The sequence below is a fragment of the Juglans regia genome, chromosome 7, assembly GCF_001411555.2.
Source record: "Juglans regia cultivar Chandler chromosome 7, Walnut 2.0, whole genome shotgun sequence".
NCBI classification, from domain to species: domain Eukaryota; kingdom Viridiplantae; phylum Streptophyta; class Magnoliopsida; order Fagales; family Juglandaceae; genus Juglans; species Juglans regia.
In genome coordinates this window covers 16,453,415-16,517,248 of record NC_049907.1, presented here as the reverse complement: position 1 = coordinate 16,517,248, position 63,834 = coordinate 16,453,415, and the positions used below count along the sequence as shown (strand labels likewise).

General features: G+C 36.9%; 4 protein-coding genes across 4 annotated transcripts; 1 reads left to right on the top strand and 3 right to left on the bottom strand.

The window, feature by feature from the left end:
• Positions 1 to 16,463: 16,463 nt before the first annotated feature.
• Positions 16,464 to 21,315, top strand: LOC109020618 (stachyose synthase-like). Its single transcript, XM_019003121.2, has 4 exons — positions 16,464 to 17,927; positions 19,752 to 19,929; positions 20,068 to 20,435; positions 20,688 to 21,315. Exons 1-4 carry the CDS (start codon positions 16,464 to 16,466, stop codon positions 21,255 to 21,257), a joined length of 2,580 nt encoding a protein of 859 aa, XP_018858666.1. The 3' UTR covers positions 21,258 to 21,315.
• A 149-nt stretch (positions 21,316 to 21,464) lies between these two features.
• Positions 21,465 to 23,142, bottom strand: LOC109020617 (putative ubiquitin-conjugating enzyme E2 38). Its single transcript, XM_019003120.2, has one exon. It carries the CDS (start codon positions 22,948 to 22,950, stop codon positions 21,835 to 21,837), a length of 1,116 nt encoding a protein of 371 aa, XP_018858665.1. The 5' UTR covers positions 22,951 to 23,142; the 3' UTR covers positions 21,465 to 21,834.
• Positions 23,143 to 42,878: 19,736 nt separating this feature from the next.
• Positions 42,879 to 47,685, bottom strand: LOC109021203 (putative ubiquitin-conjugating enzyme E2 38). Its single transcript, XM_019003799.2, has 2 exons — positions 47,510 to 47,685; positions 42,879 to 44,192 (listed from the first exon to the last, which is right to left on the bottom strand). The coding sequence occupies exons 1-2, from the start codon at positions 47,517 to 47,519 to the stop codon at positions 43,144 to 43,146; spliced, it is 1,059 nt and encodes a 352-aa protein (XP_018859344.2). The 5' UTR covers positions 47,520 to 47,685; the 3' UTR covers positions 42,879 to 43,143.
• An 889-nt stretch (positions 47,686 to 48,574) lies between these two features.
• Positions 48,575 to 51,516, bottom strand: LOC109021206 (probable enoyl-CoA hydratase 1, peroxisomal). The gene is made up of 3 exons (XM_019003802.2): positions 50,956 to 51,516; positions 50,121 to 50,403; positions 48,575 to 48,992 (listed from the first exon to the last, which is right to left on the bottom strand). The coding sequence occupies exons 1-3, from the start codon at positions 51,363 to 51,365 to the stop codon at positions 48,888 to 48,890; spliced, it is 798 nt and encodes a 265-aa protein (XP_018859347.1). The 5' UTR covers positions 51,366 to 51,516; the 3' UTR covers positions 48,575 to 48,887.
• Positions 51,517 to 63,834: the final 12,318 nt, after the last annotated feature.

The window sequence follows — 63,834 nt, the reverse complement described above, 5'->3', positions numbered from 1 at the left end:
CGTCAGTCCTTTGCCGAAATGGCTGCTGCGACCCCACAACCCCTGCCTGAGATTCATGTTATTCATCGTGTACCAAAAGTCATGGATGGAGAAATCTTTTTCCAGTTTTCGAAAGAAGAAATAAACCGTTCGGCTGAACCATTCCGCTTCTCCATAGTTCTTAAGTTCCTTCGACAAAGACCGTCCCTGGATGCCATCCGTGCTTTTATTCTCAACCGGTGGGGTCTGTCCTCTACTCCGGTGGTCTCTTCCATGAAACTTCCCCGCAATGTCTTTGTTAGGATGAACACGGAGGCTGACTTCGTGAAAGCCCTGTCCCGTGAGTCTTGCGAAGTGAATGGCGTAGCATATCGTGCGTTCCATTGGTCTCCAGAATTTAATGAAGAGCATGAACCATCCAACGTCCCGGTGTGGATCTTACTCCCTGGGTTGCCGCCAAACTTCTATCAAGAGTCCTTTTTACGTATTTTCTCTGCACCCATTGGACGATTTATATGTAGGGATAATCCTACTCGTTGCGCGACTCGGACGGACGGGGCTAGGATCTGTTTCGAGATGGATGTGGCCAAAGAACCCATTCCCTATTTCTGAATAGGCACTCCTGGACTGTCAACGAGCCGAAAGCAGGAAATTCTTTATGAAACATTACCGGCTTATTGTGGAAAGTGCAGAGTGCAGGGTCACAATGTCAAGACATGTCGTGCGGGGAAAAATATGAATGGAGAGAAATTTCGTGACCGTAAGAAAGAAGAAGTAATTACGGGTGAAAATAATTATGGGAATGTGCAGAATGGTGAGACATCAAAACCGGCACTTCATGAGAAAGAAGAGGGTGAGATTGCTGAAGAGCAGGATACGGTGAAATTCACGTCCTCTGTTCAGGGGATTAAGCTTACCGTAACAGAAAATCTTGTTGATAAAGCAGATGGAGAGTTCGTGCCCAAGGAGCTTACGGACAGGGGTGAGTTGGCGACCAATGCGGAAGCAGGTAACACTCTAAATTCTTTTAGTTCCCAGGAACCAAATAATCTGTTTCTGAAGGAAGATATTCCTGAAGAAGACCCCTGTTTGGTTGAAGTTAGTTTGAACAAAAGCCAGGAAAATTTGATTGAAGATTTTTTGTTGTCTGAACCCGACCCTGAGATGTACCCGCAAACATTATCTCAGGAAAAAGATTATTATTCTGATAATGAAGGCAAAATAAAAATAAAAAAATATCAGAGAAAGAAATTTGAGAAAGTGCGAAGTTCCCTACGGGTCCTTACCCGTTCCTCTAATTTGCCTTTATGAGTGAATCCATAATTGTTTGGAATGTTCGCGGCATTGGCACTTCTAGTCGTCGTTTAAAAAGTTTGGTTTTTAAGTTCAAGCCTAAGATTATTGCCATTTTGGAGCCATTCCAAAATCAAAACAAAGCTCTTCGGTTGATGAATTCTCTTCATTTTGATTCTTTTATCTCTAATGTTGATGCTGGGGGTAAAATTTGGATTTTTTGGGATAATGTCCTTGATGTTCAGATGGTAAGGATAAGACAGCAGTTTATTTCTCTTCGTGTTAGTACGGGTTCTTATCAATTCTTGTGCAATATTGTTTATGCTAAGTGCAGCATGTATGAGAGGAAAGTTTTGTGGGAAGATCTCAGTTCTCACTCTCTGGGTTCGGAACCTTGCTTAATTGCTGGTGATTTTAATATCATCCGTAATAATTCCGAGAGAAAGGGTGGTTGTCCCCGTCCGAATGCCGCTATGGAGGACTTCAACAATTGGATCCATCAGGGTGGCTTGGTTGAAATGAGATCAAAAGGTAAAAATTATTCCTGGTGTAATGGGCAGTCTGGCCTTGCTCGATCTTGGGCAAAATTAGATCGGGTATTCATGGATGTTCCTTTGTTCTCTTCTTTCCCGAATGCTATTTGCTCCTATCTTCCGCGCACAACATCTGATCACTCTCCTATGGTTATTGAATTCAAGATGGATCCTTTCTCTTATGGCCCCTCGCCTTTCCGTTTCCAACAAATGTGGGTGGACCACCCGCAGTTTTTATATTGTATTCGCCAGGTGTGGTCTGAGACTGTCGTTGGCCAGGGTCTTACTAAATTGGCTATGAAATTGAAAAAGACTAAGGTGGCTCTGCGGGAATGGAACAAACATATTTTTGGTCATACTACCATGCATATTAATGCGCTGGAAAGACACATTGAAGAGCTTGATCATAAACTTCATATAAACTGGGATGAAGCTACGGAAAGGGACCTCCTTATCTCGGCTGCGGAATTAGATATTTGGCTTCGACGTGAAGATACCAGATTGGGACAGATGTCTAAAATAAAATGGCAAATGGAAGGGGATCAGAACACGAAGTTTTTTCATGCGTGCCTTGCCAATAAACGGCGTAAAAGAGTGATGGAAATGAGATGTTCGAATGGGATGGTCTTTAACTCGCCGGAGAGCCTTCATCAAGGGGCAGTGGATTTTTTTTCTAATTTTCTGAAGGGTATGCCGAACAGATCTCTTCCAAATCTGTCTTCTCTTATTTCTCCTGTTATTTCAGACGCTGATAGCAATATTCTGTGCTCTGTTCCTACATTGAATGAGGTTTTCTCAGCTCTTTCTTCTATCCCGTCTAATAGTGCTCCGGGTCCTGATGGTTTTGGTTCGGGTTTCTACAAAAGTTGTTGGGAGATTGTGAAAGAAGATGTCTTGGAAGCCATATCTGAATTCTTTGTTTCTAAACAGCTCCCAAGATTTTTTACGGCCTCTTTTCTGGTTCTTATTCCAAAGGTTGATAATCCTTCTGGGTTTGATAAATTCAGGCCTATCAGTCTATGTTCGGTTTTTTATAAAATATGTTCCAAGATTATTGTTAATCGCTTGACAGGTTTACTAGATCGTATAATTTCTTGGGAACAAGGCGCCTTCATTCCGGGAAGAAGTATTTTTGAAAATATTAGTATTACTCAAGAAATGGTCCATACTATTAACAAGAAGACTCATGGTGGTAATATCATGATTAAGCTGGATATGGCCAAGGCCTATGATCGAGTGGATTGGTCTTTTCTTATAGAGGTTCTTCGCTGTTTTGGATTCTCCTCCATCTTCTGTGATCTCATCAGCACTTGTATTTCAACTCCTTGGTTTTCTATTATGATGAATGGTACTACTAAAGGCTTTTTTCAAGGAGGTCGTGGCTTACGGCAGGGCGATCCCCTATCTCCCTACTTATTTATTATTCTCCAAGAAATTCTATCTCGTCTCATTAAGAAAAGTGTGGAGACTAGGAAATTTGGTCAATTCTCTCAAGCCCGAGGTACGCCTATTATCTCTCATCTCATGTATGCTGATGATGTGATGCTTTTTTCTAATGGTAGTTCCAAAGCCATCAAGGAAATTTTGGATGTGCTTAATAAATATGCTAGTTGGTCGGGCCAATGCATTAATCATTCTAAATCTGCCATTTATTGTTCTAATAAAATCACTTCTTCTCGTAAGAGTCTTTTATTAAGAATGACTGGATTTTCAGAAGGATCTTTCCCTTTCAACTATCTTGGTGTGCCTATTATTTTGGGCCGTCTTAAACAGATGTATTTGGAAGATATGGTGGCTAAAGTCCAAAAGAAAATCTCTGGCTGGAAAATGAAAATTCTTTCAGCTGGTGGTAGACTTATTTTATTGAGACATGTTCTCTCCAGCATGGCTCTTCATCTTTTTGCTATTCTTCAGGTTCCGCAAGCCACTATCAATACTCTTCATCGTATGATGAGTACCTTTTTCTGGGGCGAGTTTAATGGTAAAAGAAAAAAAAATGGGTGGTCTGGAATTCTATCTGTCGTCCCGTGGATGAAGGTGGCTTGGCTTTGAGAAATCTTGATGATATGCAACAAGCCCTTCATACCCGTTTTGCTTGGAATCTCATTCAAGGTAATTCTTTATGGGCTAATTTTTTTAAAGGTAAATATGTAGGTACCAAACCTTGGTCCCTTATTGACCCTAATAAAGGTACTAGATTCTGGCGAATGATTGCTAAATCTCTTCCTTTGGTTTTGGATAGCACTAAATGGTGTTTAAAAGACGGAAATATTTTATTCTGGTATGATAAATGGCGGGAAAGAGGTCCTTTAGCTAATGAGATGCCTATTGTGGGTAACTCTCTCTTGAAAGTTAAAGATTGTAAATTATCTAATAACTGGGATGTGGACTTTATTCTCCAGTTAGTGGGTCCGGCAAATCTGGACGGTATTTTAGAGGACATTTGTAAAGCTAAACCTGGTTTGGATGTGTTGATATGGACTAAAAATGATAATGGTTTGTTTTCCACCAAGTCGGCTTGGGATTGTGTTCGTATTAGAGGTGGCTCTCTGGAAGGGCATTCTTGGATGTGGCATAAAAGTCTTCCTTTGAAGATGTCTATCAATATGTGGAAAGCCTGGTATATGGCTTTGAGTGTTGATCATCACCTTCGGTGCATTGGTATTCCTATTACTTCTCGTTGTGACTGCTGTGCTAACGGTCATTATGAAGACCAAAATCATGTTTTGTTTGCAGGTGATATAGCTAGCAATGTTTGGCATCATTTTGGGGCTAATCTTGGTATAGTCAATGGTCGTAATTGGAAAGATACGGTGCAAACTTGGTTTCGTCGTGCGAAATTAGCATCTCAAATGGGCATTATAGTGGGAATTCTCCCGGTGGTTATTACTTAGCGTCTCTGGCGAAGGCGTTGTCTGGCGCGTATGGAGGGTCAATTTGAAACGGCCGCTGACATCATTCATTCTGTCCGAAGGTGGATTAGTACTATTTGCCGTGATATACATACTAGCTCTCACATCTCTGGTTTTGATTTGCATGTACTTGAGAGTTTGCAGGTTCAACCTAGTTTCTCTCCTGCTCGAAGTTACAAGATTATTAAATGGCAAAGGCCTTCGGAGGGTTGGGTTAAATTGAATACAGATGGCAGTAGTTTGGGCAATCCAGGAGCTTCTGGCATAGGTGGGATTATTCGAAACGATCATGGTAAATTAATTCATGCTTTCTTTGCTTTTACTGGCACAGGTTCTAATAACCAAGCTGAGCTTCTAGCTCTCCTACATGGACTCCAGGTTTGTAGGTCTTTAGCTCTCAATCATGTTGAAATTGAACTTGATTCTATGACTGTTATTTCTTGGTGGCGTAGTAAAAGATGTGGGGTTTGGTATTTGGAGGACTTCTGGGAAGAAGTTCTTGATATCATGAATTCTATGACTTGCTCTATTTACCATATTTTTCGAGAGGGAAATAAAGTTGCAGATTGGTAGCCAAAAATGGAGCTTCTAGTAACGATTCAGCTTTCTCCCATTTGATGGAGACTCCCCGCATGTTGCGTGGCCTTATTCGCATGGACTATTCCGGGACTCCTTCGCTTCGTATTTCTTAGTTTTGGTTTGTTTTTTCTTGTGGTTTTGTCGTTTTCTTGTTGAATTATTTTTTATGGTTGTTGGTTGTTTTTTGGTATGCTGGGTTTTTTGGATGTACCCCAGATGCTTGTTTTTTGTAACCACGGTTTTCCTCCGCCACAAGTGAGGGCTATTAATAAAATTGGGGAGGGGTCACTCTTGGATAGGTGACTCTAACTCTTTAATAAAAAAATAATAATAATAATCTCGGTACGAAACTCAAAATATAAAAAATATCTATCATATATACAAATTCATTAATTAATTTTATGTAATTAATTTTAAAATATTTTAATGATTTCTTTTATGTTAATTAAGATTTTTAGTTAAATAAATATTATCAACCACATATATATTAATCAACCAAATAAAGCAAATTATCAAAATGCAATATATATTGTTCATAACTATAATAAAAGAAAATATAAATAAAAGATAAAATCTACTGTGATGCGAGGTCTCTACACACATCCTCGACTGCAGCTAATTGTATCTCTACTTGTGTCAGTCGAGTACTAAGTGTGACCTGAGTTGCATTATTGGCATTAATCGCTGTACGTAACTCATTAACCTCTGTACGTAACCCAGAGACGGTAGTCATAATCTCTGTACGCAATTCAGACATGGCAGTATGCACTGCATCAATCACTGCTGATGTGTGTATGCCGATCTCAGCACGCAATATGTCAGCCATCTCCTCGCGAATATATGTGCGTGATGCCTCAGCCGGTGTAGATGTCTCACCAGCCGATACTCCACTATCTCCCGGCTGTGCATCTCTCTAAATCTCAGCCTTGTCAGGAACAGCCCATGAAAACGAAATCTAGAGTGTCCTGTGCTCCGTGATAGGGTGGTGCTGTTGATCGGTGCCATCTGAAATCGGGAACACTCTGCAGGTTCGGACACAATCTCGGCATGTAGCAAAAATCGAGTGATGAGGATCCCAAACGGCAGTATATCTGTCGTAATGAACCGTGTCTCTGATCGGATCCTCTCAAATATATAACCAACAAGGTCGATCGGGATGCCACGAGCAACCCGTATAAAAAATCTTGCTCGATCCATGCCGACCTCGGTCTTGTGCTACCGTGGGTCAATATTGTTGGCAATGATCAAATTCATGATCTTGAAGAAAGAAGATAAATCTGCCTGCCTAATACTCTTCGTCCCATCATACACTGGAGCATCTGGACCAACAATCAAGTGTCTGACCTCATGATCAGCAAGTGTATCGATCTCATCTGTGTAATCTGGTCCCTCGTTCTGAGACATAGCTACATCACCTGAATGATCAGACTCTCTAGGCGGCAAGTTTGGATAGGCATCAAGAAGCCTAGGAATACCCAAATATGCAGCGAGTCCGTCAGCTAAAAATATAACAGGAGCTCCTCGAACACAGATCCTATATGCCCCTCCATAGTCTGGCTGGCAGCACCGAGCTCTTTATAGAACTCAGAAACGATCTCAATGAAGGAAACGAGCTCCATTCCTTCTTCTCGTTGATCTAAGATTGGTGTCCAACCACGATCATTGAATAATGATGGGAGGGAATGACCCTCCAATATAAGAGCTACAAAATCAGACAGTTTTACCTGTCGCTCAAGTAAAACGGTCTGCTTTCAAACTGTTTGGATGGAAGGTTCTCCTGATCTACCACGTTTACGGCCCCGATAAGACATTATTATGATCCTGAAATTTTAAAAATAAAATATACATTCAAGATTAGTGATAAAATCTAATTACGACTAAAAGATTTACAAAATTATATACTAATAGTAATTTAATAAATTAATTGATAGAACTTATAATCAATTAAACGATGAAAACAATTTAATAAGCTAATAAAATGTAAATGGATTGAATTTAATAATTAGTGTTCGAACGTCTAAATATATGGTCGAACGGACAATTAGTAATGTTCGAACATTTTAAACCTGTTCGAACGTACAGGTTTACTCGTTCGAACGGACATGTTAAATAGTTCGAACGGAAAACAGATCTAACTCGGCCATGGCTGAGTCAACTCAGCGGCCATGAAAACACCCAAAAAATACTCGATTCCGTGGTTTCTTCGACTAAAAACAAAGTACTCTTCATTTCTAAACATCCTACGATAGATTTATGATGTTCTACGGTAATTATTGATGAAAAAATCTAATTTTTTTTGAAGAAACAAATAAAACCATAAAATTATAAAATAAACGGTAAAATGAATTTGAAAATACAAACCTTTACTTGGGAGGAAAAGTAATTGACGTATGTGCTGATCACGGCGGTAGATGGCGGTGAATGTAGTGCGTTCAAACGTTTTCTCGGTTTTTCAAATGGTGGGGACGGCGGCGTAAGAGAAATCGCTGCCCGCGATAACTTATATGTGCATAACCGTTCGAACGTTAAATATTAACGTTCGAACGTTAATATTTCACGTTCGAACGGAAGTTTTGTAAGTTTATTAAAAATTATATTAAATGTATACTATATTTATATTCCTATAAATTATTATAATATATATACTATTATAGTAGATTATATATACTGTAATATATATGTAATATTATAATATATTATAATATATATTATGATAGTAGAATACTTTAAATGAAAACATAATAACTTATATGTATTGTTTTATAGTATAATAGTAATATATCATAATACTTTACTATCAAAGTGTTATATATGAGATTGTAATATATATATAGTACCATATGATAGCATATAGTACTATATGGTATGAGTTTATACTTAACTAATATATGTCATACTATATATTCCATTATACTTTACCTACTAAAGTTATATATGATACTATACATCATATATATATAGAGTATAGCTTACTAATATACTATCATCTTATAAATTTCTCTATACTTTATTATGTGACCTTAGTATATTTGAGGCTATATATATGTGAGTATATATTACTAATACATATGATCTTAATAATACATATGATAGTATAGGTCACTATATATATAATAATATATATTACTATATATACTATATATTTAGTATAGATTACTATATATATGATAGTATATATAACTAATACATATGATCTTATAGTACTTTTCATTTAATGATGAAAAAAATTATATTTAAACATAAAGGATATGTGTTCAAACGGTACTCGTAAACCGTTCGAACACATACGTTGCGTTTGAACGTATAAAAAAGCATTCGAACGGATTATTGCAATGGCGGCAAAACATCCCACTAATTAAAGACTGCTGGATTACCGTTCGAACGTAATTTGTTATAGTTCGAACGGATTATTGCAGTGGTGGGAAAATATCCCGCCAATTAAACTATAGTATCATCTAATATGTCTACATATATTAATGTTGTTCTTTTATTCAAAGGTATAATGAAAAAAAAATATAAATAAACATTTACAATACCGTTTGAACAGTTAGAAATTAAAGTTCGAACGGTTAATTTTCGAGCGGGAATAAATCAATAACGTTCGAACATACTTCTATACGTTCGAACGTGAAAATTAGGAGGGAATTTTCTCCCGCTTAATATTTTCAAGTTCGAACAGTTAGTAAATAACCGTTCGAACATGAAATGTTCTTCAAAAACACGACAGAACCTCACAATTCTGTTTCTCTCCTCCTGCGCTCCTCCGTGTGGTCGCCTGAAGATTACCCCTTCGCATATCAGAGGTATTCTTTCTCAAACTAGCCCTTAAGCTCAAAAAAAACTTTCATCTCACTCCATTATTCTCGGATTAATACTTGTAGGATAGTTTGTGATTATTCTCGGATTAGATCGGATTATTCTCGGATATTTCCTTTTCATCTTCAAAAATTCAGGTATTTCTTTTAAAATAGAAATGTATGGTTTGAACTTAATATTTTGCAATGTTAGAAAGTTGTATGCTTTGAGATTGTTGTTTGTGTTTGTTAGAGTTTGTAATTAATGGAGTTTTCGGCGTTGTTGAAGACGACTGGAATCTGGATGAATACGTTCGAACGGTTAGGATTACCGTTCGAACGTATTCATTTTGTTCGAACATAGGTTCTCATCGTTCGAACGGGTAATGACATTACATCAATAACGTATACAGAATACAAATAGTTTGGGATAGTTATAAATTATACGTACTACTACCATTTAATATTGGTTAATTCTAAATAAATAAAATTAATATTCAAATTAAAATACTACTAAATCTTTAAATTAAAATAGAAATAGTTAAGATTTAATAATACTTAAATACTTAATTATAAATTAATAAAATTAATATTCAAATTAAAATACTACTAAATCTTTAAATTAAAATAGAAATAGTTAAGATTTAATAATACTTAAATACTTAAAGATAAATTAATAAAATTAATATTCAAATTAAAATACTACTAAATCTTTAAATTAAAATAGAAATAGTTAAGATGTAATAATACTTAAATACTTAATTATAAATTAATAAAATTAATATTCAAATTAAAATACTATCAAATCTTTAAATTAAAATAGAAATAGTTAAGATTTAATAATACTTAAATACTTAAAGATAAATTAATAAAATTAATATTCAAATTAAAATACTACTAAATCTTTAAATTAAAATAGAAATAGTTAAGATTTAATAATACTTAAATACTTAATTATAAATTAATAAAATTAATATTCAAATTAAAATACTACTAAATCTTTAAATTAAAATATAAATAGTTAAGATTTAATAATACTTAAATACTTAATTATAAATTAATAAAATTAATATTCAAATTAAAATACTACTAAATCTTTAAATTAAAATACTTAATTATAAACAGGTAAAACTAATATTTAAATTAAAATCTAGAATAAATCTTGAAATAATACCTACTAATTATGTTTTTGTTGTATTGTTGTATAAATAATATGTTGTTATTGTTTGACATATATTAGCATATTTTGTATTGTTTGTTCATCAAAATAAACCTTAGACCCGTTCGAGAGTTATCAATCCGGATGAATGCTTGATTGATAACTCTTGAATTGTCCAGAGTGGACAGTTTGGGATTGTAAGATCATTCTCGCAAACTATAGAACTATATCTGTTGTCGTCCAACATTATGATTTTGGTAGATTCATCCATTGTTCTCTGGATATGCAGTTTCGGTGATGGTGCAACGACTTGTTAATCGTCAGTGCACACAACCAAACGAGCATATTTGGAGAACTATGGGGAGATGCTGCCGAAATTTTGTTGGACGTGACAGATAATAGATCATAGGTTGGCGACTATGATCTTACAATCCCGAACGGGATAGGACCAACTACCCGGTGAAAGGTGGCATACTCATTGATTGGTACATGATACATGGTTGTTTGCTGATGCACACGTGATTGTTTGTAATGAATATAGTGGCATGGATAAGAGTTGGATGAGAGTTAGCGATCGATTGGGTCAGAATTACAATGTATATGCTGAAGGTGTTAAGAAATTCTTGGAGTTTGCATTGGGTACATGTGATAGTGATGGGCGTATCAGATGCCCATGCAGAGAATGCAGGAATTTGCGTTCTCATAAGATAGACTTGGTGAGAGAGCATCTGTTTGTCAAAGGTATTGATAAGGGTTATACTGATTGGGTCTTACATGGCGAACCATATCCAACTTCATTTGAGGCTCCACATGAAGAAGAAGAGATCGATGAAAATGTACAACCAGAGATTGTTGGAGATGATTACGATGAGGATATGGAGGAAATGTTAGGTGACATCGGTGCGGGAATATTTATGGATGAAGGTGACACGGACACATCAAGCTCAAATGATGGGGGCCATAACACTTTTGCACCCTTGTGGAATGATTCACAGCGTGAGCTATATCCAGGATGCAGAAGACACAGTAAGTTGTCATTTACCGTAAGATTGCTTCACATAAAATCAATGTGTCGATTATCTATTAAGGCAGTCAATATGTTACTTGAGCTGTTTAAAGAGGCACTGCCGACAGACAATACTTTACCTCGTAACTTCTATGAAGCAAAAAAGTTGAAACGAGGACTCGGATTTGATTACAACGTAATACATGCATGTAATAATGACTGCATATTATTTTGGCGAGAGAATGAGCAGTTGAACGAGTGTCCTATATGCCACGAGTCAAGATGGACATCAGATAAGGCAAATGTTCCGCAAAATGTCGTACGCCACTTTCCATTGATACCTAGATTACAACGATTATTTATGTTACGCGCAACGGCTGTAGACATGACATGGCACTCATCAAACAGAGTAAGGAACGATAATATTTTGTCACATCCTGTTGACTCCCAGGTGTGGAAGGAATTTGATCAGGAACACCCATGGTTAGCTGAAGAACCGCGTAATGTAAGACTTGGGTTGGCAACAGATGGATTTAATCCTTTTGGGAACATGAGTACTAGTCATAGTACTTGGCCAGTTGTACTTATGCCGTATAATCTACCACCGTGGAAGTGTATGAAAGATCCATATTTCATGATGAGTTTACTCCTCCCAGATCCGAGGTCACCGGGAAATGATATAGACATACACTTACAGCCATTGATTGCAGAATTGAAAGATTTGTGGGAGAATGGGGTTGTCACATTTGATTTGTCAACAAGCAAGTCGTTCAAGATGCATGCTGCGGTGCTGTGGACAATAAACTCAAGGAAGGATTTGAAGCAGTTGGGAATAAGACAGGAAATGCAGTTGCAAGAAAATGGTTCGTCTATCTACATGCCGATTGGGTGGTATACAAATGCATGCGAATAATCCAAATGATATATCGGATGAACTGTATGCATTGGCGAGTGGCCCATTGAGACGCGCTGCTCGATATTCTGCGTGTATTTCTCGGGGAAGTAGGTATCACACACTGGATCGAGATTGTTATAGGAAAACCCAAAATAGTGGTGTCCTAGTCGAAGGAAGTCATGATAGAGAAAATATTGATTTCTATGGGGTTATTGTCGATATAATTGGAATGAAATATTTGGGAGAGCTTGCGGTGTATCTGTTTAAATGTGATTGGTGGTATTTAAGCAATCCTCGTACTGGAGTCCGTGATGATGAATATTTTTTGAGTGTTAATACATCAAAAAAATGGTATGAATATGATCTTTTTATTTTGGCTTCTCAAGCATCTCAAGTATTCTACTTAGATGACCCGAAGTTAGGAAATCAATGGCGAGTAGTACAAAAATATTCTCCAAGAAATATATATAATGTTATCCCTCAGGCGGAAGGACAAGATGAAGAAGAAGATGACTCCTCTACTCAAGAAGCATACCAAGAGAGTCAACCCGCCTTAAATTTGTTTGTGAATTTGAGCCAGTATAAGATGATTCCATTAAATAGAGAAGATATTGAGGCTGAAATTGTTGATGCGACAGTTGAGAAAAATGTTGAATCATCTGAAGTATCTACAGATGATGAGAGCGAATTGTCAAATGAAACTGATACAGATTCTGATTGACTAATTATGTGTTAACATTGCACTTGATGACAAATATTTTACTTATTGAATGTATTAGTAGTTTGAAATTATGCCGCCAAAGAGGAAGGAAGTTCACAACCCATCTCCACCTGTTCCTAACTCTCCTTCAGACTCACCATTAGAGATTGACTCTACAGAACAAGAGAAAAATCTAATACTCATAAAAGTTATTAATTAAGGTCCTATAATAGACATATAAATAAAATTGATTACAATGTTATATTTTATAGAATCTACAGTACAATCTCGTCAAGGTCGAGACACCACTAGAGGGGTGACGTTGGAAAAATATCGGAAGGTGGGTAAGATCAAGGTTAATATTCCTGACGAACATACCGGGGGCGAAGGACAACCAGCAGCTTGGCTTGCATCGCATGTGGGTGCTCTTACACGAACTTACGCACCTTTGGCAACGACTTCATGGAAGAAAGTCCCCCAAGATGTTAAAGAGCTTATCAAGAAGCATTGTTTGGTAATATTTAAAACATTGATTTAGTAGAATAAATTTCTATATTTTACTTAAATTTAGAATATTATAAATGATAATGTGTTTGTGACTATTTTTTTAAGGATGATTTCGAATTAAATTTTGGTCGGAGAAAGGAGCGTACGACTGTGGAAGAGCTTATGGGTAATGAATTCTGCAAATATAAGGCGATGTGTCATGAGCATTATAATAAGTTTGAGAAGAAGGAAGATGCACGCCAACATCCTTTCCATGATGTCCGACCTTCTGAGTGGGAAAAATTTTGTGACATGTTTGAGGATCCATCATATCAGGTATAATGAAATTTAATTATTTTACTTGTCCTATTTGTCATTTTGCTTCATAATATTTTCAATTTCATTGCAGGAGCGAAGTTCTATAAACAAAACAAATAGATCAAAATTGAAGATTAATCATCATGCAGGCTCAAGATCTTTCCATCACCTTTCTAAGAAATTGGTATTGCTATTTTTTTTATTGGATATAGTTAATTATTTGGATGAATCATAATGACTTTATATCTTAACACATTTATTGTAGCAAGATTCAGATACTAATTATGATCTGACAAAATTATATGTTGCATCGCACACTGATCGTAATGGAGAGTGGACTCATCCTGATGCCCGTGAAAATTATGTAAGTATTATAACCTATTTTAATTAAATATATTAGAATATTTATGACGATATTAATTCTTTATCTTATATATGTCTAGGATAAAATGGTTGCCCTACGTGCTGAATCTGCATCAGATCAAAATTTCTCAACAAGTGATATTGATATTTTTACACAAGTCCTAGGTCAACGTTCAGGATATTTGAGGGTTTGGGTCGTTGTGTAAAGCCTGGTCCCTCTTCCTCTTCTTCTAGGAATGCATCTATGACTTTTATAGCGCTAGAGAATGCGAATTCCAGAATCGAAGAATTGACTGCAATGCAGCATGAGTTAGAGGCTCAATTGGCAAAACAAGTAGATATGGAGATGCGCCTCAAACAACATGAAGAACAACAAGAAGAGTTCAGAAGACAGATGCAACTCCAAATGCAGCAGTTTATGCAACAGTACAGGCCTCCAAGCAACTGATGGCTTTTTAAGTACAGATTTTGGGATTATCTATTTATGTATGAACAATGCCCGTCTCGACTGTTATTTATTTAGTTTGCGCTTATTATAACACTTTTGTGAGTGTTAAACAGTTTCTAATGTATTTTTTCAAATAGTATGAATGTCTATTTGGTTTTCTATTATTGATTTAAATTAAAGAGATTTCGTTCGAACGAACATAAAACGTTCGAACTCTATGTAATGACAATAGCGTTCGAACGTGAATATAATGTTCGAACGAAATTTATGTTCGTAGAGTTCGAACGATCACACAACGTTCGAACGTAAATAATTTCAGTCGTGTTCGAACATAGCCTATACCGTTTGAACCCATATACCGTTCGACCTGACCATTTAACGTTTAACACAAAGACAATTCATAACTTTCGAACGAATTCACGTTTGTTCGAACATATTTTGAAATCGTTCAAACACGTCACTACTGTTCGAACTTAAAATTTTTTCCGTTCGAACTATTTTCTGGGACAAATTTTAACCGTGACAAAAAAAAAAACTCCGTTCAAATGTGTTCGAACGGTTTCCTTCAATTTCGTCCCAAAAGAAATTTTTTGGGATGAAATGGTGATTTTCGTCCCAAAATACCTTTTGGCACAGTGATATTGGAACGACTTTGGGACGAATTTTTTTTATTCCAAAAAATTTTTTGGGACGAAAATTTTCATCCCAAAAGACTCTTTATGTTGTAGTGCACACTCATCATGTATGCATGTCACACTCATCATGTTCACCTCTTATAGGTTTTTTTTTTTTTCTTTTAAATATTTTTTGAAAATATTAATTAGTATTAATTAGTAATTCCAATATATAATATAATGCTTTTTAAAGTTAAGCCTTGGTTTTGAAATTTTCCCCTATTGTATATGGTATATTTCTGTGCTAATAGTGAAAGATATTCTAATGGGTTTATATTTTTTTCAAAATCATTTTTAGATTTTAATTCTATTTCTCTGGTTTTCTCGGTCCGACTTTCCTTTCAAACAAATAATGTGATCATGATTTTCGTTATTTACGATTGGGAAAGATATTCTACTTCATTTCTTTTCCTTTTTAGTGTATATATATACATATATCTTATGCATCGGATACACGTGGATGATAATAATTGGCCTCATCGGACAGAGTAGTACGATCGAGCCACCCTTCTACAAGAATGCTATGTTTGGCAAGTGAGAGTACATCAAGTACTCTCACTATTATTTTTTATTTTATTATTACTTTTTACTTATTTTTTTATTATTCATTACTTTTCACCTACTTTTTACTACTATTTAATATTTTATTATTATTTTTTCATTATTTTTTCACTACTATTCACAAACATTCTCAATACTTCTCAACACTTTTTACTCGAATTTGAATATGAAATGTTTTTTTTAAATGTTTTTTTTAATAATTAAAGAAGTATTTTTTAATGATATTATAAATTTTTTATTTTTTAAAATTATTTATAATAATTAAAAAAATATATAAAAAAATTAAAAAATAAAATATACTATTCAAAAATATCTTGAAACCATTTTTTCGGTCGCTGTAACAGAGCTCCTTCCACAAATGAATGACAATTGTACTGATACTGACGATTTGCAAGAGATTTGGTATAAGTTGGTACAAAAACTTTCCGAAAGTGCAACATGAGATTTGAGATCATAATTTTTAAGTACAGAGAAAAACAAAAAACTGTAAAGCTGACCGGTTGGTTTCTCTGTCGTCAAGCACGCATGCACGCATCTTATGGGAATGAGCGATTAAACTGGAGATCAGACTCAGTACAGTTCTCTAGCAGCAGCCAGGCTCGCCATTTTTTCTATAAATATTCAGTACTCCTAGTTCCCATGGTTTACTCCAAAGAACACTTGCTTGCCGCCGGCCTACTTCACAATTGAATTTCGTAGTTATAGTTGCTCTCTGCATATTCTTCAAGTTTGATTCGTTTTCTTTGCTTGAAAATTCTTGTCCATGGCTCTTCCGAATCTATTCCCTCAGCGTCTTAGCGCTGCTGCTGATCCCTCAGATCAAACTAAGTCCGCCTCTAGATTTTCCTTGTCCCCAGACCGAAGTCTCTGTCTAAATGGAATTATAACCATTCTCTCTGATGTTCCCAAGAATGTGACCCTCTCAGCTTTCTCTTCATTGCCCCATGCAACGGATACAGACTCTCCTCCCCCTCTTAATATTCTTGAATCCGTTGAAAGCAAGTCTCAAAACGGGGCCTTCCTTGGTTTATCCGTTGAGGAACCCCATGATCGGATTCTAAACCCTATCGGAAAGCTCCTTGACCGGAAATATTTGAGTATTTTTCGGTTCAAGACCTGGTGGTCGACGATGTGGGTTGGTTCTAATGGATCCGATTTACAGATGGAGACCCAACTGATCCTTTTACAAGTCCCCGAGATAAACTCCTACGCTCTCGTTGTTCCTTTGATAGAAGGAAGCTTTCGCTCAGCAATTCACCCCGGCGCTAATGGAGACGTGGTGTTATGCGTCGAAAGCGGCTCGATGAAAGTGAAGGGTAAGACCTTCTCGTCTTGTGCATATCTGCACGTCGGGGACAACCCTTATGACCTCATGCGGGATGCCTTTGCCGCTGTGCGTGTCCACTTGGCCACGTTCAGGCTTTTGGGGGAGAAAACTCTGCCAAAAATCGTTGATAAATTCGGATGGTGCTCTTGGGATGCGTTTTATCTGACGGTGGAGCCTGTGGGATTGTGGCATGGCATTAAGAGCTTTGTGGAGAACGGGTTTCCACCACGGTTTTTGATTATAGATGACGGGTGGCAAAGCATAAACATGGACCATGAGTCCCCCTTAATGTACTCCAAGGATCTATCGGGACTTGGGTCTCAAATGCTTTGCAGGCTCAACAGAGTCGAGGAGAATGACAAGTTCGCAAAGTACCAGGCGGGTGCCATGCTAAAACCCGATGCACCAACATTTGATCAGGAAAAACATGACAAAATGTTCAGAGAAATGGTTGCCTCAGCAGAGAAAAAATCGAAGCTGAAGATAGAGACTAATGGTGATCATGACCCTGATCATGACGATCACTCGAGCCATGCAGATCAGGGAACCATCATAGAGTATTTAAACGAAGAAGACGGAGTAGAGAGAGGGGGTTTGAAGGCTATGGTGAGTGATCTAAAGACAAAATTCCCTAGCTTAGATGATGTGTATGTGTGGCACGCTCTTTGTGGGGCTTGGGGTGGTGTTAGGCCTGGGACAATGACTGGGTTGGATGCCAAAGTGACTTGTGCAAAATTGGCTGCAGGGCTCGAGAAGTGCATGTATGATTCGGCAGTGGTTATGATTGTTAAAGGTGGAATTGGGCTTGTGAATCCAGACCAAGCTGCAGACCTGTACGAGTCCATGCACTCATATTTGGCTGATGCTGGTATTTCTGGCGTTAAAGTGGATGTCATCCATGTAAGCGTTTATTATTATAATTTCCAGTACTTTTTTTTCTCTTTTTTATAAGAAAACAATTCTCATTGATACTAGAAAGTTAGAGACATTTTTCAAGCTAATTGGCTTGAGAAATAAAGTCTGGGAAACTATCCCACCACATAGATATAGTTTCAACATTCCATGCATAACGTGCAAGCTTATGAGCTACCTCATTTCCTTTCTCTATAAACATGTTGGACTACACATTCCCCAAACATATGTTGTAATTTCCGAATTTCCATCACAAGAGAGTCCCAACATCACAGCCGTGTCCCCATCTGACAGCCAACAAACAATCATTCTCTATTATTAATTTTTGTATTCCCATGTTTACACATAGCTGTAATCCTCTGAAAATGGCTAGTAACTCAATAGTTTCATATACTACATTTTCCACTTTACTAGCTGCCCAAACAATCTCACCTGCAGCATTTCGTAGAACCAATCCCATACCAGCCCTATTTAGTTCACCAAAAATTGCTCCATCAACATTGAGCTTCAGGAAATCAATAGGAGGGGGTTTCCAACTTAAGAACTCTATAGCCTTTGCTTTTGGAACCTGTTTAATTTCCTTAAACCTTCGTAACAGAGAAAGGGCATTTTCAACCACCTGTTTTGGTTCAATTTGCTCCTTATCATGCATCATTTTATTCCTTCTCCACCAAAATCCCCAGGCTATAGAATAAAACAAAGATAAGTCCCCTGTTTACCCTCTTTCAGCACTTTCAAAGCAATCTCCATTATAGTCATGTTCCCTTCCATCATATCCATCACAGGCACATATTATTATAATTTCCAGTACTTATTTGATCATTTGGGGTACAAATTTATTCACACCACAATGTTCAACATCAACTTCATCATCATCTACTACATGTATTTATGTTATCATTATGTCACGATCTTGTACTCTTTTAGATCTATTTCACAAATTCCTCCCAAAACGGTCACTAGTACCGTACTGTATGTATGGTAGTACGTGCTAATTTTATCAGTTATATATATATATATATATATATGTGGCATCTTTCATATAATAAAAGAAGGTTATATGGTATTTTTGGTATTCTCTATTAGGAAACAATGTGTTAGGCCTGTATGTGTGTGTGTATATATATATATATGTCCACTCAATTTTCAACTGTACGGTGCACGTAATTGACACTACGTCTGCATCACCATCATAATCATCATCGTCGTCGTCATCATGTTGTTTATATTGTGGTTTATTAATCATAGACAGTAAAGTTAATCGTAGATACGATTATCCTTTTGAAATCACCAATACTATATCAATTGACAGAGGATGGGATGCATATTTTTCTTGATTACTGCAGAGTATCTTATCAGGCGAGCACCCTTAATTTCTTATTATTCTTAATGGTATACATAATTTCTAGGTTAAAGATTGAGCTAATGGGGCTCTGTATAGGGTAAGAGCATTCAAATCAGTTTATTTTCTTTGCACAAGGAGGGTGGTAATTTCATATTGCAAAAAGTTAAAAAAAAAAAAAAATTAAAGGAGAATATTTCTCAGTTTTTGTTTTCTTATAATCTTAATATTCTAAACAAGCAAACACATACCTATGAATAATAATGCAACCTACGCATTGCTCTTCTGCAATTTTTCCTCCCAAACAGAAGTAATGGGCGGTCAAGTTTACCAGATTGAAGGAGTGCCCAAATCCAAATGTTGTGACTTGAAATTACTATCAGACTGAAAGGCAAAACTACAAATCTTAGTTATAATTATGAGATCCATGTGTTTTCCCCCTTGTGATCCCTGCTTTTCTTTTTCAACAGACTCTGGAGTATGTGTCTGAGGACCATGGTGGCCGAGTTCAGCTTGCCAAGAGATACTATGACGGCTTAAGCCAGTCCCTGAAGAAGAATTTTGGGGGAAGTGGGCTTATTGCTAGCATGGAACAGTGTAATGATTTCTTCTTCCTGGCCACGAAGCAGATCTCTATTGGCAGAGTTGGTATGTTCCTAGCAGAAAAAAGCTCTTGTATCATAAAATTGGATTCCAGAGGCATTTTGGCCATTAGAAGAAGTCTGCATTTTTAAGTGACTTTTCTTCCAAGCTCATTAATTCAGGTGTCTTTTGATGTGAGTGCAGGGGATGACTTCTGGTTTGAGGATCCAAATGGGGATCCCATGGGAGTGTGCTGGTTACAAGGAGTACACATGATACACTGCAGCTACAACAGCCTTTGGCAGGGGCAATTCATACAGCCTGATTGGGATATGTTCCAATCTGATCATTTATGTGCTGAATTCCACGCTGGTTCAAGAGCCATTTGTGGTGGACCAGTCTATGTTAGTGACAAAGTTGGACGCCATAATTTCCATCTCCTGGGGAAGCTGGTTTTACCTGATGGAACCATACTCAAGTGCCAGCATTATGCCCTCCCCACCAGAGATTGCCTCTTTCAGAACCCATTATTCGATGGCAAGACCCTGCTCAAACTCTGGAACCTAAACAAGGTAATTCAAATGCCCACAATTAACAAGTAACTAGTACTCATTTAGTGGAAAACTTACCAACATAATGTGAAATGATCAAAATACCTCATGTTTTAAACTAAATGGATACCACCCATTTCAAATTTGGAGTAAAAGGTTCAATTTTGTAACCTAGGCGTGCAGCCAAGTGAGATATACTAAGTGTAATAATTGCTAATCCTAATCTTGAAAACGACAAAGCTCATTGAACCATATCTCAAACGTTGGATGCAGTATTCTGGGGTGGTTGGAGTATTCAACTGCCAAGGTGCTGGATGGTACCCAAAAGAGCACAAGTGCATGGCATACCCACAATTCTACAAGTCCACAAATGGGGTGGTGTCTCCAGATGATGTTGAATGGGAGCAGAAAGACTTCACAGCTCAGTTCCGGAGCACCGACCAATTTGCTGTCTACCTTCAGAAAGCTGATAATGTTCAAGTGCTGAGATCCAAAGACCAAATTAGCATCACCGTGCAACCTACTTCTTTTGAGATATTCACTTTCTGTCCTGTCCAAAAACTAAATGGGAGAGCTAAATTTGCACCCATCGGCCTTGAAAACATGTTTAACAGTGGAGGGGCAATAGAGTTCTTGGAATATGGAAGCAATACAGACATCTCTACCGTGACGATCAAGGTTAAAGGATCAGGAACACTGTTGGCTTACTCAAGTGAGAAGCCTAAGATGATCATTCTGAACGGAGAAAAGGTGGAATTTGAGTGGTCAACCAATGGAATACTGCGGTTTGCAGTCCCTTGGATTGCTGGGGGCTTATCTGATGCCTTCATTTCCATAAGCTGAATTCATAGTAACGTCTGCCAAAATAAGCTGACAAGGGTTTGGTGTCTGGTGTCTTTGCTTTAGGAATATCTCTAATTCTTTCCTCTATACTTGAGTAAATGTTAAGCTATTGACTGATAAAGAAGTAATTCTCTCTCTCTCTCTCTCATTAATATACATAACAATCATTAACATGTAAAGCCAACAGACCAAAAGCAAAATAAAAACCATAGACAGCAATAATTTCTTTATGTACCAAAGTGTTTTTAGCCTTTATATAAAGTTGTCAATTACAGTCTGAGTTGGTAAATTATGTACCTTAATCATCTCCACCACAAAACCTACCCCTAGAAAAACATAATGGGTTCGGTCCTAATTCTTCATGGATCAATATTTTTCTATAATTTCTTATTTCAGATATTTTTTTTATAATTCAGGGAGACAGAACGTAAATATGGTATTAAATACAGTATGATTCTTGAATTACGTTCTGTCTCTCTCCAAAATATAAAAAATATTTCGAGAATAAAAATTATAGAGTATATTGATCCAATTCTCCCCTTGTTTAAGGTGATGCTGTACAGAAATCAAATCCCAATTATGTCCCCCCCTCTCTCACACTGACACAGAGCATTGCGAAGGAGCACCCCTTTCGAGAAAACTTCTTTTCGGCCGCATCCGCTTTGATTTTTCCACTCTTCTTCAATCCCAAGATCTTCGTTATTCCCCCGAGGACTTTCTTCGCAATCCCAACACCGCGCTGCAAATTCGCAACCTCTTGAGCTTTCGACGGCGGCGGCGTTTGTATTTCCACCTTCAACCGTTCGACGAAATTCCCCACTGAAGCCCCGACCCTATGAAAAGCAGTAACGAGCTCGGGATAAAGCTTCTGCACTGACGCTTTGAATCTGTCCGACACATCGATGCTCGTTGACGACGATGACGATGACCCAAAATCTCCATAGTACCCAACTCTCACGGCACCAGTTCTATAAGCATTACAAGCCCTTACTATCCTATTCCCAAGCTCCCTAAAATGCCTGGCCACAAATTCCTCGAAATTCCTCGGTGGCCTTCGGAGCAAAAAGAGCATTGTCTTGCACGATAAGATGAACACGTCCTCGTTATACGCCTGCGACTTCTTTTCCCAGATAGATCGACCCAGCATCCCGTTACCCGGTTCGTTAAAGTATGGTTTTTCGTTGAGAACCAGCGCTTGGATGGAGAGCAAGACCTGGAGCACAGTGGACTCAGACGGGTTCCACTTCTCGCTCTTCTTACCGGCCCAGGTGTTGAGCAGGGACAAGCACACCCGCCCGTTGGCGTACAGATTCGGGTTGAGCCTCATCCCGTACGAACGGTAATGGACCTGGGGCGGTCGAGCCGGGTAATCGGGTGGGAAGGCGAGGTCGAAGAAGAAGAGCCCATCGTGGTACGGTGTGCCGGAGGCGCCGACGATCACGGCTCTGAGCAAATCGATGCGCTTCTCGTAGACACGCACGAAGATCGACTCCGGGAGGTTCTTCTTTAGGATCCTCCACTCCTGCACGATCTTCTTGTGCGTCTTACTGTTCTCATTGACGAAGCAATCTCCGGCGTCCTTTTTGGGCCGGTTCAGGAGGAAGTAGGAGTGATCGGACTGATCCGAGACGACGTCGAATCGGCTGAACGATGCGCCCGTCACTTCAATCTCGCCGTTCTCAGATAGATCCATTGGGTAAGGGTTTCGAGTGTTTTTCTTGTTTGGATGGTTTAGTTAGGAGATTTTAAGAAAGAAAAACTTTTCAAATCATTCCCAATTACTATCTCACACTTCACAAAACACATTAATATCTTATGAAAAATATATATATATAGGTGTGAGATGTGAAAATAAACAGTGATTGATACATAAAATTCTTCTTTAAAAAAATATTTTTTATGACTCGGGCTAAACAAGAGTTCTATTGTTAAACTGAGTAATATTTTATACAATTATAAATTTTATAATGATGCGTAATTTTTTTTAAAAAGTAATATCTATTATTAAAAAATTAATTAATATTTTTATATAAATATTATATTTATCAACTTTTTAACAAAAAGTATGCAGTATTTATATACTTTATGACTGCAAATATCATTTTTCTAAACTGAAACATATCTAAAATGTTTAGAACACACTTAATAAAATGTTTATATGATATAATGTAATTTAAAAAATAAAATTTGAATTACAAATAAAATCTTAACATTTCAGTTATGTAAATGATATACTTTATACATTTGCTCGAGAATAAAATAACTCAAGATCCTCCTAATGGTTAGAAAATTAATGGTGATCCAGGGGCTAGCTCGAACACCTCATGTGTGAGCGGATGTTTTGAAGGGCATGTGTTATGGTTCCGTATAATTGCTTTCCGAATTAGAATATTTTCATATTGATTCAAAGAGTATGAGTATTATAATAAGAGAATAAAAGAACACTTTCATTTGGTAGCTTAATTATTTGGATTTGGAGTAAAAAACGAGAGAGTTGCTTGGATATGAATTTGGGAGATTAAGCGCTTTGATAGATAATATCGCTTCAACGCAATTAAATAAGAGTACGTAAAGATGTAATAAATAACATTTGAATACAAGTTTGGTTTAAATATAGAGAAATTTTATTTGTAATCCTGAATCGGAATTGTGTGTGTCGTCTCATTGATAAATGTGGATAAAAAGAAAAAACAAATTATCATTTTAAAAAAGATATTATTATAATTTTAAATTTTTTTTAAATATTATTGTATAGATTTGTATGAACCGTCTTTATTTGAGAAATGTACGTAGATTAACTCTTATATATATAAATTCCGTACAAATATTTTATAAAAAAGTGAATATATCTTATCATAAAATATGCGAAAAACTCAATAGTTAATAAAATAAAGATTTTATTAAACTTTAATAGATTACAAATTGGTATCTAATCACTCACAAAGCAGCTTTACATTTAGAGAGACGATAAGACCACCAACTTTTTTTTTTTCGCCTAAATCAACATAAGTCTAAAATTTGATTAGAATCTTAATTTTTGACTATAATATTAATTTTTGACTAGATGAGTCCACATTGGACTAGCCATTATAAAGTTAAAATAATAATATAATATAATATTTTTTTATTTTTTATTTTATTTTTTGTAAATAAAATTTATATATTTTTTAGATCTTCATGCTTTTGTAGAAATAATGTATCTACTCTATCAATCAATAGAAATAATATGAATGCCATGCATGTTTTACCATTCAAAGAAAGAGAGAAGTGATTAAATAATTAAATATTACTTTTCATTATGAATAGTAACTAGCCATATTTGAAGAGAATTTAAGATTTACTATTCATCAAGTCTTAAACTTTAGACCATTGGCTAGTCCAATGTGGAGACTTTTTCTCACATCTAGCTAAAATTTAAACTTGCATTGACATTTGATTAGTCCATTGTCAATACTCTAACACTTCTAATATAAAATATCACTCGTTACAAAGTTTTTCCTGCAACACCACGTTCATAATCTGAATGAGACATTCCTCCATCCAGATATGCTCTCCTAACAATGAAATAGCGAATATAATTTAGCAAATTGATGTGTAGTCAAGATTGTTTATCTATGAATAATGCTATATATAATCGTAAAGTGCACAAGCGTCGTGCAGTCGTTTTAAAAAATAATAAGATTCACCATTAAAAATTAATTTTTTTTTACGTAGATTCCATATATATTCATTTTTTTAAACGTGATTGTGCAGCACTTACACATTCACGACTGTAATTATCATTTCTCTCTTCAAAAACAACCTTTGAGAAGCCTAGATATATCAATGCTCTTCTCAACGCCATTGCTTCTGCAACTACTGCAAGTTGTAATTTAGCATCTATGTTGCAGCACAGCGAAGCGTGGACTTCTTCGGATCTCTAATTAATTAGTTGGTAGGGTAGGTTTAAGGAAGCAGGTAGATCATTAGGCATATAATTAGTGACTTCTAATTGTATAAATATATTTAAAATTTAAACTCATTTATTATTTTCAATAACAACATGATATGAGTTTAATATGAATGCAATTCATGTATCTATTGTCATGTATAGTTATTTTTTTGTCTTAAATGTTCTTTTTCATGCAGAAGATGAGTAAAGTTAGATTATAAAGTAAGGAAAATGAGGTTTACCATCAGTTTACTACTTACCAATAAAAAATACATTTTAGAATTATAAAATGGTTTTTATAGTACTGTTTTGTCATTCTTTTTATTTTTTATATTATTATTTTTTTATTTTTTTTATAAGAAATGGCTTTCATCTATATTGCATCAAGAATTACAAGAGATCTTATCAACCCAAATAACATGGGTAATAGACTCAGGTACAGAATCCGCCTACACAATCAAATCATCCACATTCCATGACATTCTAGCTAACTTATGAGCAACACAGTTACCTAATCGATTAACATGTTGACATAAACAAACATAAAAAAGAGACATCAATCTTTTAACTTCTGAGACCAAGTTTCCTAGGCGTGATGCAGTTTGTGATGACTCTTGTTGCAGATTGTCCACTAACAACTTGCAGTCTGATTCCACCATCAGCTTTGCAATACCAGATTGGAGACATAATTGAAGGCCCCTTAGTATTACCACTAGCTCGACAGTTTCTGGTTCTTCAATATGGAGTTTTACCTTACTGGCTCCAAAGATAACATCCCCTCTTTCATGATAACATCCCCTCTTTCATCTTGAAGCACTGCTCCAATCCCTGTTTTCTTTTGACCAAAGAACAAAGCTCCATCAATATTAAGTTTCAGAAAACTTGCTGGAGGAGGACCCCAAAGGCAATTATATTTGGCCTGGTTTGTGCTTTTCTGTTAAGAGAGAGAAACATAACCTGAACTGAGAAGGATGATCAACAACTTGTTTAGTAGAAAAAATGACGGCATCATGTAACTTTTTTTTCCTCCTGAACCAAAAACCCCATGCTATCAGGAAAATTTTTTGCAATTCCTCTGTTGTATAAGTATTGTACACATGTTGGATTAGGTCAATGAAATAGAGAGCTTTTGGGATATCAAATAGACTAGGCAAATGACCTTTCCAAAACTCAACCAACTGAGAACAAAAGACAATGGCATGGCCCAAGTCTTCAACCTGCTCAGAACACATACTGCATTTGGGATCAAGGTCAACATGTCTCTTAAGCAGGTTTTTTGTAGCAGTTTGTATGCACTTCGAACACTAAACTCACCACTTCTCTCTTCACTCCACATCCACCTATCTTCATACCCCACAGGACAGATAACTATTCTCAGAATCTTCTCTGCTAGTATTGGATTGAAGAGAGCTCGTACCTTTTTAGTATCCCACCATCTAGTTTCCAAACAAATGAGAGAATCCACATTTTCTGTTATTCTTTCATGCATCTCTACTCTTGTTTGTTCATGAAGCAAGTTCCTGTAGCCTGGAATCCATAGATCATGCCAAACCCTTATACTCTTTCCGTCCCCTACTCTCCTTTGACATCCCTGCAAAAGAAGGGATCTTGTTTCCCATATCCCTCTCCAAGCATAGGAGGGGTTGTGGCTAAGCTTTGATTCCAAAAAATCTGTTCTAGGAAAATATCTTGCTTTAAATACTTGATACAACAGGGAGCCAGTTTGAGTAACAAGCATCCATCCTTGTTTTGCAAGAAGAACTGTGTTAAACAGTTTAAGATCTTTGAATCCTATCCCCCCTTGGAACTTAGATTTGCACATTTTCTTCCAACTGACCGAGTGGATCTTTTTATTATTATTAGTTTTGCCCTACCAGAATCTAGCCATCAAACTCTCAAGATCTTTAAAGAGACAATCAGGTAATTTAAAACAACTCATAGCATAAGTTGGTATGGCCAGAGCCACTGCCTTGAGTAACACTTTCTTTCCTCCTTGCGAGAGTTGTTTTTCCTTCCAACATTGCAATTTCTTCCATACTCTTAGGCTTGATTTCAGAGCAAGTAGTAGACTTCTTCCATCCTATCATTGGAGGCAAGCCCAAGTATTTTTCATGCTACTGTATAGCGCTTCCACCCCACATATTTCTAATGTCCTCTTGCATAGTATCACTTACATTTATGCTGAACACCATATTTGTCTCTTCCATATTCAGTTTTTGCCCAGATGCCAACTCATACCTCTTTAAAACAATTTGTAATTCAAGGTTAGTAAGCACATCAGTTTTACAAAAGATGACACTATCATCAGCAAAAAGTAAATGGTTTATAACTGGAGCTCCTCTGAAGATTCAAATCGCAGGTATCATTGTGGCCATAGCTACTTGTTTCAACAACTGAACCAGTCCCTCAATGCATAAGAGAAATAGATAAGGGGACAAAGGGTCCTCTTATCTCAACCCTCGAGTTGGTTTAATGCACCCTTTTGGAACACCATTCAGCAAAACAGAGAAATAGATTGAGGAAACACAATACATAACCAAGTTGATCCACCTTGCCTCAAACCCCATTTGAAACATAGTCCTTTCCAAAAAATCTCACTCAACTCGGTCATAAGCTTTACTTATGTCTAGTTTAATGGACATGTAGCCTTTCTTTCCCCCTCTTTTGTGTCTTAGAAAATGAATAATCTCATAAGCCACTAAAACATTATCTGTAATTAATCTACCTGGCACAAATGCTGATTGTGATTCAGAAATTATCAAAGGTAGAATAAGCTTCAATCTGTTGGATATCACCTTAGAGATAAGCTTATAGAGGACATTAAACTTGTAAGGCTCAGTCTGTGAGTCCAGACCAGTGCGCGAGAGGCCCAGCCTTTTCTTGTATGTATTTCGGAACGACGCCGTTTTGGGTAAGCAATTCCTTCTTCCTCAGCTCCCTGATTCTTTCTCCCTCTTTTCTCTCTTTCGATTTCTGGTTTCCCCCTGTCTCTCTCTCACGTTACCCACATTCACTTCCCGATTTCATCTTTCCTTTTCGTTTGGTTTGTTTTCGTGAGTCCAAATTCCATGCCCTAACTTTTCTTCATTTTCTTTTCCCTCACTTTCGGTTTTCTCTCAAAGTCGAAGCCTCTCTCTTGCGTTCCTTCATCTCTGCAGTTTAGCGTCTCTCTCTTTAAACTCGTCTCTTCTCTCCCTCTTGCGCAGTGTCGTCATCTTCAGGTATCTCCCTTTCCTTTCAAGTCGACACCTTTCCTTTTATTTTTTGATTTTTTTTTCTTCATTTTATCCTCAGTTTTCAATGCGCTGCCGCGTGGGGTTTTTCCAGGTGTTGTTGCTATGTTTTCTCTCTACTGGTGGTTTGACTTTTAGACGCTCACCCACTCTTGCTTCTCTTTTGTTCTCTCCCGTCTGTGAAGTGGTTAGTCTACTTGCCATAGTGTTGACGCCGAGCTCTGTCAAACGGGTAAGGAAACCGAGTGCTGTTTTACATTCCTTTTTCATGGTTTGAATTCGTGGCTTTTGATGTTATGATCATTGGAAAATCTCTATTGTTTATAATTAAATTTGGGTGCTTTGTAATCTGATGGTGTTTTGTTGTTGAAAAAGAATTATAAAGGGTGGCTTTTGGGTTTTGAAGAGGTGGTGTGGGAGGAGTTTTGAAATTGTGTAATGTTGTTTTGGTTAAATTGTTGGTGGTTGCTTGGGGTTATGAGCTGCTGAAATGAGTGTGAATTATTGATTATTTGAGTTGACATTGGTTTTGGTGGGCGTATAGGACAATATCAAAATTAGTATATGGTATTTTGGGTTGAAGTGCGGGCTGTCCAGATTACTATATGGTTGTCTTAGTGAGTTGTTTTTGCTATAATATGGTTTGAGATTTTGGGTTTTAATTATTTAGATGGAAGTTGTGTCAATTGTATTTTAACACTTAGTGTATGTTTATTTTCTATCAATAGGTGACGAGATTTTTAGAGGTCGAATTCAAGACATAGATAATATGCTGCAGGAGTCAGGTAAGCGGGGTTCCTATGCTAGGCTTTATAAGAGTTATTAAGACTAAGGTTGACTTTCTGAAAACTTTGCATATTTTATGATGAAATGAGAACTTGGGAAAACAAAACCAACCTCAGTCGTTTATTTGCATACTCATGAAATTTGTGTGGATAAAAGAAAAATATTTTTTAACATGCATTGTGTAGACATAAGCTAAATTTTGTTATGATGTCTCTGAAATCTGAAAAAGAGCGATATTTGATAATTCTAAAAAATTGTGCATTTATTTATAAAGGTGCTCCGACTTTTGTTTTTAGTATGTAAGAATGACCTGGTTATGTTTTGGTACTATGTTCTATTTTGATATGACATTTGAAAACCTTTGGCATGGTGTACTGATTTTGTATTTGACTCTGTCTCAGATCTGCTCTGCTTTGTTTGGGTTGGTACCAACTTCTCTGTCTCTGAGTGCACCCACTTTGGAAATAAAATGATTTTATTGTGGTCTTTCACTTGTGCACACTTGAGGCTCCGAGAAGAATAAGGGAAATATTTCACCTCTGTCTCTGTCCGGTTTGGCCACCGGGGTTAGCACAACCCTACCACGGGGGTCAAATATGGTCTCTGCTCTATAAGATGCTCTGTTTTGATGTGATGATGATGCTCAGTTTATGTTATGCCAAAGTATTAAGGGTTTTACTTGTCTTAAAACCATCGCTCTGTTACTTTTGAAAACATATTTTGTTCTGCATGATAACTCTGGAAAATATTTTGTTCTGTATACTGTATTTTGTAAATGCTCATGTTTGCACGCTAGCATATATCTTCTGCTTAATGAGTTGTTGATAACTCACCCCCTATCTTCATAATATTTTTCAGATGATGTGGAGAGTCCAACTGAGGACCTGGATTAGATTGGTGAGCATGATTAAGCTGAGAAAAGGATGTAGAAGAAGGAATTCTGATGTCCTTTAGTTTTAATTTCTCTTAGATTTAATTATATCTTGGGTTTAGTAAGACTTATGAAATTATTAGTTTGGTTTGTTATGACTATCGGGAGATTGTGGACTCCTTAGTTTATATTTGCTGCGGTAATGACTTTGAGGAGTTTTCAATGTGGTTATTTAGAATACATGAAATTGAGTTTTGCTAATAAAATTTTTTGGAGATTTATTTTAGTTGTATTGGGAAACATATTTTTAAGTGACAGGTAGTAATTCTCCAAGCCACCCTGGTTTGGAGCGTTACAAAACTAATGGACCAAAATTCAGCTACTTTAGAAGGATTGTGCTTTTTAGGAATAAGACAGATAAATGTATGGTTTAACTCTTTAGGAAAGACATCAGCTACGTTTGGGTAGTGAGAATAGCTGAAAAGTGTTGTGAATATTTGTGAATAGTTATGAGTAGAGATTGAAATGAGTTTGTGGGTCCCATTGAAAGTATTTTGAGTTGTTTGGATGTGTGAATTATGTTGAGTTGTTGACTTCTGGATAGGTAGTTGAAAAAAGTGTGGATCTCATAAATATTATAGTGATTTGATTTTTACTAATAAATATTATAGTGATTTTTTAATATTAATAAATATTGTAGTGATTTTATTTTATTTTTATATATAATAATGATAAATATTATAATGATTTTATTTTTAATTTATATATAATAGTGATAAATATTATAATGATTTTATTTTTATATATATAATAGTGATAAATATTATAGTAATGTTATTTTTTATTTATATATTATAGTGATTTTATTTTTTATTTATATATAATAGTGATAAACATTATAGTGATTTTATTTTTTATTTATATTTAATAGTGATAAATATTATTGATTTTATTTTTTATTTATATATAATAGTGATATTATTTTTTATTTATATATAATAGTGATAAATATTATTGATTTTAATTTTTATTTATATATAATAGTGATAAATATTATAGTGATTTTTAGAAAGACTTTAATACGAAAATGGTTCATTGCGTTTGGCATGTGGAGTATTTCTAATAATACGAGAATACTTGGAAAGTGTTGAGGTATGTTTGCTATCTAAACGTAGCCTAGAGCCTCTAACACTGCCTGAGTCAAATAAGATCCTATTGTATTCCAATGCTTTTGATAGAAGATAGGGGGCATACCATCAGGGCCTGGGGCCTTTGTTGGGTGCATTTGGGCTAGAGCAGTATTAACTTCTGCTGCAGTATATGGTTTGATCAGCTCTTCATTCATTTGATTTGTAACTTTGTAATCCACCTTTGCAACAGACTCGATATGGTCCCTCTCCACTAAGATAGAGAACAACTGTTTAAAATAGTTCACCGCCAGATCTTCCATATCTTTTCCTTCTTTCCAATTATCTTGATCATCTTGCAGTCGTTTTATGGTGTTCTTCTTCTTCATGTGTGAGGCTTTAGAGTGAAAATACCTTGAGTTTTGGTCTCAGCCTGAATCCACATTGCCTTTGATCTCTGATGCCATATTTCCTCATCCCTCCCTAGCCATTTACTCACTTCTTTCCTGGCATGTTTGTTTTATTGAATGTCCATACCAGCAGGATCATTCTCTTGCAGTAGCTTTAATCTTCCTTTAGCCTTAGCAATCTTGACTTGGACATTGCCAAAACTTGTTTTGTTCCAAGACCGCAATTTCTCACCCAAAGTTTGAGTCTATTGCAACAAAGAAATTAGGACCCCGGACACTCCTATCCTTCCATGTATCTTTGATAATCCTATAGTAACCTTCCTCCCCTATCCACATTGACTCAAATCTGAAGGGTTTGTGGCCTATCCTTCGAGTTTGAGGCCCAGTTGTATCCACCCACAAGGGGATATGATCAGAGCAAGCCACTAAGCCATGTACCACACTTGCCATTGGATTATTCAAATACCAAATTGCATTAGCTAGAGCCCTGTCCAATCGAGCACTAATACACACAGAATCCCCTCTTATATTTGACCATGTATATGGACCACCCTGGTACCTTAAATCCTTGATACCACAATCATTTATAACTTCTCTAAAATTGTTCATTCGCCATTCAGGTCTGTCTACACCCCCCTTCTCAGATCGGTGCACTATTTCATTAAAATATCGCCAATTAATAACCACCCCAGGTCATCATCACACTTCATTAATCTCATAAGATCCCACGTAAGGTGTCTGTTGGTCACCTCAGGAAACACATAGATACCTGTAGGGTACCATCTCCTCCCACCTTGCTCCTTTTCAACAATTACAGTATGAATATGATTTTTTTACTATTGCAAAACAGATAAATCAACTTCTGTTTTCCAAAATAAGGCCAAACTTCCCCTTCGCTCCTTACAACTAACTATTAAACAGTTTATTTGTTCATCCAGAAAACAAATAAATCAATGTTTTGATAATGTCTAGTGGTGCTGACTAGCAGCCTCCACCATTTTTAGTGACAGTTCACTTTTTTTTTTGTGTCCCCATCACTTAGCTTTCTAGATTTTGTCAAAAAACAGTTGCCCTCATCACTTACCTCCACACTTCGCTTGGTACCTGATGATCTCCTGTTAATAGGAGGAGCTCCACCCTGAGCATGTGCTATGCGTTTCCACCTATTACCCACTCCTTGCACCATTGGAATCAATGTAATTGTTGGGACCTCAGCAACTTCTACCTCATGCATGCAGACCAGAGAGGATGTGCTCAACAAAGCTTCAGGCACGTGGTCTTGAGAGAGCCCATGCCCATGCCCAGGCCCACCAGACCCATTATCTCTGATATCATCATTCGTATGTTGGCAGCTCACATTTATGTTATTTGTAACGACCCCCCTTCTTCAATTGTTGTTGTTGCACCTGCGAAATGCTCTCCTTAGGAATGCATGGTCCCACTTTCAGATTCTCCACCTCGACATTCCTCTGAGTCCGTAGATACCTTCCCCACAACCCCCACCTACGCAATTTCCTTTTTCTGTTACACCCTTAGAATCTATTGAGTGGGACGCGGTGTGCCTAAGTTTCCCCTTGTCAGATCCTCGTTCCAGCCACCTTCATGCCGTGTTACTCCCCAAGGTCTCTGTCTCCGCCTCACCGTCCTTTTTTCCAGTTTCAGGGCCTTTCTTCAACTCGCCTTTACCAACGTATCCATTACTGGAAGAAGAAGCCCAGTGCCTAAGGCCACTACTCTCAGCATGAAGCCATGACCCAAACTGCTTGCCTTTGGGAGCTTCCTCCCCTTGATCACCTTTGGTAGCTGAGCATCCTTTCTCTCCATTCAAGATCCAACTACACGTAAAGCAAATTTTTGGTAATTTCTCATAGCGAAAATGAACCCAGACCTTTTTCCCCTTTGCATTGATAAATCGTCCTCTAGCAATGGCTTTGCACAGCGGCATTTCCACCTTCACTCTCATGCACTTCCCCTACCCTACTCCATCGTTCTCCACGTCAACTTCAAGACAACGCCCTACTGAATCTCCAATCTGTTTCTCCCATTCCATCAACATGCAGCCTAGGGGTAGCTTATGAATCTGTATCTAGAATGCTTCACAATCAAACGAGATCTGCCCTGGTTGCATAATCCCGTCATAAGGCAGTAAGAGAAACAAAACATTATCGAATAGCCATGGTTTGCCATTGAGGATTCTTTGTTTATCGGCATGTGTGGCAAAAGTAACCACAAAGATGTTTTTGTCAACTTCTTAAAAAACAACACGTTTGCTAATCCTCCAGATTCTTGCCATTGTACTGCCAATAATATCTTTCCCTACATTGCGCTCCAAGCACACCTTCCCAATCAGACTCTTTTTGCCCTTCCATTGTTTCTCCTCCTCACTACCATTGTCAACTTCTAGTACTACTTCCTCTTCCTCCGGCAGGCTGAGTTGCCTCCACATATCCTCAAGACATTCCATCACTAGTCCCTTCTCGTCTATCTTGAGAAGACCTAGATGATACTCTGAAAACCTCACTAATTCACCACCTCTAGGGTCCACAAGAGTCTAAACCAGAGAAGAGACTAATTTTGGATGATCAGGCCAAAGTAATATCTGATAATTTTTTATTTTTTTATTATTATATATTAATTAAGTTGTAAAAATATTGGACACAAGTTGGTAGAGTATCATTATTCATAAAGTAATGCATGGTAACGGTAGCATTAATTAGTGATTTTTCATAATTTTAGTACAAAATTACTCATTTCTCTCATAATGTTTTATCTTTCAACCAAATAAATTAAAGAATTTATATTTTATCCCTTTAAGTTTTCTATCATTATTGCTAAACACAATGATTAAAAAAAAAATCTTTCATATATATACATATCCAATTCTTTCTTATTTTCTGTCATATCAAATCATGAACATTCGACTATATGGGTCAACTTGAACCCAACCGTTAACCTAAACATGTCAAACTTTTAAATCCTAACCTAACCCATTTACATAATGGGTTGTGTCATGCCACTCATTTTGACCTGTTTAATAATTAATTAGAAATATGTTAGCATGACACAACTCATTTAAACCCGTTTGTTTCATTTAAATAAGTTGAACTAAAATGCATCACATTTGACCTGATTAATATAATTTCACATAAAAGTTAAAATCTATATTTATTAATAATCACAATATCTTAATATATATATATATATATCAATATTTTTTAAATTTTAACATATAATAAAACTAATATAACAAACCATAAAATAACAAATATGAGCATAGGTATAAAATTACAATTCCAACAATAAAAAAAAATAAAAACATAAAAACATAAGTATACTAAGAAATATCAATATTAGAACTTAACAATAATTAGGGCTGTACAACAAACCGGAGAACCGAACGGGGCCGACTCAGACCTGCCGGCCGAGCTCGGAACCTGCTGAAACCGATGAAGTACCGGTCGGCGTGCGGTACAAGATTGAGAAAATCGATATCGGCCGGTTCGGCGTCGGTTCGAACCTGGTTCAAACCGCTGAACCGGCTGACTAAAGAAATTAATTTTTTTTTTATATACTCTGTGCTCAAAATGACGCCGTTCTACTTAAGTTTAAGTGGATCGGCATCATTTAATCCTATAGTTATGTTTTAAATACAACTGAAACGACGATGTTTGGTAATAAATCAAACGGCATCGTTTTATTTATAATGTATTAAAACAAATAAGTAGAACGGCGCCGTTTGGTTTAAATCAAATGGCGTCGTTTCGATATCAATTCGTTTTTTTCCTCGCATCTCAATTCTCATCCCCTCTCTCTCTCTCTCTCTCTCTCTCTCTCTAGTCTCTACTCTCTCAGATGAAACTCAGTCTGAGAACCAACTGTGAACCACCACAGAAATGAAGCATCGGCCGGCATCGGCATTTCTCCTCCCCATTGACTGGTTTTGGCCGGTTTTCTCCCCCAAAACTTAAGGGTCGGTTGGCGTCGGTTTTGCCCAAAAATCGTGCCGAAGGGGTCGGTTTTCACCCCTAACAATAATAAAATTTTAATTTTGAAATAAATTATGACCGGGTCAAAACAAATTGATTTCATGTTAAGCAGGTTGACCTGTTTATAATTGTGTCTTAACGGGTTAATCCGTTTTGACCCGAACCCGTTAATATCAAACTCAAATCCACTAATTTCATGTTGGATTTATGGGTCATGTCACATAGTGTCACCCCTAATTTAGACAATCTTAATTACTCTGATTAAACTGGTTTTGTGGTCGAATAAAAAGACACGCACTAAAATTAAATCGATTTTTCATCAATTTAATTTGAACAAATCTAGTCATTTTTTCAAACCCCCATAAGAGGCTAAAAGTAAAAAATAAAATAAAATAAAATAAAATAAAAAATTGCTACATGTATGTATGTATGTATGTATGTATAATTCTTGCAAATCAAATTTCTCATCACTAGGGGATTATATGCTACTTCATTTTATTTTTCATGTAACTTACTATATATGATTAGTGAAAAATGATGATAGAGTTACTGTGAAAATGATCTATCAGCTCGATCACAGAGCCAACATACATAGGTAATTACTTGATTAATTAAAGAGAAAAACTTTAAACCGGTCCATCTATTCTTCTCCAAATAACATCCCTCCAATGAAAAAATGTCATGTATGAGTCATGTTTTATCAACATTGTAACTGCACCACAGACTAAACTTCACGGGAATAAAATTGGATCCCACCAGAAATCCTTCTTCCCCCCTTCTCCAGACTATATCCTTGAGACCCCCCTCATAACCACCTCACACCGGCGGCGAGCCCTCCCCCCACCTCCTCTTGAGCCGAACCCCTCACCCCTTGAGGCAAACCCCCCTCCTTCGCAGCCCTCCTCTCCCCACCTCTCGCAACCAAGCCCTCCCCTGACCACTGGCGTTGTCTGATTCCTACCCTCACACAGGCGTTGACCCTCCACCTCTCTCTATGAAACCTCACAACCTCTCATTCGAGACGCAATTGGACTCTTCACCCTCTTAGCCGACAATCGGCCACCAATCATGAAGGCCAATGGTGACGTTATTTCTTATGAATTGAATTTGTGATAATGGATTTTTTTATGCTAAGGTTTTTTGTTCAAAACAAATGGTGATCTAAATTGGATTTGTGATTATTTGATGCATGTTTGGGTCTGTGATCTGAGTTGGTTTGTGTAAAAATCCAACTCCATAGAATCCAAAGCACTGGTTTTTTGTTGAAAGCGAATGATTCTTTGAAATGGGATGTTTGAAATGGGTCTGTGATTACTATGATGCATGTTTGGGTACGGCGGCGATGGACACTACTGAGGCAAACGCACTGCTATGGACGACAGTGAAACTTGACTACTATGGACGACAATGAGACTTGATTGCTGTGGACGACAGTGAAACTTCACGGCTGTGGGCTCAAAGAGAGAACAATGTGAGTGTTGGGCGACAAACGATGAAGAAAGACAATGAAATTTTGTAATTATCGGGTGCTTTGGTTTATGTTCTTTAGTGTAGACTTTCTAACGTGGCTCCTTTGATTGGGGGCTATTAAACTCCAAAAAACAGCCGGACCGTTCTAAAGAGGCACTATTAATTAAAACATAATTAATTAGAAGATTAAATCTAACTAAAAACCGAATTTGAGCTTCAACACGACATGATCAATCAGTTGTATGCATATATGCCTCTTTAATGTGGCATTAATAATTCAATAAACAACAAATCAGCAACTTGTTTGGACTCTACGTTTGGAAACATAATTGTTCTAATATATTCTCATATTATTTTATTATTTTTCATTATTATTTCACTATTATTTATTAACTATTTTACTACTATTAACATATATTCTAAAATATTCTTAATGTCTAGACTCCCTAAGCTTTCGACCTATATTGAGTTTTGTCTTGATCAGTAAAAGAAATGTGTGTAGATGTATATTAATTACTTTTGTGCTGCGGCGCCCAAACAAGGTAGATGCAAGTACGTACGATGGTGGTGCTACGCTATTAGATTTTGGGAACAAACAATAACATGTATTTGAATTATTTTATTATATCTATTTTTAAATAAAAATAATTTTATAATTTAATAAATTATATTAATTTATAAGATTATTTTTATATAATTATATTATGGCTAAAATATATTTCTTTTAATAAATTATCTTATGATTTTTACAAGTACGTATTAATTTTTTGAATAGTGGCTCTATTTGGATAGTGAGATGAGATGAGATAGTTTTAGATAAAAGTTAAATAAAATATTGTTAGAATATTATTTTTTAATAATATTATTATTATTTAAAAAAGTTGAATTATTTATTATATTTTGTATAAGAATTTAAAAAAATATAATAATGAAATGAGATTAAATAAAATGAGATAAAATCGTTTCTATATCCAAACGGAGTTTATTACAATCATGGGTGGCCTGACGACACCAAGAGGGGCGGGTGGCTCAGATGGGCTAGCTTATCTTGTTTGATCTAGGGGTGGCACTCCAGGCACTGATTTTGGGACCTAAATTGGGTTCTGATAAGTGTATTTCATCTTTTTTTTTCTCATATATTTTTTTAGAGAAATGAAAAACATCAGCCTACATCCTCAATACACCGTGTTGAGTTGAAGAAAAAAAAATTTTATTTCTTAAAAGTGTGCTGCGGCTTCCAATTGATGCCCAACATTACCCCTCTTTTTAACAATCTTAAATATTTTTTTAAATAATTCACAACATTATTAAAATATACTTTATTAATTATTAAAGAAAAAAAAACGTCGAGACACACTATCGGGACCCACTATCGGTGGGTTTAGCATTTCTCTTGATATAGTGTTTCAATGCTTTTTTTTTTAATAATTTTTTGTGTTTTAGAGATTTTAATTTTATTTATTAAGGTTTTTTTTTTTTAATTTCATGTTTTTTGAATTTTTCTATGTTTTTTTTATTGTTGATCTTCTAACGTTTATAACTTTATTTTATTTTTTAAATATTTTTCTATTTACTTGTTTTTTAATTTATTTTTAATTTTTTACTATTCATCTTGACGTGGCATATTGCTATTTATGCATTTTTAAAATTTTGAAAAGTTAATTGTACTATTGATATGTGAAAAAATTATTCTCCTCAAATATGTAATGTATAAATAATAAATAGAATAACTGAATGAGTAGCAAAGCTCTTATGAATTTATTATCTAAAAAAAAAAAGGTTGGTGAATTTTATTTTATAAAATTTTTTATGAACCAACAATTTCTCAAAAAGAATTATGTAGACACATTTATTAACCAAATTATTATCTTTTTTTAGTTTTTTGAATTTGACAAGTTAGAATTTAAAAATTAATAAATTAATAATATTTTCTTAAAGAGTTAAGTAAAACTTATAAAATAATTGCGTAAAAATTAAAAGAAAATGATAAGATTACTCTCCATTTACTATTAATTTACTTCTCTTTTTATATTAGATTTTTTTTAATTTTTAATTGTATTTAATAATTAAGAAAGTGACTATTAGTAAAATTATATATATTTTTATTTTTTTAATGATTAAAAATGTTAAAAAAATATTTAAAAGAAAATAATAAAAATTTAAAAATTTAAAATATAATAAAAAATGAGAGAAGGATATCGTTACTCAAAATTAAATTAAATACCTTTTTACTGTTTTTGCTAATGTCAGCCTTGATGTCCTTTTCGACGAGGCATCCAAATGAAGAGACAGCTAATTAATGCTGTTTTTACTCATGTATTCCACCACATAAATATATAGGATAGTGATAGGCTTACTACCTATTTACTATCCATCTATTATTTGTAGTGTTTTTATTTTTTTATTATTTTATTTTAAGTATTTTTTTAACATCCTTAATTAGTAAGAAAAAATTAAAAAAATATATAAATTTACTAATTATCACTTCCTTAACTATTAAATAAAATAAAAAATTATAAAAAAAATCAAATATAAAAAAAGTAGTAAATGAGTAGTAAGAGGGTAGTAACCCTATCATTTTCCAAATATATATATATATGGGTTGGTCTACGCCCACTGCTCTGTTAATATATTTTATATATTTTTATTATTTTATTTTTTTACATAATTTTTTAAATATTTTTTAAAAAATAAAAAAATCATAAGATTATTAAAAAATAGTTAAATAAAAAAAATTAAAAAAAAAATAAAAAATACCAGCAGAGCCCCAACAGTGAGCATAGCATTTCTCTATACATATAAAGAGGTCTATTAGGAAAGTGTTGTGATTCGTGACTGTAACATGAAATAAAAATTAAAAATTATATAAAATATTTTAAAAATATAATTTTTTAATATAATTTTTATTTATTTATTTATTATATTTTATGTGTGAGAGTAAAAAAATTGTAATAAATCAGGCCTGTCAAGTGTCATCCAAAATACCGAGAAAAAACAAAAAAAAAAGTTTGACGAAAAATTTAGGATGGTTCATTCTTATAACTTCAAGTCACAACGCATTAAACCATGAAGACTTTCACAAACTTTAATTGGATATCACGTGGCAATAGAACATACGTACTTAAAAACATATTTTTTTCTACAAAAAATCTACTAAACTTCCAACTATTCATACAACATCCACACTTCACATTATTTTTAATTTTTATTATTTTTTTTATTAAATATTTATTATATAAATAATAAATAAATAATTTAAAGTAATTTAAAAAGAATAAACTCAAAAAAAAATTTAAAAAAAAATATTAAAAATTTAAAAAATTTAAAAAAGTGTGGAGTGTGGAGTGTGGTGGAGGTTGTGTAGCAAATCTTTTTTTTCTAACCCCGGCCGGAATTGTTGACCCAATCTTTGCATGCTCGCAAAAGTGTTTATTCAAACCCCAAAACCTATATCTATATATATATATATGCTCCGTCAATTACGGGCATTGGATGCAAAAGTAATCGATGTAGGTTAGAGATGAGAGCTTTGGATTCTATAAATTAAAATCTATAGGAGGAGCATACGGCCATATTTCCACGGGTTGGTTGGAACAATTGGAATTGGGCAGTGTGCAAATACAACATTTAAATATATAGTAATCATACACACAATATTTTTCATAAAATATTCTTCACAATACATGATATAAAATAATGATATTTTTATAAAATATTTTATAATAATCTCCCTCCTTTTATATTATAAAAAATATTGTGTTTATTATTATTTTTTTAAATATAGAGTAAAGGAGAAATTATTTGTATAAATTCCAAATAAATAAGTACTATATAAGTCTTTGTAAAAGAGTGGACTCTATTTTAAAAAAATCTAAAAAAAATCTATTTTTTATTAGTGAAATTTATTTTTTTACAAATGACTTGCATGTGACTTATAAATAGCATTACTCAATGTTATTATATCCTATAATTTATACCACCTACTCTGTCCTCTTAATGTGGCACTACATGCGACTTATTAAAAAAATTAAAAATACAAACATAAAAATGGTAGAGGCAATATAAGATTTTGATTTTTCACTTTTTTTTAAAAAAAAAATTTGGCACCATTTTGTTTTGTTCTGCATATATATAAGCTATGTGTGGTGTCACGTCAAGACGACAAATTGAGTGGTATAAATTATAGGGCATAGTAGTATTACTCTTAGACCCTGTTTGGATTGCAAGATCCTCTCTTCTCATCTCATTTCAACATTTAAATACCATAAACACAAACATTTTTTAATTTCAAATTAAATTTTTAACTTCTTCATCTAATTACTACTTAATCATTGTAATATTTTCAAACTTCCAAACAAAATTCAAGTTATATTAAAAATTTGATAAATGATTTGTACAAGCCCCAAATAGACAAGCCATATACAAGCCCTTGTAAAAAAGTGGACCAGACCTTAAAAAAGTATAAAAAAACTATTCTTTATTAGTGAGACCTATTTTTTTATAAAAGGCTTGTATGAAACTTGTCTATTTGAAACTTGTATCTAGCATTACTCTAAAAAATTATACTCTAACAATATTTTAATTTTATAATATTTTTATTCAACTTTTTTTCTCACATTTTCCAAAATATCTTAATTTTTCTTATTACTATTCACAGATCATCTCATCTCATCTGACTATTACGTCATTAATATATATGAGAAAGTTGGAGATTGTCATTAATGTTCTTTGATGAAAAATCCTATTTTCAAGTTTGTGAGTAGAGCACACCTATTAAAGTACTTACATGACATAATTTGATTTAAAAGATAAATATTAAGATTTAAATCTCACAAATCAAATCTTATCGTTTAAGTGATTTATACGAAAATCAAAATGCGTATATGTGTAATTAATATTGAATAGCATATGTTATTTCTTCCTTTTTTCTCTCCAGGCAAAAAGCCTTTCTATCGCCTCAGCTAGGATTCACCTCTGTTCACTAGATGGAGGGGTGTTAGAGCTTCGGCTCCACCCACCTCCCCCCTTCGCTAGGCATGACTTCTATTTAGCTTTGTATTTTCCGGTTTTTCCTTTTAATTTTCCCCCCATAGCACCGAAATATGCCGATCTTGGATTGACACATGCCCCACCACCAACCTCACAGACGTCGATCTACCAGAAGGTGTAAGAAATCCATTCAAAAGTGCAGCACATACGTCTCATGCACGGCTTATGCCGCATGTGGGATTCAAGCACCGCAGTGCCTCAATAGCCTCCTGCCGCCACGTGTGGCATTCTCGGGACCGATGCATTGGATCTTCCAGATTTGACATACCTTTCCACTCCAAGTGTGGCGCGTGCAGGTCATGCACTGCCACCGCTTGTGATGGCCCTTCATCAACTATTCGGCATAGTTTCCTGTTGCTATCTTATGTTTCCGCTTTTCCTAACCAATGATCAAGTGAAAATGAAGGTGAAAGTCACTTCCAGCCAGTCCAGACCAACAAGATGCAGCACACAACCCTTCACTGCGGCTTCTAGCCACAGTATTATAATCTATTTATCAGACTATATTAAAACCGCTTCAAGCGGCTTCCCTTGGTGGGAAATGGTTGGGAGCCAAACTTTTGGTTCTAGATCTATTTTTTCTTATTTTTGTGATGTATCTGTTGGTTTTGAGAAGACTATAGGGGACTCCTATCCATTAGAACTTGTTTCCTATACTCTGCTAGTTTATCAATGAATATTTTACTTGCTGAGGAAAAAAAAAAAAAAATTGAATAGCTTCTGAAATCATCAATCTTGTGTGTCTAGAATACTACTGTTACATACATTAAAAATATTATAATTAAATACAAATAAGAAATCTATGCTTGATCAATCATCAACAGATCGAACCGAAAGATATTCATTTATCATTGAGCCTAGGAAGTTTAATAACTCATGCTCAAGTATCTCTGCTCTGCAAAAAAAGGCCCTTCCCTATTTAGTAATTACTCAAAACAAAGAAAACTGTCTCTCCTCTTTCCCTTATTCTTCCTAATTGAATTGAACTGAATCGACCACTAGCAGCTACTTGCAGAAGATCTGTCAAGAGGTGTTCATTTTGATCCCATTTGCGTTATTTTTTAGTGTCTTACCGCCCTTATTCAGTCCCAAAATGCTCTTCAAATAGACAATAATCTCGCAAGATTCTCCAAGTTTCTTCTTTTCAGTGACCCTTTTTTGTTTTAAACCGATATTTTCAATCTCGTCCCCAAACTCTTCGATAAGATCATTATGCAGATTAGAAGCTCCATTCTTTGCGAAGCCCACTGAAAGATCCTTGTAAAGCTTGTCCATCGACTTCTTAAACCTGTCTGATGCTTGGATCTCACTCATACAAGTTGGCCTATTTTCATCACGGTAGAGACCGACCCTCACATGACCATCCTGGTAAGCCTTACAAGCACTTAGAATGGAGTTTGCACGCTCACAGAAATGCCCAACAACGAAAGCCTCAAAATTTCTGGGTGGGTTTTGAAGCAAGAACAGCATTGTCTTGCACGACAACAAGAAAGCATCTTCATTGTAAGTTTCCCAAGACCCAGAAAGCTTGAATCCGGGCTCATTGTAGTAAGGTTTGTCATTTAGCACAATCCCTTGGAGTGAAACGAGAACCTGAAGAACCGTAGAGACAGAAGGGTTCCACTTCTCATTCTCGGTGCCAAACCAGGTGTTCAACAAGCTCAGACAAACAGCACCACCACTGTACAAATTTGGATTCAATCTGAGACCGTGAGAGTGGTAATATACGAGAGGAGGCCGATTTGGATAATCGCAAGGGAATGCAAAATCGAAGAAGAAAAGACCGTCGTGGTAGGGAGTTTCTCGAGCACCGATGATGGCTGCCCGGAGGAGGTCAATCCGTCCAGCGTAGACACGTACATAGATAGATTCTGGGAGATCCTTCTCAAGAATCTTCCAATCTTGCATGATCTTCTTGTATAGAGCGCCATTTCCAGTGCTGGTGAAGCAAGCTCTCTTGTACGCTGCATGCTTTGAATTGGCGAAGTAATGGTCGGAGCAATCATTGACGACATCAAATTGTCTGAACTTAGCCTCTTCATCATGAATCGCGTGAACATTTTCCTGCAATGCTGAAATATTCCACTGTCCAAAATCAGATCAGATCAGATCAGAGAGAGATAAAAAGAATTTTCCCCTTTGTTGAGGTAGATAAAAACAGAAAAATCGCTTAGAAGTTTGAGGCAAATTATGGATCTGTCGTGCATGGGAATTAGAAGTCCTCAATCTCACTGTAGGAAGATCAGATGTTGCTTGCAATGAAACAAGCACACGTACATGATCCAGACCAAGAAGCCATTCTTCACCACGTACGCAAGGAAAATAACCATGTGACAACGTCAAAAAGCATGGCCATTACGGGACCCCGGCCGCGGGGAGTGTTATAGTGACTCTAGCAAATATTAAGTTAGTGCTAGTGTGCCGCCAGTTTTAACATTTTCTTTACAATGAAGTGGGAGCCATTTTATATTTTTTTTTTACATTTTTTTAACATATTTAAATATTTTTAAAAAATAAAAAAATATACAAATATACTAATAGTCACTTCCTTAATCAATAAGTAAAAAAAAATTGAATGCATGAATGGTCAAAATGAGGGGACAAAATGAGACGGCATAGTAGCATTATTCTATTAAGTAATCACTAAGGGTAGCGCAAAACTTTGGCGATTCCGATGACTTTGACTTTGTCGCAAAATCTAAAGTATGGAGTCGGAATTCTTCAGGAAAAAATGGTTGGTGTCGGAGTCGATATAGGCTCCGACCTCTAACTCCGATATTTATACTTAATATATTTGATATTATAATATAAATTATAGGCAGTTAGTTGGGTGGCCTAATGGTTGAGACACTATTTTGCAGCCCTTCTGACTCGCATTCAAGCCCCCTCTCCCCGCGCACGCATACTAGAGTCATGTTTTGCAAACTTTTTTTAAGAAAAGGAGGAAACGACGTCGATTTCTCATTCTATATATTTATATTTTCATCTTAAAACCCTAGTTCTTCCTCCTACGTATTTCCTTAGTCGACATTGTTTTCTCTCTTCCTCTGTTTTCACTCTTCTCCTTAATTGATAATTGGGGTCCAAAACTGGGGAGTCCCCTTTCTTCGTTCACGTCCCAAGGATAGATATTCGGGGTACTCGCACTAGATTGGAATCTGAAACCCTAGAATGCGAAAATCCTTAGTGGCAAGGTAGTTACAATAATGAGGAAGCAGGGCGCTTGGGCGTTGGCAATTCAGAAAGAAGTAGTGGCCACTGAAAATTCTAGCACTGTTTTCAGTTTCCACTACAATGGTTTTCTTCATGAGAACATTGTTCGATTCTTGCACCACCAATACTACTAGTATTAGAGCATTCTCATTGAATTGGTAATTCGAATTTTAGCTAATATCATATGAGTTTGCATTTGCCTATTCCATTCAAATCCAATTTCTACATTATATTATCTATTTACTCTTTATATAATAATAAAATATTATTAATTTAATAATTTTTTTATTTAATTTATTTTTATCATATTTTTTAGCTCTACCAATTAAATGTTAATAATAATTATATTCTAATTAAATTAATATTAATATTTATCACATTTATTAAATATTAAAGTAATATTGATATTAATAATAATTATATTCTAATTAATATTTTTATTGAGGTGAAAACTCACTGTACCATTTACATAAAGGAAAATACTATTCCCACATAAAGTTTGGAAAGTTTCTACCAGATTGCATTTTATTTATTTTTTTAACTTAATGATTAAGGAAATATTTTTAAATGAATTTACGATTTTTTTAAAAGAAAATATTTAAATAATTTAAAAAAAATGTTTGAAAAAAATGTAAAACAAAAAAGTAAAACAAGGATCTTATGTGGACATAGCATTTTCCTTACATAAAAAAGTACTGTGGGATTTTGACACTTTCTACGAACATAACGAGAAACGAGTCTTTCGAAAATAGTGTGTTATATATCAGATTTAATGTGATCATAAGGCAAAGATATATTAACAATGAAGTGTTATAGGCCTCATCCATGGACCATGACCCACCTAATTTAATTGCTTCAATTCGGATATCTTGATGCATCCAGTTGAAGTGATTAATTCATCCTTTCCTTCTATTGTGCTACATGTGAAATACAAGAATGTAAAAAAATGTAATCAATTTTTAAATAAAAAATAAAATTTATTTTATAAGAGAGTAATGTTAGATACAGTTATAGAGTATATAAGTCTCGAACACTCTTTTTAAAAAAATTGATAAGATTCATTATTAAAAAAATAATTTTTTTAATATAAATATCAAATTTAATCACTTTTTTCAAACACGACAGACTTACACAATATAGAGTTGCAAATATCATTTTTTTTTTATAAGATTTGGCTTACTCTACTTTGAATTCTCACATAAATCTAAAAGTAATATACTTTATAAGCTTTTCTTTAAAATTATGATTGTCCTAGAATTATAGGTATTCAAGGGGTTGTTTTGAATTCTTTTGGACTTAACAGAAAAATTCTATTCATAAGTTTCGTATATTATATATTATCTTTATTATTTTTTTTTAATTATTTTTTCTTATTAAATATGTACTATATAAATGATGAGTAGAATAATTTAATTATTTTATAAAAATAAAACTAAAAAAAAAATTAAAAAATAAGAAAAATTGTGATGTATCATGTGAGACTTATAAATAACAAAGTTATTTTATCAAAGGAATAAGAATAAGGATTTTTTTTTAGAAAAGAATAATGCTAGAGAGAAGGCATTATAATAGTGCACACTTTGCACTCACTGCGTGGCTGCTTCTAGTTGATTATTTCCAACACTCGCTTGAGAAGACGTGTGATCTAGATGATGTCACATCATGTATATAACATAGATGCTCTTAATAATGACTTCTAATCTATATTTATTCTTTAAAAATCTAAATATCTCTAGATCCGCCCTGCATGTATATCTGCTAGTTAATTTTGGAGGACAAAAGAAAGTTAATAAGCAGCTGTTTCCTTGCAGGTCAACCACGCAAACAACACCGTAGAACAAGAACAAAGAAAAAAAACAAAACACAAAAGCAAAAGCAAAAGAAAAAGAAAAGAAAAGAGAAAACGATTATGCAGATAGCAGCCAGCCGTATCAAGCACGTACATACATCCTTTGGTTCTGAATATCTCTACGAAGAAAGTAGTTCAAAGATGTTCACTTTCATCCACCGTCAGACTCAGACTTTTCCAAAGTATAAAAATGCCTAAAGCTCCAAACTTGCAAAGTTTTAGAACCCAAAGGATAAGGATAATGATAATACATAGCATTTCAGCAGACTTCAGGAAGGGATCAGAATAATGGTGCCTGAAATGATGGGATGAAAGAGACGTACGTACCTGAAGCCATATTTGTTCTCCGACTTGTCGCTGTATTACCGGAGGAGCATTTTATAGAGGGATGAAGTGAAACCTTTCCACAACGATTTTAACGAAATACTGGTAAGGTTCCGGGATTCTTGCTCTCAAAGACAAAGTCCTACTCCATCAACATTCTAGGCCACCTTCTTTTTGGGTTTGGGTTTATAAATTTGTTTGATATATTAGACAAATAATATTTTTATACAAACCTCACCCCAGAAGTCATTGAATGGATGTGTACATTTTTTTGTTGGTCGTTGGGCGTTTTCAACTTCTTTCTCAATTTAAGTGAGCTCAACGCTCTAAAGGCAGACACTTTTGGATGCTAGATTTTAGATATTCTAAATATTAATAAATTCATAATTGTTATAGTTATAAAATGTGAAAAATGCTATATATAATCAATGTTATATAATTATTTTAAAAAATAATAAAATTTATTATTAAAAAATTTACATGACATTTATACACTCACGACGACAAATATCATTTCTCATAAAATAATTAAAAAGTAACCGATCATTGGCTCATATTAATTTTTATTATTTATTTATTTATATAGTTATTAATTTATACGTGGAATAGGATCATTACTAACCAGTGTTTTAAATTTCGTACCAAATTGGCCCAATGGTCGATACAGGTATCATAGGTGTTTTGTATTGGCCAAAATACCAACCATACCAGTCTATACCGGCCGATATTTCGACCTTTAATTTTTTTTTTCATTTTTTTAAATTACAAGTTTATTTTTACTTCACTAGACTATTTATAATTTATATATATATATATATATTTATATATAATTTATTTATATATTGACTATTATTTTAAAATATAATTTATATATATTATTTATATGTATAAATTATTCATATATTAATTATTTCAAAACATTACTTTCAATGACTTCACCGATACGATATTGAAAACATTGCTACTAACTCCTCAACTACTAAAATATGTCATACATCACCGGCGTATGTATCATCTCCCAACTACCAATAAAGTACGTGGCTCTCATAAAAAACAACTAAAAAAAAAAAAGCTCTGCAAAACTACAGCAAAAGTGTTTTAATACTTTGTTTTGCTGCTTCCTCTATAATTACAATGTCACAACCAAATTCGTCACAAATTGAAGCATACAATTGGACCCAACATTTATTGATATAAAAACACATGTTCATGTTGTTTAGAATTTGGTGGAAGGGGGGAGGAAAAATTGCCATTAGCCATTAGAGCTGGACTTCACCATTATTACCCTGATAGCATTCTACAGCTGATATGCAGAATTTCTGCCTAAAAGAGAGGCAGTGGGTGTTATTTTTGCGACAGAGATCGGGTACATAGGTAAATTCTACATCTTTGAAGAAGGTTTCTTTGAACTCCGGCCTGCTATGAATTTCTGCATCTTCTTGAACTGTTCTTTGGTCATTCCATCGTAATACTCATGAGCCCTCTCCTGAAAATAGCATTAACAATGCAAAGGATTGAGTAGAAAATGGTGGGAGAAACAAGAAAATTGGAAGCCTAATTCTAAACGGATTCTACATTCCAACCAGTCATCAAACAAAGAAGACGGCAACATATTGTAAATATTATTCAAAGAACTCGTACAATCTATCACAGAAAGCAGTACCTAGTAGACGCGTGTATGACTTGTTTACAGCTCATATAGATGCTGAGTTTTATGAGTTGTGTGTAATTTAATTTAAGTCTTACCTGCTCTGTGAGATCCAGGCAGAGAATGGTAACATACTGCAATCAAATACTTCTAGCTTAGCTAAAAACGAATTCCAAGCTCAATAAGCTTTTGTTTAATTCGAACAATGGTTGTTCAAACCATTTAAAATAATGCAAATTTGAGATGCTCTCAAAGATCATAGACAGAGAGAGTCAGGTTACAAGAAATCTGAAGATCACAGGCATAAAATGTGATGTTACAAGAAACTTGAGCTCTGTACATTCCATTTCTAAGTTTGATATACTAAAATTACAACAATCACAGGAAAACACAAGCCATATTTAGGTTTATGTTCCGAAAGGATTGGTCAATGTTACAATTGACCTCATGGAATCATTATAAACTGCACGAAGTTTTCCCTCCCAACCAATGTGTTATCTCATTTAGCATTGTTCTATACCTAATTTGGAGTATTACAAACAAAAATTTAATTTTAGACCCCACAACAACAATAAAGTCATGATGACACAAAAAAGATGAGCCATGCAATTCATCTATAAAGTGCATTAATTTTAGAACCCATAAAGCGATCTTACGAGAAAAGTGAGCTTTTAAAATACATATACAGAAATTATGCAAGTAATTAAGTACATGCTTCAAAAGACAGTAAATGAAGACAACAGGCCATCTGGAAATTCATGAAAAAGTCTCCTACTACGGAAAAAAAAAAAAGCAAAACATCTTAAACTGCAAAAACAGATTGAAAGGATGGAAGAAAAAAGGTAACAAGGAACAAAATGGAAAAAGAATCCATAAACACACCAGGAGGCTAGGTCGGAGCAGACTGCCACTACCACTGTCAAATTGAATTGTTAATTTTATACTATAAAAAAAAAAAAAAATCACCTTTTCCAGTGCAAGGGCGTGACCCAAGTCCAGCTTGAGGCCATCATTTATGACTGACTTATACCTCAACACCAAGTCCTGATTATTTTTCACAATGGCTCCAGCAATTTCTCTGGCTTTTTTCAACAATTCACCTTCTTCAACAACATAGTTAACGAAGCCCAACCTCTCAGCTATTTCGGCAGTTAGTGGCATGGCTGCTAAAGAAACTTCACGCGCTTTGTTGGGACCAATTATGCGTGAAAGCTTCTGAGAGAGACCCCAAGAAGGAAATATTCCAAACCTGAGAGGAAAAAAAATTTCTTTGAAACACGTGTGAAAGTGCTAAAAACAGGCATCATTCTGCCGCCTAACCAAAATCGACCGAAGTCCAGAGGGAAAATATAAACTCTATGAAGCAGCCAATAAACAATATCCTCTAAACTGCAAATCCAATGCAAAATCATGGATTCGACCCTTCAGGTTATCAAAATTCTAACCATTGGTTTCACTTAAATGGCTCGTGTAGGAAGATGAATGGAGGAGGAAACTAAACCCAAAAACATTTGGGCAAATGGTTTGTGCCCAACAATTATAATTTACAACAGTCATCATGCCTGCTGCTATTGTCTGAAGTGTTGTATTTAACTCCTCACAGAGAATATTGCGACGGCTCTGATTCCGCCACCCAGTATACAACTTCATGACATATAAACATCTTCTAAAAGTGATATATACGCAATGAAAATATTGTTTAAACACAATAATTGAGTCCAACAGATTAAAAAAAGTAAATTTCATTCAGAAATGAACAAAGTATACAAACCGGATAGGGATAAAAAACTGAGCTACAAACCTAGCGTGCGTGTCCATAAACTTGGCTCCCTTAGCAGCGACCAGAATATCACAAGCGAGCGCGATCTCGAACCCGGCGGTGACCGCGAACCCTCCGATGGCTCCGATTATGGGCTTCCGGCAACGCTCCATCTGAGCCACCGTGTCGGATTCCAAGTCCTTCACGTCGCCCTTGAACACGTCCTCCGCCGCGGTCAGGTCCACACCCGAGCAGAAAGCCCGACCGGACCCGGACAGGACTATCACCCGGACCGACTCGTCCCGGTCCAGGGCCTTGAAGGCCTGGGCCAGGTCCGTCATCATAGACTTGGTCAACGAGTTCAGCGACTTCGGCCGGTTGATGGTTACGAACGCGATCCCTCCCGGCTCCCGGTTCACAAGGATCAGTTTTTCCGATGCAGACCGGTCCATTTTGTTCTCTTCCGATTTGGGGGGAACTGAGCTGGGTTTGTTTCGGTTTGGCTGTTGGGTTAGCGTGAGGGTTAAAGGGATGTGATCCAGTGTGCGCGACGATGCCTTGGTTTGCGCGAAACCTTATCGATGACGTGTGCGTGAAACCTTATCGATGACGTGTGATTCAGTTATTCATCGTCGTTTATTCATACGGCAGGGTTCGTGTCAGCCATTCACAGCCTAGAATATACAAACGTTTTGTCGTTTTAGCAGTTTGAGTCCAACACTTTCATGCCGGTTGAAAAATTATTTTCAAACTCTGCATTTATTAAGGATGTATTTCACATCATTAATTATACAGATAACTTATAACAAATAAGATAGCGACACTGGATGCTTGGGAGTGCTCCAATGCTCAAGTTAGAGAAATATTCTAAGTATATGTATACTAACTAAGGTGTGGGCTAACGAAAATTTACCTTTTCATTATGTTAAAAACGTGAACCATATCATCCGTAATTGTTCTCGCACTTTATTTTATTATTTTCCTTTTATTCAAATAACAAACGATGGTGCTGTGACCCTTTCATCTTCCTAAGAATTCCTCATCATTGCCCCTCTTTCCCACTCTTCTTCTTTCATCTTCTTGCATCATTTCATCTACTTGCTTCCTTCTCAAGTTTCAAACACTCACTACCTTTCACCATCTTGATCTTGTTTCTTCCCGTTTCTTCAACAATGGCTCAACGTGGCTCTTCTCGTGTTCCAAACCGTGCCTCTGCCCAAACCCCATCGGGGATTTCTCCCCATTTTGGGCCCGAATCCTCTTATGGTCAAACTTTACCCTTCTTTGAAGGGTTCCAATGGAGCTCCACACTTGTCGCCCGAGACTTGGCAAGGTTGAGGATTTCGTATTGTATCCCCGACAACGTGGTTCTTGCTCTTCCGAGGCAAGGGTGCTGTTGACGAGGAAGGCTTCTCGGGAAAGTTTCTCTCCCCGTTTGTGCCCTAACGCATTGTTTGTGCCTTCCATTCATCCACCCCGTTCGCAATGTCCTTGATTTCCTTCGATTGGCCCTTGCCCAACTTCATTCGCACACGTGGCGTGTACTTTTGTGTTCATGCGTGGTGTTCAATATTGTTCTGGAACCCCTAGGGGATTTGTACCCAGATTTGACTGCTCGCGAGTTCCTGTCTTTCTATTATGTGAAATGACTATTAGGTAACATTTAGAATTTTCGTGTTCATGTGCAACGTTTGGCAGCATTCAAAAGCCACCATTTGAATGCTAAACAATGGCAAAAGCAATTTTTCCTTATTTCTAGTAGTGGCTGGTAATTTCCCGCCCCTGAGATGACCATTCGGGATTTCCTCATTCAAGCTAATAGATTTGACTAACTGAGAATGTTATCGTGTCGACATAGTCCTAAATTGGGCCAAAGATAATGAGGGTGCCCAGTGGACTAAAAAACTCTTGACTCCCGCCAACATTGATAGATTCCTTGTGATGCCATATCGTTCCCACGTTAAGGGGTGTAAATTAAAGAATGTGAAGCCTCATTCAAAAAAGAGTCCCGCTTCCCTTCCTTCTGAGAAGGGGCTTATCTCCCCCGCCTTCTAAGACTTCTAAAAAATGTCTTTGATGTACTGAGAGGGCGAGGCATCTACTAATCGCCTTGTTGAAAACGTTGAAGGCGCCATTAACAATGTGAGGCCAAAAATGGCCATTGACTCTTGCGCCAATCCGACCGAAGGAGGGGAAACACCCTCTACTTCTACTATGCATGTGTCGCCTCATTCGTCTCCTAGGCTTGACGACCTTGATGGCCTTATGGGTCAAGCCCTTGTCGATTTAGCCATAACCTTTGATTTTGATCTACCCCCAAGGGGTCGAACTCAATGGGTACACCCCATTTCGAGTTCCCTTCTCTCCTCTCCTCAGTCTCGACTCCCAATGGTGGCAAGTTTGCATTTGATATATATGACACCTTCTGCATGGGCGTTGCTGGGGTTATGGCGTCTGAAGCTGTGACTCCTACTGGTGGGGGCAACCAGAGTCGTGCCATGGACTCTGTGTTCCCGAGGGGCAACGTTGATGATCATGGGGACCAAGGCTCTAACCTAAGTTCCCTCCCTGCAACTGTCTCTAAGGGTGAAACTCCACATACGTACAATGAAAGTCTCCATTCTTTCCCATTCACCCTCCTCCTTTGGAGGTGACGTGGATTCCTCAACCCCTAGGGAGGTGGGCAGGTCATCATGAGAAGGTGAAATGGAAAGGGGCACAGGAGATGGAGAAAATGGAGATGGAGGAGATAGTGACGGAGAGGATGTCGGGCCCATCGATAGTTTTAAGTTTACTACCACAGCAAACAAGAGCGCATTTGTACCTAAGGTAGAGGTTCTAGCCACCTATTTTATGCCTTTGGCGTACTCTTTGAGGAGGGCCCATGTGGAGGGGCAACGACCCACGACATGGGGGTTTGAAGGGCCTTCTTATTTGTGCCCCCTCCTCAAAATGGAGCAATGGCAGAGATGGCTCAAGACTTAAAGAATTTCTTATCTTCGGTATGAGTTTATTGGCTTAATTGTTCTTGTCTTCATATGTACGGCCCATATTTTAGTGTATCATTGTGCTTTGTAGGGCATGGATGACTTGGCGACTTGGATTGTAGATGATCGTGCCAACTTGGAGTCAAAGGTACATACCAGGCGGATGTTTGGGTTCTTTGCTAAGTAAGAAATGAGTCGGCTGCAAACTGAGAAGACTGAGGTGGAGTCTTACTTGGATCAGTCTGATGGGCATATCTGCTCCTTGGAGGGCGACCTCGAGCTCCTTCGCGATGAAGCATCCGAGCTCCGTAGTGAGTTACTCGCACCAAGTCCCTCATCATGCATAATGGCTTCACCTTGCAACTGTCGGAGTCTGAACGAGATTTTGTTCATGCCCAACTATTCCGCCTGAGTAGAGAGTTGGATTCCTCTCAACAATTGTTGGTTGTTGTCGAGCAACGATGTTTGGAGTCTGCCCAGGCATTGGATTCTTCTGAGGAGAGCCACAGGCAACTTGTCATTGAGCTTTCAAATTCGAAGGTCTCGTATGAAGAAGCTCTTAGGCAATTTGGCCTTAGAGTGTCAGAAATGGAGGGGTCCTACCAGGATCTGCGAGGTAGGTTTGCCGCCTACAAGAAGGGTCCTAGAAGAAGTTGATGCCAAGCAGAGCAAACTGAAACAAACCATGCTACACTTGGACACAAAAGTGAAAGAGTAAAAGCAACAACTGTTGGAAGTGGAATCAGAAATAGCTGCTTCCAAGGGTGAGGTGGCCCATGTGCTCCCATAACTGATGGCCGCCAGGGTCGTTAGGGATCGGACCTTTGGATATAGATATTGGGCTGGCGTTGCTCGCTTGTGATCTCACTTGCTGGCCAATCCTCGAACTGACTTGAGGCGTTTGGACCTCGACTCCTTCAAACCCGATGAGGTTTCATGCCAGTTTGTGGTCGCATTGGGGCACGATACTATGCATGACGCCTTCCCGCCTGCTTTTTCACCCTCAAAACCTCCAGCGGCTCCACCTTAATAAAAATTGTGCTTCTTTTTACCTTCTTCCTTGTTTCAAACAATATTTTGGAAGACTGTAGTGATAACTCTTTGTTGTTTTTTGCTTCTATAATGGTTGCTCATGTTTTAGCCTCATTTTGTATAGTCGGTCTATGGCTCCCTTTTAGCATTCTTTTTGCAATGCTAGTGTTTGGTTTGCCTTTGTTTTGCAATATTAACTCTGATCGCCGCGCCCATTGGCTCCATGGCGAGTCTTTGGACTCAACTTTGGTGGCAAAGTAAGAGGGTCGTGGGGTCTTTTAACCTCCACGCCCGTTGATTGCACTGCGAGTATTTGGACTTGACTTTGGTGGCTAATTAAGGGGTAGTGGGGTCATTTGACCTCCACACCCATTGATTGCACCGCGAGTCTTTGGACTTGACTTTGGTGGGTAAGTAAGGGTGTTGTGGGATCCTTTGAGCTCCACGCTCGTTGAGTGCACAGTCTTTGGACTCGACTTTGGTGGCTAAGTTTGGGGGTTGTGGGGTCCTTTGACCTCCAAGCCTGTTGATTGCACCGCGAGTCTTTGGACTCGACTTTGGTAGCTAAGTAAGGGAGTCATGGGGTCCTTTGACCTCTACGCCCATTGAGTGTACCGCGAGTCTTTGGACTCAGCTTTGGTGGCTAAGTAAGGGGTCGGGTCTTTTGACCACCACGCCCCTTGATTGCATCGCGGGTCTTTGGACTCGATTTTGGTGGTTAAGTAAGTGGGTCGTGGGGCCTTTTAGCTTCCACGCCCGTTGATTGCACCGTGAGTCTTTGGACTCAACTTTGATGGCTAAGGGATTCATGGGGTCCTTTGACCTCCATGTCCATTGAGTGCACATCGAGTTTTTGAAATCAACTTTGGTGTCTAAGTAAGGGGTCGTGGAATCTTTTGACCTCCACGCCCGTTGAATGTACTGCGAGTCTTTAGACTCGACTTTGGTGCTAAGTAAGGGGTCGTGGGGTCATTTGACCTCCACGTCCAGTGAGTGCACCGTGAGTCTTTGCACTTGACTTTGGTGGCTAAATAAGGGGGTCGTGGGGTCTTTTGACCACCACGCCCCTTGATTGCACCGCGGGTATTTAGACTCGACTTTGGTGGTTATGTAAGGGGGTCATGGGGTCTTTTTTCCTCCATGCCCGTTGATTGTACTGCGAGTGTTTGAACTCAACTTTGGTGGCTAAGTAAGGGAGTCATGGGGTCCTTTGACCTCCATGTCCGTTGAGTGCACCACAAGTCTTTGGACTAGACTTTGGTGGCTAAGTAAAGGGGCATGGGGTCTATTGACCTCCACGCCCGTAAATTGCATCGCGAGTCTTTGGTGGCTAAGTAAGGGGATCGCAATATCATTTTACCTCCAAGCCCGTTGAGTGCCCCGTGAGTGTTTGGACTTGACTTTAGTGGCTAAGTAAGGGGGTCGTGGAGTCTTTTGACCTCCACGCCCCTTGATTGCACTGCAGGTCTCTTGACTCGACTTTGGTAGTTAAGTAAGGGGGTTGTGACATCTTTTGGCCTCCACGCCCTTCGATTGCATTGCAAGTCTTTAGACTCGACTTTGGTGGCTAAGTAAGGGAGTCGTGGGGTCCTTTGACCTCCACGCCTGTTGAGTGCACCGCGAGTCTTTGGACTCAACTTTGGTGGCTAAGGGGCCGTGGAGTATTTTGACCTCCACGCCTGTTAATTGTACCGCAAGTCTTTAGACTCGACATTGGTGGCTAAGGGTGAGACGTGCAGGCTAAACATTGTCTGTCTTTATTGACCTCACTTTATTGAATACATCTTAGAAAAGCATCAATGATAGAATTTCTTCAAATGCTCGGCATTCCAAAGGTGCTGCAACTCCTTTCCTTGACTGTCTTTGAGGCGATATGATCCTTATCAGTTGCTAGCAACTACTACATTTGGCCCCTCCCATTGTGGTCCATGTTTCCCTTCGTCGTGTGTCCTCACTCTTTTTTCTTTGAGCACTAAGTCACCCACTTTGAAAGATCTCAATTTGACTCATTTGTTGAAGTAGCGCTCTATCTTCCTTTTGTTGAGGATATTTTGGATCTCGACTTCCTCTCTTTTCTCTTCTAGGAGGTCAAGGTGCTCCTTGAGCGCCTTGTTGTTCTCAAGTTGGCTGAAGTGGCGAGTTTGGTGCGTAGGCAGACCGATTTCTCCTTGGGCCACTACTTGGCTCCCGAAAGCCAGTGTGAACGATCTTTCGCCCGTTGGGGTCTTCACAGTTGTCCTATAGGCCCACATCACTCCTGGCAGGTTTTCTACCCAGTCTCATTTCCTATCGTTGAGCTTCCTCTTTAAAACCCCAAGTAAGGATTTGTTTGTTGCTTCCGCCTACCCATTAGCTTGTGGGTGCCTAGTGACAAGTATTTGGCTTGAATTCCCGACTCTTTGCACCATTCTCTGTAATTCTTCGAATCAAACTGCTTCCCGTTTTCAGAGATTATGCTGTGAGGGATGTCAAATCGGCAAATAATATTTTTCCATAGAAATTTGGGTACGACTTTTGCCGTTATAGTTGCCAGGGGCTCCGCCTCCGCCCATTTTGTGAAATAATCAACCTCGATGATTATATGTTTTACCCCTCATTTGTCTGGCGGGAATGGGCCTACTAGATTAATCCTCCATTGAGCGAACGACCATGGGGTGATAATGGAAAATAATTTCTCGAGGGGACAATGCGGGACAGGGGCGTATATTTGGCATCTGATACAATTCTTTGCAAACTGCTTGGCATCTCTTAGGCATTGGGCCAGTAGTAGCCCGCCCTAAGGGCTTTCTGCTCTAGAGCTTTTCTGCCATAATGGTTGCCGTAGACACCCTCGTGTATTTATGCTAAGATGTACTATGCTTCCTCAAGCGAGATGCACCTTAATAAATGGGCGACAAAACCCTTTTTTGTAAAGGATTCCTTCAATGTTAACAAAACATGCTGCGTTCCTCTTGAGTTTTTTTGTTGTCTCTTTCTACTCTGGAAGTTTACCCGTGTCTAGGTACTCTGATATTGCCTTGGCCCACTTTGGCCCCGTGGGCCCCACCTAGTTTATCGATACTTCTATTGCTGGGATCTCTATCACTCTCCTTTGTACCTCCCACGGTAAATTCGCCTCTTCTCTCACAGAGGTGGCTTTGGCTAGCCTATTTGTTATAGTGTTCTCTTTCCTTAGTTTCTGCTGAAGACTGTAGTAGGAAAGTTGGTCACGGATCTCCAATACTCGGTTTAGATATTTTTTCAGTTTTTCCCCTCTTGTGGTGTACGTGATGGTTACTTGGTTTACCATAATTTGGGAATCTGCCTTTGCTTCAATCTCTACGACGCCTAGAGCTTTTGTGATGGATAATCCAGCTATCAGTGCTTCATATTAGACTTCATTTTTCGTAGTTTTAAATTTAAGTGTGTCCATGAAGTAGCGTTCTTGCCTTGCTTCTCCTACAATGTAGACCCCTATTCCTCCTCCAGTTTGGCAAGCTGATCCATCAACGAACACTAACCAGGGTTATCAGTGTGGTGCCACTTTAACTTCCACTGGGAAGTCTGTAAATTTGACAATGAAATCTGCCAAAGCTTGCCCCTTCACTAAACTCATGGGCATGTAATCGATGTCAAATTTCCTGAGTTGCACTGACCACACGAGCAATCTTACTGAGCTGTTAGGTTTTTACAATATTCTCCTGAGGGGGTGGTTTGTTGACATCTTTATGGGATGAGCCTGGGAATATGGTTGCAATCTCCTGGCGGCTGTCGCTAATGCAAATGCCAACATTTCGATTCGAGGGTATTTGGTCTCTGTGCCTCTTAATGCACGGCTTGTGTAATACATTGGTGCCTATGTTGCTCCCTCTTCCTTGACCAAGATTGTGGAGACGATATGAAAGGATATTGAAAAATATACATACAAGGTATCCCCTTTGGTTGGGCTGCTTTAACAGTGGTGGGTTAAGCTCTTGAAAGCCGGATCGCACTCTTCATTCCATTGGTGTATTTTTCATAAGACCCTAAAGAAGGGAAGACCTTTGTCCATGGATATTGACACGAACAGTTCAATGCTGCCACCCTACCCACTAATCGTTAGGCATCATTGATGTTTTGAGGTGGCTTCATGTTCAAGATGGCGTCAATCTTTTTAGCGTTTACCTCGATGCCTCTTTTTGAGACAATGAAGCTTAAAATTTTTTGTCAAATCCACCCCAAAAGCACACTTCGCTGGGTTTAATTTCATTTTATACTTATGAAGCACAGCGAAAGATTCTCTTAGGTCTTCTAGGTGTTGGGTGGGTTCGTTACTTTTCACCAATAGATCATCGACGTATACTTCCATAGTCTTTCCAATGTGCTATTTAAACATCCGATTCACCAGCCATTAGTAAGTCGCTCTAGCATTCTTCAGCCCAAAGGGCATCACTCAATAACAGTAAAGACCTCTATCTGTGATAAATGCCATCTTCTCTTCATCCGCTTGGTTCATGCAGATTTGATTGTACCCTGAATATTCATTCATAAGACTCAGCAATCGGTGTTCTGTTGTGGCGTCAACGATAATATCGATTTATGGCACGGGGAAACTGTCCATAGGGCAGGCTTTATTTAGGTCTGTAAAATCCACACACATCCTCCACTTTCCGTTAGCTTTCTTGACTAGCATTACATTGGAGAGCCACTCTAGGTAGTATGTTTTTCTTATAAACCCCGCAGCTAGGAGACGATCTACCTCCACAGCTATGGTTGTGCACTTCTCCGTGCTGACAACTCTTCTTTTTTTGTGTACTTTCTTTGCTGCTGGGTCAACACACAGGCTATGCTCTATAATGGCATTGTCAATTCTTGGCATATTTTCATGACTCTAGGCGAACACGTGTTTTAACGCCTCCTTATATTCAGGGAGGAGCCTTGTTCCAACCCGTGTTGTGTTGATCGATCGATGTTGGCATAGGGCTATGATCTCTAGAGGCTCATTTGCCTCTGTCTGCATTAAGTTATTCTCATTCATTGCTTCTATGTCCTGGTTGGCTATGATTAATGGTGGGGGTGGCGACTTCCCTTCTAAACTTTCCGCTACACACACGTCTAGTGCCCTTGCTCTAAGTTCTTGCACGTAGCATTCTCGTGCCAAAATCTATTCTCCTCGAACCTCGCCGACACCTGTCTCCATTGGAAACTTTAGTTTTAAGTGGTCGGTGGAAGTCACAACCTTTAGATTATTCAAAGTAGGGCATCTTAATATGGCGTTGTAGGATGATGGGGCTTTCACTACTAAGAAGTCCGTCATTGTTGTTGCCATATATGACCAACTGTGACTGGTAGTGTGATGGCGCCTATTGGTTGTACTGCCTCATCAAAGAACCTCTTTAGGGGAGTTGGCGATAGGCGTAACCTGGGCTAATGCCCATCTTGGCGAAAGCATCCCAGCATAAGATGTCAGCTGAGCTCTCGTTGTCAATTAGTATCCGTCTGGTCGTGTAGTTTGCAATTAAAAAGGTTACTACCAAGGCATCATCATGTGGGTAGAGGATCCCTTGACAGTCTTCATCTCCAAAAGAGATGGTGGGCATGGTACCATGTCACGGGTGTTTAGAGGGTTTATCCGCCATGTATACATCGTGGTGCCTTGCTCTACGGGCATGAGCTTTTCTATTGGAAGCCATCACGCCCCCATCGGCAAATACTTTTACTATGGTGTGAATTTCTCCAAGGGGAGCTTGGTCTTGGTTGTGAGGTTGGCAGAGGGCATCATGTCTCTGTTCTCTTTCCTATCTCTGTCTTTTTGGACTACTGCTCCGCTTGAGCTCTTGTGCTCTTGCCCCCGGCTATCTTCTCTTATCGGTTTGATGTGTTCAACCAGTATTCGCTCGAGTTCACCACTTCCCGCCTCTATGGCAACTATTTTCTTCATGGTTGAGAAATCTTCCATCTAGTGAGTGTTCGATTGGTGGTATTTGCAATAGTGTTGGTCCCATGTGGGTGGGGGTGTTTCTTTCCTTGTGGTTTTCGCATTTTCTTGTATACTCAGATTGTTGTGGATGAGGCGAGACTTTAGGAGTACCTTTCTCGCAGCCCGTCCTGATGACTAGGCCCGACATTCTTCCTATCTCTCGCACCATTCGAGGTCTTGGTCTCTAACTTTAACTATTGCTTCCTGAGTTCTAATAGGGCTTATAACGTGTCCTTGGCGTTAACATAGTCATCTGCCTTCTCCATGAACCCCCTCAAAGTCGAGGTGTTTTTCCTGACTAACTCGGTCATGAATAGACTTCGGGGCCATATTCCTCCCAAAAGGGCGACTAGGGTGATCTTCTCATCTTGATCGTCTGTGGTCAGTTTCTCCTTGTTGAATCGGGTCAAATACGCTTTCAAATTTTCCTCTACCCTTTGCTTAATAGTGAGAAGATAAGCGGCAGGCCATATACTTCTCCTACTTGCCATGAATTGTGTTAAAAATTGCTTGGGAAATTCTTCAAACCTGTTAATAGATCCTGGTCGTAAAGTTCCAAACCAGCCCCGTGCCATTCCTTTTAATGTTAATGGGAAGGCACGACAAGCCATGGAGAGTCATGTGTGCTTTAAAATTTCCTAAGTGATCTACAGGGTCCCAAGATCAATCATACATGTCGATTCGTGGAACTTTGAATTTTGGTGAGAGTGGTACCTCCATCACTTCCTTGTTGTAGGGAAGATCAGTCCGATTCAGTAGCTACTCTACGGAGGAAGATCCTCACATTCTTCTTACCATCTCCTCGTATTTATCTACAAGGCTGCGCAACTCATCGTGTAACCTCTTCTTTTCTAACTCATCAGCATTCATACGTCCCATGTTATGTGCATCTCCTTCTATTTGTCAATTGTGGACAGGTGCTGTAGCAGCATTCTATTGCTTCAGCTCTTCGTTCTCCTTTCGCAGTTGCTCAACCACTGCCGTCACTTTTTTCAACTTTTATTCAGCTTCTGTCAACCTTACTTCTACACTCATGGTATTCATCTCTTGGTCATAGGTTGCTTGAGATTGCGTGGTGACTCACTCAAAAATGAGTAGCACAAAGGCTATCCCAAGTGCAGGAGGGTGTGGTGTAATAATTAGAAATAAAATTCCTAGATCGTCTCCTTTGGAAAAGTTGTTTAAAATCAAACTCATGTAAAATGTAAAAATATTCACAAAGAGAAAACAAAAGTGGTGATATGTGCAATGAGTAGTAGAATGCAACGGAAATGAAAAGGGCACTAGTCATGGACTAGATTCATGTTTTTGAATTTTTGAGTGTCAAAATGAAATGTAAAAAACTAACAAATTGAAATTAACAATCAATGAATCAACTAAGCTAAACAATCTTAATTAATCTGAAAATTAAACAGTAAAACTAAAATTATTTAAGTCATAATTAAGTTTTAATTAATCTAATATGCAATAGAACTAAGACATTAATAAAACTAAGCTAAGAATTAAATTAGCTTAGAAAATAATTGATAAAATACGAGCTGAAAATTGAAAAGTCCCAAAATCAAGATTTTAGGGTTTATCCTTATATTCAAATCACAAATTCTTAAAATCAATCAATAGAAATTGTAATCACTGTTAAATGAAAACTTAAAAGAGCAAAAAAAATAATGACATTAAGTAAAATAAATAGCAAATAAATTGCCCAAACTTCTAAGCCAAAAATCTAAAAAATACTCCATAAACTTTAAATTGAAATTAAATAAAAAGTAGGGAATGAAAAAAAGCAAACCAAATGAATGGAGATGGAGGTGGCAAGTAGTGGAGGAGAAGGTTGGAGCGACAGTTGGACCCCAAAGGAGTTCTTCATGTCGTGGCGTTACTCTACGTGCGTGTTGCGTCCGAATGAAAATCAAAGAATTCAAAACTCCCTCTTTTACGTCCCCCCAACCAAATTGAAAGTGAAGAAATAAAACCCTACTGCGTCCTTAGATTCTTTTCCAAAAAAGCCCTTCTTTTTTTTTTCTTTTATTCCTTTTCCGTGTGGCGTGCGTGAGTTTTATTTCTTTTTCCTTTCCTGTGTGTGTTGCCCAGCGTGCATGTGTGGATTTTTGAGAAACCCAAAATAAAAAACCTGCTACTTATTTTTACTTTTATATTTTCTCATGCTTTGCATTTCTTGGCCTGAAAAAGAAAATAAAATAAAAATAAAATAAAATAAAATAAAAATAAAAATAAAATAAAAATAAAATAAAATAAAAAGAAAGAATAGATTATAAAAAATGTGTTGTACATGTGAATAAATATTGTCAAATTAAATCACAAGTTATAAAAATTAAGCATTAACTATATTATAAATCAATTTAAATCACAACTCGGATTTATGCATCTTAACCATTTTTCCATCTAAAACCAATAATAATGTAATGAAATAAATAAAATATATTGGTTCTATATGTATAAAATATGCAATAATTAAGCTCAATCACACCTCCTAATTAGCGTTTTGCTAATCCTTGAACAAAATAGTGAAAATTAATTTAGATGAATATTGCATAAAGATCGAAATCCAAACAGAAGCAATTAAACACAATTCTGAATTCTCACAAAAGTGACACGTTACTACTCAACCCCCAAGGCTATACCCACCAAGACTATCTCAACAATCTTTCATATAGAATTGAGGCAAATGTCTCAGAACTCAAATGTGTGTCTAGAGCTAAACTGACTATGTGTTTCTCATTACTAGCCATGATTTGTCATATGATTTTTTAACTTTAAGATTAATCATTGCTGATTCTAATTACCTCAAAGTCCAAGGGACTAGCAGTTTTCACGCTAGCTCTATTTTTAATGGTTGAACACGCAACTCTCAAAGTCTTGGATAACTATTCCTAGTCCTTAATTTAGGAAAGCTCAATAAATCGCTTTCATTTTTTGTTCTTTCTTTCTTTTTTCTTTCTTTTT

What these genes read in the sequence shown, in the direction of transcription:
- LOC109020618 (XM_019003121.2), top strand. Translation starts at nt 16,464, where the DNA reads ATGGCTCTTCCGAATCTATTCCCTCAGCGTCTTAGCGCTGCTGCTGAT. An exon ending in TTAAAGTGGATGTCATCCAT is followed by an intron (nt 17,928 to 19,751) that starts GTAAGCGTTTAT and finishes CTTTTTCAACAG; the next exon opens with ACTCTGGAGTATGTGTCTGA. An exon ending in AACTCTGGAACCTAAACAAG is followed by an intron (nt 20,436 to 20,687) that starts GTAATTCAAATG and finishes CGTTGGATGCAG; the next exon opens with TATTCTGGGGTGGTTGGAGT.
- LOC109020617 (XM_019003120.2), bottom strand. Translation starts at nt 22,950, where the DNA reads ATGGATCTATCTGAGAACGGCGAGATTGAAGTGACGGGCGCATCGTTC.
- LOC109021206 (XM_019003802.2), bottom strand. Translation starts at nt 51,365, where the DNA reads ATGGACCGGTCTGCATCGGAAAAACTGATCCTTGTGAACCGGGAGCCG. An exon ending in TTTATGGACACGCACGCTAG is followed by an intron (nt 50,404 to 50,955) that starts GTTTGTAGCTCA and finishes TTTTCCTCTCAG; the next exon opens with GTTTGGAATATTTCCTTCTT. An exon ending in ACGCCCTTGCACTGGAAAAG is followed by an intron (nt 48,993 to 50,120) that starts GTGATTTTTTTT and finishes TGCTATTTTCAG; the next exon opens with GAGAGGGCTCATGAGTATTA.